Below are 72089 nucleotides of genomic sequence, written 5' to 3'. Positions count from 1 at the left end.
TGGACAATAGTAATACCAACATCAGGCTGCTTTTTATTGACTCCAGCTCAGTGTTTAACACCAATCATATTCTCCGTTCTAATCAAAAAGCTCCAAAACCTGAGCCTCTGTACCTTCCTGTGCAATTGGATCCTTGTCTTCCTCACCAGGAGACCACTGTCTGTGCGGAACAGAAATAACATCTCCCCCTCACTGACAATCAACACTGGTACACCTTAAAGATGCTTGCTTAGCCCTCTGCTCTACTCTCTTTATCCCCACGATTGTATAGAGACACAGCAGAAACAGAATCTATAAATTGGCCAATGACACCACTATTGTTGGAAGAATTTCAGATGGTGTTGAAGAGGCACACAGGAGTGAGACAGATCAGCTGGTTGAGTGGTGTCACAGCAACAATCTTGCATTCAACATCAGTAAGAATAAAGAATTGATTGTGGAAATTAGGAAGTGTAAATTGAGGGAACACACACCAGTGCTCAACAAGGAATCAGGAGTGGAAAGGGTGAGCAGTTTCAAATTCCAAGGTATCAACATCTCTGAGGATCTATCCTGGGCCCAATATGTTGATGCAATTAGATAGAAGGCACGGTAGTGGCTTTATTTCATTAGGAATTTGAGGGGAATTGGTATGTCACCAGGACACTCACAAATTCCTACAGATGTACTGTGGAGAGACTTGTTGGATCTCCATCTGGTATAGAGGGGTCACTGCACAGGATTGGAAAATGCTGCAATACGTTGTAAACTCAGCCAGTTCCATCATGGGCATTAGCCTCCCCAACATCCATGACATCTTCAAAAGGTGATGCCTCAAAAAGGCTGTATCCATTATTAAGAACCCCCATCACCCAGGACATGCTCTCTTCTCATTGCCACCATCAAGGTGGAGATACACGAGCCTGAAGACACACACTCAACATTTCAAGAACAAAACATTTCAAGAAATTTCAAAAAATTTCATGACATACTCGTATGCTAGTGATATTAAACCTGATTCTGATTGATCGATTCAACTTACTCTGCAACAAAACAATTGCAGAATGAACCTCCTCAGAAATAAATGTCTCTAGTCTTTGCAAGAGGGGTCCTACATGCCTTCTCAGATATTATCTCCTCTGACAAGATGTACTTTTCAATCTCTAACACATTGTTCCAATCCCATAACCATTTTTGTTCTATTATAATTAATAGACCAGAAACAGGAGAGTTAAAGTGTACGTGATCTTCTCTGATTCAGATGACGGTGAAACGGTATAGTTCCAGAAAGTGGCAAAATTCTTTCAGATTCTTGAAGGATTAAATCAAGTCTACAGAATTGCTATTTTATCCATTGCACAGAATCCACTAGAATTCTTCACCATGAACTTCGTCTCCATGCCTAAGAAAGAAGAGTCGTCCAAGGAGTAAATTGGTTTATTATTGCCACATGTACTGACGTACAATGAAAAACTCATCTTGCATACTGTTCATGCAGATCAATTCATTACATCAGTGCTTTAAGTAGTACAAGGTAAAACAATAACCAAGTACAGAAGAAGTGTAGTACAGGTCACCCCAAGGTTAATCGTAAGGTTAAGACTCCATCTTATCGTACGAGGAAAAAAATTCAACAGCAGGATAGAAGCTGTCCTTGAGGGTAGTGATAAGTGCTTTCAGTCTTTCATAACTTCTGCCTGATGAGAAGGGGAGGGAGAATGTCTGGAGTGGATGGGGTCTTTGATTATATCGGCTGCTTTACCGAGGCAGCAAGAAGTGCAGACAGGGTCCTTGGAGGAGAGACTGGTTCACCTGATTGACTCCTAGGATGTGGGGATTATTGCATGAATAGAGACTGAATATGATTGGTCCTTACTTAGTAGAGTTTACAAGAGTTGACACATACAAGACCTCAGAAAGGATGGACAAGATAGATACCTAGTGGTTATTCCTTAGGGTGGACTGTTCAGAACTGGGGGAAAAGGACAAGATCTTTGGATAATGGAGTCACCATTTAGGAACTAACTGAAGATAAATTTCTTCACTCAGAGGACTGAGATTGATTAATATTTGGGCGGCTTGGAAATCAAGTGACATTGATATTGGAAAGTAAGGAGCACTTAAGTGGGCCTGAAGAACCATATACCTTATTTTTTGTGTTCTTGTGTGTTTTATTTGTCAGATGGGACATAATATTTTAATAAACATTTATTTTAGCAGAAATTTTGATAATTTTGTTCCAAATTTTTGAGTGTTGGGTACAGGAAGGATGACTTTTAATGGATCAAATGTGTTTTATATGGAATGATTATTTATTTGTCTAATACAATAAATAGAATAGGATGTTCAAAGTTCAAAGTACATTTTTTATGAAAGGATGTATTCAGTGTACAACCCTGAGATTCATCTTCCCAATAGACAGCTACACACAAAAAAAGAAACACCATGGAACCCAGTCAAAGAATACATCAATCACCCAAAGTGCAAAAATATAGAACAAATCATGCAAATAGCAAAAAACAAGAGAATAGCTCACAGAATATTAAACATCAAACTGTAGAGTCCTTAAAGCAATCTGGGAATGTTCAAACAACACTCACAAAATGCTGGTGGAACACAGCAGGCCAGGCAGCATCTACAGGAAGAAGCACTGTCGACGTTTCCGGCCGAGACCCTTCGTCAGGACTAACTGAAAGAAGAGATAGTAAGAGATTTGAAAGTAGGAGGGGGAAGGGGAAATGCGAGATGATAGGAGAAGACAGGAGGGGGTGGGATGAAGCTAAGAGCTGGAAAGGTGAGTGGCAAGGGGGAACTGTTCAGTTTAGTTTAATTTAGCACTCTGCTATTCATTGACTGCAGGCCACAGAGCCAGTCGACCCTGATCAAAATGCTGCAAAATAGAAATTAAAAAAAGAGTAACCAGAAACAAGAATCACTTATAACATGAACTGCAGAGTCCTCTAAAAATGAGTCCAATCCACACAACACGGTGATCAAACTTTGCTCAAGACTCAAGACTCCTACACCCTCCTCTGGTAGCAGCGAGCGAGATGGAGAGGGAGAATAGTCAAACATAGGCAGGCAGCATTGAACACCTGCTAGCCTTCCGCTCTTGTTCTCATTGATTTCAACCTTGCTCAACGACTTAATCAGCTAGTTGGTCGAGAATTGGAGCATTAGGCCACACCCTCCATTCTTATCTATGTCGAATTCCCACGGAGGCAGCAAAAAGCACCATATCATTCAGTCAGCCCAAAAACACATGATCAAAATGTAAAATTACAGGGTTCAATCATGCACAGATTAGTGATAGAAGTATCTTTAAAAGACGAAACAGAAGGAGTAGAAGTAGTTTTATGAACAGTCTGCAGGACATTGCCATTAGTCGCATTGGTCACTGGCACCAACTTGTCAGGATGTGCTTGTATATAAAAATAATTCTCGGGATTTGTAATTTATATACTTTTATTTTGTTTTGCAATACAGCATTTCAGAGCATTTGACAACATTGTCACATACAGACTGCAAATAAATGAAAAGGACTTAACACACAAAGTCTACTCTACATGATCACCACATGTAGACTTCATAACGTTTTACTGGCAGCATCTGTCTGATGAGAAAGGGTTGCAGTTAATTCCCAGCCAAAATCACTAACAGATGTGGTAAAAGTATTGTATGGCTCATTAAATGGAACTCCCACAACTCATCATGGCTAGAGGTGCCTACACGAAGCAGTATTTTGTCTTTGTGCCAAACACTTCTGACTCAGCCACAAAGGCTTGACACCTCCCCATCTACCCATCTTGGCCTGGAGTCCTGCAGTCAGGGTTCCTCTCCCTTCCCTCTCACATTCCAGGACAGGATGCTAGATAAAGATAGTGATGTATCCTCTTTCCCTTGCTTTTTTTTTAAAAAAAGGCAATAGTCTCATTTCTCCTTGGCTTTAAATATACCCTGTCAGGTGGATGTCAAAGATCCAATAATATAGTAACACTAAAGGAAAGCAGAGAAATATTTTGCCATGCCAGGTGATATTAATCAGCCAGTACTGTGAAATACAGATTTTCAGATCATTTATCTCATTGTTGGTTATGGGTCTTTGCTGTGAACAAGCTGATTGGTGCAATGCTTCATTACAGAAATACGGACATTTAAAAATGAGTATGAAGATAAAAAGTGTTTATGTTGTGAAATTTGTAACCTTAGAACATCATAAAGAACACTGAAACTATAGAAGATTTGTAGAATGTTAGGAAATATTTAATGTAAACACAGATGGCTTCCTTCTTCCAACTTCTTTACATAAATTACAGAAAATTAACAATTTTTCTCCCTAAAAGATTTTTAAAATTTATTTTACAAGACATGCAGCTGGTGAGAGCATAATGTATTGGCTATTGCTAATTCCCTTGAGGAACTGGAGGTGAACCACATCAGTCTGTTTGGTTGAAGTACCACATGTTCTAATTATTGGGGTGAAGAGTTCTAGGACTTGGATCCAGAAATATGAAGTGATGACACCTTACAATTCTGGCTTAATAGCAATGTAAGTGGATTTCATCTGGCCTTGCTACATGAGAATGTCTTCAATAACTGCAAAGTGATCTGCTTACAGAGAGATTAATAAAACATTTCCAGTAATTTAGACCAATTCTCTAGCAAAAGACAGACTACCGCTACAGTTATATCCGGATTCTGAAAGGACCCTGTAGAATTTCAAGCAGGAAATTCTCACATCTGTCATAGTAATCTAATTCAGAAATCATTTGGTGGAATCTATTTCTAAAGACCATGCCCTGTTGAACTTGTTTTATGATTTACAGATAAGTTTAAACTGAGGAAAGTTAAGCCAAATTAAAAAAAAAAGCATTGTATATTATTATTGTTGCTACCTTGGCCTTACAGATCTCTGTGAGTCTGCTGGCGAAGCAGGGGTCCAGTATCTGCAAATCGATGGGCCTGTTGAGTATGTGCGTGGATTGGTAGGCGGGAGGGAGACAGGACGGGGGCTTGATTTGATATTGCTGCTTTGTTGCTTGGCATGTTCTGTTTTATTGTGTTCTGTGTTGTTCTGCCAAGCATTATCGGCGTACAATATTGCTGCCAAAATTATTTATATATTAATTTATTGAGGTGCAACATGAAATAGGGCCTTCAAACTGCGTTACCCAGCAATCCGCTGATTTGATCCTAGCCTAATTTATAATGACCTATTAATCTAAAAACTGGCATGCCTTTAGACTGTGGGAGTGACCATGCGGTCACTGGGAGAATGTACAAACTCCTTACAGGCCTCGGCAGGAAATGGACATGGGTCGTCAGTACTGTAAAGCATTGTGCTAACCACTGCGCTACCATGCTGCCCCACTTGCAGAATGTGTGGCAGCACACTTGCACACTGCCACCAGAAAACACTTGTGCATGTTTAGAAACATAGGAACATAGAAAATAGGTGCAGGAGTAGGCCATTTGGCCCTTCAAGCCTGCACCGCCAATCAGTATGATCATGGCTGATCATCCAACTCAGAACCCTGTACCTGCTTTCTCTCCATACCCCCCCCCCCCCGATCCCTTTAGCCACAAGGGCCATATCTAACTCCCTCTTAAATATAGCCAATGAACCGGCCTCAACTGTTTCCTGTGGCAGAGAATTCCACAGATTCACCACTCTCTGTGTGAAGAAGTTTTTCTTCATCTCCGTCCTAAAAGGCTTCCCCTTTATCCTTAAACTGTGACCCCTCGTTCTGGACTTCCCCAACATCAGAAACATTCTTCCTGCATCTAGCCTGTCCAATCCCTTTAGAATTTTATACATTTCAATAAGATCCCCCCTCAATCTTCTAAATTCCAGTGAGTATAAGCCTAGTCGATCCAGTCTTTCTTCATATGAAAGTCCTGCCATCCCAGGAATCAATCTGGTGAACCGTCTTTGTACTCCCTCTATGGCAAGAATGTCTTTCCTCAGATTAGGGGACCAAAACTGCACACAATACTCTAGGTGCGGTCTCATCAAGGCCTTGTACAACTGCAGAAGAACCTCCCTGCTCCTGTACTCAAATCATTTTGCTATGAATGCCAACATACCATTTGCCTTTTTCACCGCCTGCTGTACCTGCATGCCCACCTTCAATGACTGGTGTACAATGACACCCAGGTCTCGTTGCACCTCCCCTTTTCCTAATCGGCCACCATCCAGATAATAATCTGTTTTCCTGTTCTTGCAACCAAAGTGGATAACCTCACGTTTATCCACATTAAATTGCATCTGCCATGAATTTGCTCACTCACCTAACCGATCCATGTCACCCTGCATCCTCTTAGCATCCTCCTGACAGCTAACACCGCTGCCCAGCTTCGGTCATCTGCAAACTTGGAGATGCTGCATTTAATTCCCTCATCTAAATCATTAATATATATTGTAAACATCTGGGGTCCCAGCACTGAGCCTGGCGGTACCCCACTAGTCACTGCCTGCTATTCTGAAAAGGTCCCGTTTACTCCCACTCTTTGCTTCCTGTCTGCCAACCAATTCTCTGTCCACATCAATACCATACCCCCAATACCATGTGCTTTAAGTTTGCACACTAATCTCCTGTGTGGGACCTTGTCAAAAGCCTTTTGAAAATCTGAATATACCACATCCACTGGCTCTCCCCTATCCACTCTACTAGTTACATCTTCAAAAAATTCTATAAGATTCATCAGACATGATTTTCCTTTCACAAATCCATGCTGACTTTGTCTGATGATTTCACCTCTTTCCAAATGTGCTGTTATCACATCTTTGATAACCGACTCTAGCATTTTCCCCACCACCGATGTCAGACTAACCGGTCTATAATTTCTGCTTGACACAAAAAATAAAAGATTTTGCTGTATGTTTTGAGGTACATGTGTTACATAAATTTGAAAGTGAATCCAAATCAGATTGTTTGCCCATTTGAATCTGCATTGTTTCCTGTATTTTTGTTTCATTAAACTGCAGTGTTCATCCCAATGTTCTTGTCTGTTCTTCAAAGTTCGAAATCCTGTCTCTGAAATGTCTTTGATGTCTCTCCATCTTCATTTTTGCACTCACTCTACTCATTGTTTCTCTAGCTTTCAAATTTTGAAAGGTTTTACCTTTCCTGGACACACTTTTACATTCCACCGGCTTTAGAAGCCCAAGATTGAGGTGTTAATGATAACTTGATGATACTCATCTTTCAGTCAAATCTTGGAGACTGGAATGCCGTCCAAAGATCGGAGCACTTTGGCCAGGATGACACTTCAATGCAGCATTAAGGGACGGTTATACAGTAACGTGGATGAAGTTAAATAATCTTGTCTATTACTCAATGTCAGCAAGATTATTTTTTACTCAGTTACATCTTACTCATGAACCAGGGAGCTGATTATTGACTTCAACAGGAGGAAACCAAAGGTCCATGAGCCAGTCCTCATTGGGGGAATCAGAGGTGGAGAGGTCAGCAACTTTAAATTCCCGAGTGTTATCATTTCAAAGGACCAGTCCTGGGTCCAGCATGTAAGTGCAATCATGAAGAAAGCATGGCAGTTGATGCACCATCAATAACTCACTCTGAGACTTAAAGGTGAGATATTGGCTTTTATTGACTGGAAGAAGGAACAAGCAGTGGTTGACCACCATACTACATCCTGGAGACTGAGAGTCGGGCTCAGGCCTTGATCATCTTTATACAGGGGTCTGTGGGAGGAGCCACAGGAGCAGTCAGCAGGGGGCGTGTCCAGACAGGTATATGTAGTTCACCACAGCAGTGTTTCTACATCCTTAGGAATGTGTGAAGAATCAGCATGACACCTAAAACTTCAACAGACTTCTATAGATGTGTATTGGAGAATATACTGACTGGCTGCATTGCAGCTGAGTACAGAAACACAAATGCTTTTGAATGGAAAATCCCAGCAAAAGTAGTGGATATGGCCCAGTTCATCATGTGTAAATCCCTCTACACCATTGAGTGCATCTGCACAAAATATTGTCACAGGAAAGCAGCATCCATCTTTAAGGACACCACCACCAACCCCCCCCCCCCCCCCCCAACCATCCTGGTCATGTTCCCTTCTTGCTGCTGCCATCAGGAATAAGGTACAGGAGCCTCAGGACTCACACCACCAGGTTCAGGAACAGTTATTACCCCTCAAACCTCAGGCTCTTGAACCAAAGGGGATAACCTCACTCAACCCATCGCTGAACTGCTCCCACAACCAATGAACTCACTTTCAAGGGCTTTTCATCTCATGCTCTCGGTATTTATTCTTTCTTTCTTTATTATATTTGTATTTGCAAGGTCTGTTGTCTTTCGCACACTATTTGTCCCTGTTGGGTGTGGTCTTTGATTGATTCTGTTATGGTTATTGTATTTATTAAGTATATCAGCAAGAAAACGAAACTCAAGGTTGAATGTGGCGACATATATTTACTTTGATAATAATTTTATGTTGAACTGTTAACTATTACATGGATGCAAAAGATACCATGACACTATTTCAAAGGGAAGCAAGGGAGGTTTCCCCACCTATATGGCAGCCATTTATACTTCAGTCAAAATCAGTTAAACAGATTATCTGGTCGTGATAGTGATGCTTATGTGAACTTGTCATACACAGAATGCCTGCCATGTTTCAATGGAGGCCACACTTTAAAAGGAGTATATTATCATCTGCAAAATGCTTAATGACGGTCAGACATTGCGAAGGAAATGTAAATTTTTCTTTCTATAAAACCTGACTGCTTGATTTATCTCATCTTCTCCAAAAATGCTGCACCTTGGTTTTTCTCCACAGTAATCACCTTAGCTGCTGAAGCAACAAACAACATGCAGAGGGCTGAGCAGTGGAGGGGAAAAAAAACTGTCAACATTTTGGATCGAAACCCTGCATCAGGGCTGAGTTCCTCCGGCAGGATGTTTGCTGCACCTTACTCTAGCATCTGCAGTCTCTTGTGTCTCCATCTTAATCTTCTAATGAAGAAGACTGCTGGGCAGAAACTGTCAGATACAGTCAGTATGATCTTACAATATCGTGCAAATAATTAAAGAAGTTTATGTAGAAACTATGAACAGGAAGGAAAACTCCTAAATGGCACTTGCAGGAAGTAATTACTGCCATGTGACGGCAGGATATTACTTTTATTATATACTCTTGCTGAATTCCAAAGATAAGAAAGTGGTCATATAAACCACCAACCCAAGTTAACTCGAGACAGTTTGACTTGAGCCAGATACAGAAATAAATGAATTTCTTCAATTCTTTAGTCTCTCCATTCTTTCTACCAAATATAATTTAGAATAAAATTGGTTTCTATTGTTATCAAAATCATTAACATTTTTTGCAATGTCAGTTTTAACATCAAAGGTGGATTAAAAAAAAATGAAGATAAAAAATCCTAGCAGCATAAAATTTTAGGATCTTTGGCCTGCAGTGACAGCTTTGATGCCATGCCCAGCTGCCAATGATCAGGGCAAGTACAAGCACCTAGGGACTCAATGACTGCCCTGAGGATTGAGCATTTGGAGGTGAGTCCAGAGCCTGTATCCAATGCAGGTGGGAAATGAAATTTTTGGTTGCTTTGTTGTGACTGTGATAGAAGTCACCAGAGAGGTACTAAGGCTGGAGATATAGAAGTCTTTGCTTATCTCAACAAGCAGGATTTCTTTAAGAGGCACTCTTGGTAGAGTGTCACAAACCCAAAGGTATATCACATTTTTACACCCTTAAGATCAATAGGTGATTGAATAGGTGATTGAATAGTTTCAAAAGGCACAATACTTCGGGTTAACAGTGCTTTCCTTGAATTATATGTCTACAGTAGGAAACACCTCTGAATGTTTAAATAGCTTTGCTCTGCCAAACTAATTGCAAACTTCCCTGAACTTACTCACATTTACAATAATGCAACATCTTTAAACCCATAGTTAAACATTTAATTAACAATTAACCCATAGTTAAACATTTAATTATCAATTAACACAGCCTCAATGTCTTAATGACTGCTAATGCATATGCAATGTCTTGGTCTGCAGGGCAGCTGGTGCTTTCACAGGCAGTGCAAAGGTGTGCTTTTAACTTCAATTTACAATCTACATTAAGAAATGAAGAGTGGTTCTTGTAGGAATTGATTCAAAGATTCAAAGTATATTTATTATGTATGCAGTATACAACCCTGAGATTTGTCTTCCTGCAGGCAGCCACAGAACAAGAAACACCATGGAGCCCATTCAAAGAAAACTTAAGAAAAGAACAAATTTTGCAAATGGGAAAAAAAATGAGTGAATAGCACACATATCTGCTATATTCTCATAACTCCAGAACACTTCCTAACAACTTCCCCCAATAAGGAAACAAGAGCTTATTTTCCAGTGCTGAACAATCCTCAAATTTCCGCCAAGACAGCCAGATGTAATCTTGGATGGTGAATGTTGGAAATGTTGGGGTGCATGCTCCTATTAATATCAATAATGCTGAAGCTGAGAGGATTGAGAACTTCACATTCCTAGGGGTAAACATTACCCCTGGCCTCTCCTAATCCAACCATGTAGATACCAAGGCCAAGAAAACACACCTGCACCTTTACTTCCTCGGGAGACTGAAGTACAAAGACACTCACCAATTTTAAAAGGTACATCATAGAAAGCATAATGGCTTAGTGCGGCAATGTTTCTGATCGAGACTGTACTAAACTACAGAAAGTTGTGGACACAACTCAGCTCATCATAGAAACCACCCAATATAATCAAAGGGACCAATCATCTTCTCCTATTGGAGAGAAGATACAAAAGCTTAAGAGCACATACAACCAGGTTTAAGTACAGACTCTAGCCTGATGTTATAAGACTACTGAATGAACCTTCTTCCTCACAATCTACCCCTTCATGGCTTTGCCATGCACTGCCTGCACTGCACATTCTCTGCAATTGTAACACTTCGTTCTGCATTCTGTGACTTGTTTGCTTTGTGCTATCTAATTCACTCATGCGATAAAATGATCTGTATGGGTGGCATGCAATGCAACAATTTTTACGATCCCTTAGTACCTGTGATAATAATATACAGTACCAATGTACATGAATCGAAGGAAGCTCTTGTAAGGACTAGTGGTGTGTGTAGGACCTGTGGAATTCTCTGCATGTTCCAGAACCCAACCTCGCCTTCTGACAAACTAAAGCTAAAAGAGACTTGAGGGGTAGAGTTGGGTAGTAGTCGTAAACAGAGGCCTCACCTTTCCCCCATCCTACCCCACCCAAAAGGAATTCCGAACGAAATTCTTATGTTCCTGAAATTTGGTGGAGCTCCATTCCACTGCGGTTGTTTTTGTACTCTAGATGAGAACTGTTATTATTTGAAACTCTAAAACACAAAACTAATTGAAAGGAAAAAGACGAGAGCCCAGGAAAATGGCTTGGTTTGTTATTAATTTAATCGAGGCTCACATGTATCACGTGGTGGCTTGCTGACGTACGCCATTTAAGTACTTTTACAGATAACCTGCATTGAATGATTTAAATAACAAAGAATGCTTAAACAAACAATATATTTACAATATTACTCAAATAGTACTAAAATATTAGATAACAAACAATATATTTACAATATTACTCAAATAGTACTAAAATATTAGATACACAACACTCCTTCCTGCCTAGCTATAAACTCCAACTCAATACAGAGTTTATCTCAACTTTTATCCACAGGATACTATGTTATACAACATCTATAAAGAGTAAATTGCCCCATTCAGGATTTAATTGCTATGCAGGATTTCTTACTCTAGAGGGATAATGTCTTTCCTGACAAGGGGGATCACTCTGCTTGGCAGGTGAGACTTGTGGCTGTGAAACAATCTCTCCACGATGGTTGTAGGAGTTGACTTTGACACTGCGGGAAGAGGTTCTGACAACTCTGTACATCTTTCTTCTCCTTCCTTTTTCTTCTTCTAATTTGTGCACCTTGATCTTGGGAAGGTGCATTCAGTTCACTGGAGTATTCTCTTACAAATCCTTCTATTGCTTCCTTTATGATCTGATCTCTCCGCTTGGTTTCCTCATCCACATCGTCTGACGAATTCTCTGTTTTTTTAATATATCCATTGACTCCTTTCCTTTTGGCCTTCCATTCATCCAGCTGGACTTTGGTCACTGCATATACTTTTACAAGCAGCTTTTGTCTCCCACTTGAAGTTTGTGCAATAACTTTAATGCATGCAGGATGGATTCAGGTTTTTTATAGTCACAAAATTTGAATGCTTGCAACTTCCCTTAAGCTCCTTAAACTTTCTTCCAGCTAAAAACCAAGCCACATTTCACAAATAACTGCCTGATTAATATATCAGAAGCTTTCTCAGATATATTACCTACAAAAACTTGGACCACGACTTTCGTCACCTTCACAATTTCTCTGAGCAACGACAATTCATGACGTATAGCATGGAGAGAGTTGGGCATCATCCAGTATCTTTCTTAATTCACTTCCAGTTGAATCTCTTACGGGGCATGTTGCATGCAAATGGTGGATGGATCTTCAATCAAGTTATAGTTGTCTCAGCCACTCATGTTCCCAAAATGCTGGCCCTCCTGTTTGTTTTTTTTTAAACCAGACACAAGCTCAATGGGGCTTGCTCATTGTTGTATTTCTGTACAAAGGTCAGTCCCGCAGGAGTTATCTTTTCTTCAGTATAAGTGCTTAATTGGATATCTACAGGCTTCACTTTTTATGACACATGCCGGTGATACTAAACCTGATTCTGATTCTTTGAAATGCCATTCAAATTGATTTTGTGGAATGACTGAAACAAGCAATCCACTGTCCAATTCTATTTTAATTAATTTTCTGTTCACTTCTGATAAAAGCAACATTGCTTGCCTATTGCTGGTTTTCACATTGTAAATCTCAACACTACCTAGTCCTGTGTCACTCTCATCATGATGCACCATCAATAACTCTCGGAGACGTGAGGCGAGATATAGGCTTTTATTGGCTGGAAGAAAGAACAAGCAGCAAGTGACCACCACACTGCATCCTGGAGACTGAGGCCGGGGCAGAGTCCCCAATTGCTTTTATACTGGGGTCCGTGGGAGGAGCCACAGGAGCAGTCAGCGGGGGGGGGGGGGGCCTGTCCAGACAGGTATATGTAGTTCACCACACATCATTATCAGACTTTTCATCAACGGCCTGCACATTGGTGCTCTTCCTGAAACTGCAACTTGCCTTTTTAAGTTTTTCTCTTCCCTGAGCAGTCCATTTATTTTTATCTGCCCTGTTCCTGTTCTGTGTTTTGGAGGCAAAATGATCTTTCTATAGTGGCCCAGAAAGAGGAGCCATTAGATTTGACTGGAGCAGATCAAAGATATTATTACTGTCAGTGCCCAGGGACTTGTCATATAATAAGAAATTTTGCAAATAAAAGGCCACTATTTGGTAATTGACCTATCCTGGGATGAATGACAAGGATTGAGGCCTGAGGGGCAAAATAGAAGTATGGAAGTTGAATTCCCTTTGGCTGGAGCCATGTCTACAAATCTCTGCATGCTAGGAAGGTCAAAGCCCAGTGTCTGCAGGGCTGATTGCATGTTCGCTGGAGACTGGAGACTTGTCCCGGGGTTAAAGGACCACGTTTAGGTAAGTCCTTGGGTGGGTGGGAGGAATGGGGCTTGGTTATCATGTTGTTCTTTGTTGCTTCTTGTGTTCTGTGTTGTTCCGATGAGCACTGATGCCCTCCTATGATGGCACCGGTATGTATGACAACACTTGAGGGTTGCCCATAGCACATCCTCAGGTGTTTTGCTTATTAACGCTAACAATGCATTTCACTGTTTGTTTCAATGTACCTGTGACAAATAATCTTCAATCTTGCGCTTGGTTCATCTTTTCCAAATGAAGACTACTGTCATCTAAACAACGCCACCAGAGAGACAATGAAGCTAACGGATACAGAAGTGTTTTATTCAATAAAAGGAGACAATGAAAGAGGCCTTTTCAACCCAATATTACATGCCACTTCTTTGCTAAAAAAAAAATCAAAGGACAATTCTATAGTTACAATGTGCCTACAGTGCTTCCTTTGAAGTACATATAACTTTCACACATCCTTCTTTGCACCCACACTCCAGGCACCCAATATGAATTGTCTGGTTTTCAATTAACTGGTGTCCACAGCTCCAGGAAACTATTGTCCAGAACTGCATTTTAAATTTAACGTGCAATCCATGTTCAGGTCTAAAGATTGGTTGCTGAGTTAATATTTTGTGATATAACCTAACTCCAGGTTATTATTATTATATTATAAGGCATAATAATTATAAGGCTATATTATATTATAAGGCTATTTTATTATAAGGCATAATAATTCATGTATCAACTGAGTTAACTCCTGTGTGAGTTAAGGTTAAAGTTAAGGTTTAAGATACAAACTCATTATTTATTTGATTGAGAAATGTACATTCAGGTCTGGGAGCCAACGTACAGAGTGAAAACCAAATATCACCACCTACCAGCTTGTAGTTTTGAAGGAGGAGAACTTGAGTTCATGTTTTGAGGTCACAATTGCGAAGTGGTGCAAAGGCATTATATTCAGATTTCCTTATGATGTGTAGGGAGGCCATTTGTCCCATCAAATCCATGCTGGCTCCAAGAGCAATCGTATCAATCCCATTCCTCCACTTACTTCTTCTAACCTATTCTCTGGTATTTGCTCACAAACACCCCTGGTTTGCCCACCATACACCTACATTTAGAATATTTTACTTACAGTATCTAATTAACCTACCAACCAGTGTGTCTTTTGGGATGTGGAAACAAACCAGACCCCAGGGGCAAATCATGGAGTCACAGGGAGAACATGCAAACTCCACACAGACAGCAGCAGAGGCAGAATTGAATCCGGTTCACTGGAGCTGTGAGACAACAGTATGAACTACATCATGTGCTAATTCTTGTCCGTGAAGAGAAGGCAGTGAAGCAAGCATACTCAACATAGAACATAGAATAGTACAGCACAGTGTTGCGCCGATCCTGCCTCCCATATATCCCCCCCACCTTAAATTCCTCCATATACCTGTCTAGTAGTCTCTTAAATTTCACTAGTATATCTGCCTCCACCGCTGACTCCAGCAGTGCATTCCACACACCAACCGCTCTCTGAGTGAAAAATCTTCCTCTAACATCCCCCTTGAATTTCCCTCCCCTTACCTTAAAGCCATGTCCTCTTGTATTGAGCAGTGGTGCCCTGGGGAAGAGGTGCCGGCTGTCCACTCTATATATTCCTCTTAATATCTTGTACACCTCTATCATGTCTCCTCTCATCCTTCTTCTCTCCAAAGAGTAAAGCCGTAGCTCCCTTAATCTCTGATCATAATGCATACTCTCTAAACCAGGCAGCATCCTGGTAACTCTCCTCTGTACCCTTTCCAATGCTTCCACATCCTTCCTATAGAGAGGTGACCAGAACTGGACACAGTACTCCAAGTGTGGCCGAACTAGAGTTTTATAGAGCTACATCATTACCCCGCGACTCTTAAACTCTATCCCTCGACTTATGAAAGCTAAGCTTTCTTAACTACCCTATCTACCTGTGAGGCAACTTTCAAGGATCTGTAGACACATACCCCCAGATCCCTCTGCTCCTCCACACTACCAAGTACCCTGCCATTTACTTTGTACCCTGCCTTGGAGTTTGTCCTTCCAAAGTGTACCACCTCACACTTCTCTGGGTGTGTTACATTATAAAGAGTTACATCGAACAGTACTGTTCAGCCCTTCTAGTCATGATATTGTGCCCACCTTTAAACTACTCTAAGATCAATTTAACCCTTCCTTCCTACATAACCCTCTATTTTTCTCTTATCCATGTGCCTATCTTAAGAGTCCCTAATGTATCTGCCTTCGCCACCACCTCTGGCAACACATCCAATGTATTAACCACTCTGTGTTTAAAAAAAAATCTACCTCTGACACCCCCCCACCCCCACCGCCCCATACGTCTCTTCAATCACCGTAAAATCATGCCCCTTTGTATAAGCCATTTCCACTCCGGGCAAAAAGTCTCTGGCTGTCTGTCCACTCTATCTATGCCTCTTACCATCTTATCAAATCACTTCTCATCCTCTTTTGCTCCTGAAAGAAAAAAAAGCCTTAGCTTGTTCAACCTCTCCTTGTGCTCTCTAATCCTGATAGCATGCTGGTGAATCTCCTCTGCACCTGCTTTAAAGCTTCCCCATCTTTCCTATAATGAGCTGAAATTGGGACTGGAATTTGTTTATTATTGTGACATATACTGAGACAGAGTGAAAAGCCTTTGTTTGTAAGCTATCTGGATGATTCATGGCATTTGTAAGTTTATAGAGGTAGCACAAAAGGGAAAAATGGAGAATATAGTGTAACAGTTACTGTATGTAAGAAGAGCAGTGCAAGTAGACAAAGTACTGTATAAGGGCATAGGCAAGGGTGGTTGGGAACATAAAGAGTTCTCTTAGTTCAGGGGCAGATAGAAGACAGCCTTGAAACTTGAAGCACGAAGCTCTCATTGTTTTCCCTATCTGTGGGCATTGCAGACTGGAGCTGCTCCAAAAATCAGACAGAGCAAATGAGAAGACAAGGCCATTGAGTCAGGCATGGCAACCGAGAGAGGCAAGAAGGTTTGGTCTCAGTTTCACAGTGCAATGAGGTGTCAGCGGGCAGTTTCACTGTCATTCCAAATGCAGAACCCAAACCGATACAGTTCAAGTAATGCTCTTGTGATGAGGGTAACTAACTCAGCATAACTTCAGTTATTTGGTACTTTTTGCCAAGATGGTGTAAGTAGTGGGGACTGCATTACCCCCACCACTGTTTTTCACTTTGTCCTCAATCTTGTTAAGACAGGATTGATCAAATAATAATAAAATAAGCCATCTACATGCTGATTTCAAAATCTTTATGATTCTGATTTGATCAGGTAGAGAAAGCTGAACATATAGTTAGTAACTCAAGTAAGCGGAGAGAGCTGATTAACATAACTGAGTCTTTTACAACTGTCAATTGGCTTTTTATATTGTAATTTTATTTCATATTATCTTTTCTTATATTGCAGCCTAGCTCCTGACCTCCACCCATCTTATTTGCATGAAATATAATTTTGTAAGCCTGAATGCCTCCAGAACCAAATCAAAACCCCAAATGAGACTCGAGGCAGAAACTAGATAATCTCAAGTATTATGCTAACATAAAGCGAGAGTGCTTTAGATTTGGTTTTTATACACTGTTAATTTTAGGGAACTTTCCTGTTCGACACAAGAAAACTGAATAAATAATATCCACAGATAAAAAACAGGGAGAAAGAAAATTTAGGGTGTATTTTAACTCGCCCATTAATTTGAATATATCTGTGCTATGAAGAAGAGTGTGAGAAATAGAAACTGTAAGTCATGCAGACCCTTATTGCTGCTTTGCCATTCATTGAGTTCATGGTGGATCATATCCATTGTCCACAATCCCCGCCGTCCCCATGTACCTCGATTTCCTATACTTTCAATCATCTCATAATCTCAGCCTTAACTGGAACATAAAGCTCCTCTGTATTAGAGAATTCCAAAGATTTGCAATCCACAGTCCACAAAGAAATATACCCTCCTCATCCAGGTTTCATTGGTTGACCCTTATCCTGAAATGCAGCCCCTAGGACAGCCAAACTAGAAAAAAAATCTTCTCTGCACCTGCCCTGTCAATCCCTTTCAATCTCTTCTAAATTCTACTACGTATGGGCCAGTTTTACATTATCTTCATTGAACAACAGGAATCAATCAAACGGATCTAAGCCACATTGACTTTGAGCCATTTTTAGACACCTTTTTGTCAGTATAGACATTGCTTACAACTTTCAAACAATGTTGTTTCAACACAGCTATATACAGTATAATCTCAGCAAAATTTCTCCTACTTCTGTATCCAACACTCTTGGATTAAAGCCTAATGCACTATTTATCTTATCAATTGCTTGCTGCACCTCTGTGTTTATTTTCAGCATTTATGAATTATAGTTTTTTTTTCTGGTCATGTATTTGTGTTGGTGATGTTAAATGTTAAATCATTCTTGCTCGCTTTATTCTTCGGCTAGACTATTCCAATCATCGGCAGTCCTCAAAGTTCAAAGATCAAATTAAATTCAAAATACCCACATCTCCATATACAATCCTGAGATTCATTTTCTTTTGGGCATACTCAATAAACCCATAGAATAATAATATCCATAACAGAATCAGTGAATGACCACACCAACTTGGGTTAAATAACCAGTGTGCAAAAGACAACAAATTCTACAAATAAAATAAGAAAGAAATAATAATAATAAATAAATAAGCAGTAAATTTCAAGACCATGGGATGAAGAGTCCTTGAACGTGAAAGTCAAATGATTCAGAGCATAAATCTGTCCTTAAGAACATAGTACATAGGAGCATAATTGGGTTATATACCCATCTGTCTGTTCCACCATGCAATCATGGCTAACTTATTATCTCTCTCATTCTCTCTTTCTCCTAATTTCCTCCCTGTAACTTTTGATATCTTTATTAAGCAAGAACCTATCAACCTCCACCTTAAATAGACCCAATGACTCAGCCTCCACAGCATCTGTGGCAATGAATTCCACAGATTCACACCATTCCCTGTGGCTAAAGAAATTGCTCAGCCCTGTTCGAAAGGCATGTCCATGTATTCTTCCACTATTCGAAACATCCTCTCCATATCCACTCTACCCAAGCCTTTCCATGTTCAATTGGTTTCAATGAAATCCCTCTCATTCTTCTTAATCCCAAGGAATACTGGCCCAGAGATATTCAACGCTCCTCAGATGTTAACCTTTCATTCACTGGATCATTCTCACGAACATCCATTGGACTCTCTCCAATGCTTAAAAATATTTAACTCCCAATAGCAATCAGTTGAGATCAATCATTTGCCATATCTAAATAATCCCCACCATCCAAGTCTTTGATCTGGACCCATGTTTGTTGGAACAAATGCCAATAATATTCTCAGGACTTGTGGTGGCATAGTTGCATAGTTAGTAGAGATGCTGTCTCATAGCTCCTGTAATGCGGGTTCAGTCCTGATACCTGGCTCAATGTGGAGTTTGCATGTTCTCCTGGTGACGACGTGGGTATCCTCAAGGAGCCCCAGTTTTCTCCTACACCCCACTAAAGTTTGGTAGGTTAATTGCCTGCTGAAAGGTTGAATCTGGTGGGTAGTTGATAGGACTGGGGGAGAATAAATGGGTTAGGGTTCACTTAGTTCAAAAATAGGCACTCAAAGGCAACATAGACTAAGTAGGCTGAAGAGACCTGTTCCTGTTTTGTATGGCTCTATGATTTTATTTTACCTAATTAACTGTACATCCTCAGTAGCAGATTAGAGGAAGTCATGAATGAATGGAAAAAGACAATATTTTAAAGCTGAACTAATATGGGCGACAAACATCACTGATTTCACCTGTGACAGATTTAGGTTACAAGCAAGAAAAAAATCTGCAGATGCTGGAAATCAAAGTAATTCACTCAAAATACTGGAGGAACTCAGCAGGCCAGGCAGCATCAATGGGAAAGACTAAACAGTCGACATTTTTGGTGGACTCCCTTCATCAGGACCGGAAAAAAGAGATGGTGGTGGGGGGATGGGAGGAAAGAATACAAATGGGAGAGGTGGAGGAGCTGTGAAGCTGATTGGTGAAAGAGATAACGGGCTTAGGAAGGGGAAATCTGATAGAGGACAGAATGGGGAATGGTGAGCGGCAAGTTGCTTCCTGTAATTGTCCCCCCCCAGTCCCATTTCCCTCTTTCACTTTGCCTCATCTGCTCATCACCTTCCTCTGGTGCTCCTCCCCCTTCCTTTTCTTCCATGGTCTCCTACCCGATTCATCCTTCTCCAGCCCTTCATCTCTTTCACCAATCAACTTCCCAGCTCTTTATTCATCCCTCCACCCCTACCGCTTTCAGCTATCACCTACTATCTTGTACTTCTTCCTCCTTCTTACACTAACTTATTTCTTTTTTTTAACCAGTCCTGATGAAGGGTCTCAACCCGAAACGTTGATTCCAGCATTTTGCGTGTATTACGTAGCTTTAAGTTAGATTGAGTTGGAGCACAAGGTAACTTTGGATTCTGTTGATCGCATATGAAACACAAATAGATTGGAAGGCATTGCAGATACAAAGATATACAAAATAAATCAACGAAAACTGCAGAAAAGCTACGAGAGCCGGAAGCACATAATGGCCCATTATACAAACAACAGATGCAGAATAGTGACGAAGATAGCTGTTTACAATTGTCTGAGATATACCCTATTTGGTATTTTATTGGAATGAATACAAATAGGGAAATTGTGCATACTTCTGTATGTGTAATCCTTGTGCAGAACTAATTGTATCATAATGCTATAGTTTAGTTGAGAAAACAGATTATTGAAACAGCATAATAGAAATGGATATTAACTGAAAATCAGGCGCTCCAAATTCAACGACCAACGTTCTTGAGCACACTTCAGGCAACTTCTTTCATATATGTATATTCTTAAAGGGGCTTCAGTGGGATATTGTCACAGCAAGCATTTCTTGAGCTCCATACTGTACTACAACTGAGTTGCTGGTAATTTGAGAGAACATTTGGGAGTTAGTTCACTGGTCTCGATCTGGAGTTACACAGAGGCTAGACCAGGAGGTTTTAATCCCAAAAGAGCAAGAATAAACTAGATTTTTTAATGTCAATTCACTATCATTTTCTTGATTTCATATTTTTATTTAATTAATTGAATCTAAATTCTTTTGTTGCAATGGTGCAACTTGGGCGTGTGCACTTTCCTTCAAAATATTTGTTTCTCTCTTCATACGATTCCTTTGTTCAATGCTTACATTGGTGACTGCACAAATAGTATTTTTATAGAGAGAACATGTAGTAAGGAGAGTCACTTGGATGGTTTCTTTATTAGTGTGAGGGTTCCCTCTTTGGTGGCTAACATCTTGTTTCAATGTTGGTTGTTTTTTCCTCAATATACATAAATGCACGAACTTCAATTTAAAAACTCCTACATCAGAAGCTCGTTTTGGGATTATTGACTCTGTTGAAGTATGTTGTGAAGGTTCAGTGTGTACTAAGCCAAATATATTCAATTCAAATTCGCCATAGACCATAGTTTTCTTTTTAATTTCCCCAATTGAATAATCTGGGAATTTGGCAGTCTGCAATGTTATTTCTAAATGCATTCAATAAAATGTTTTAAGCAATAAATCACCCAGAGTGATTCTGGTTCAAGAGTGGGGCACATACCTAACCTTTTTGACATTCATACTAATAATTTATTATGTTTTGTCAATGATCAGTCAGTCTGACTGTCTGTCTGTCTGTTCTTTTATCTATCTAACTGTCTATCTATCTATCATGTATCAATATAGAAGAGACCATCAGTCAGACATCTGGAGGGGAACGCTCAGCAACTTGGTTTCAATCCAAAGAGTCCAGAGAGTTTAAGCATGGGTCTTAGTATGAGAGCCACTATTTAGAAACAGATATCAGGAAAATCTGGTTTGGAATAATCAAAGATGGCACTGGAATTCAAACCAATGGATAATTTAAAGCATAATTGGATGCCATATCAAGCGTGAACCAGATACTGAAGGTCGTTGCTTGGCTCCATTGAGTGCACTAAGTCCATCAACAGTGGCTGATCTGATTGTAACTTTAATAATGCATCCCTGTGACCTTTTTCTCCATCGCTTATCAAGAACCCACCAACTTTAAGAAAATTAAAAGGCAATATTTCTACTGCGTTGTGAGGAAAAGAGTTCCACAGATTCATAAATACAAGAGATATCCAGAGCAACACACACAAAACACTGGAGGAACTCAGCAGGTCAGGCAGCATCAATAATGAGGAATAAAGAGCTGAGTTTTCAGACCAAGAAACTTCATTGGGCATGACAAAATGCTGGTAGTTGTACTTGCCTAATATCCTGCAAATCATGGACTGAGACATTGCAAATCCTTCTGCATCTCAGAGCTTTGTAACTGCCAACCATTTACGTATATAATATGCAATCTCTAACCATTTATATAATCTGCTTTATTTTTGCCACCATTTCCAATTTCACATCTGCCGACATTATACTCCATTTGTCAAATGTCTGCTTGCTCACTTAACCTATCTATATGTCCCATAGCAGCCTTCCTACCTCCTCCTCACAACTTATTCCACCTGCTATCTTTGTGCCATCAACAAATTCAACAGCCATACCTTCATCAAAGACATTTATACCAATTAAATAATGCTAAAGCTCCAGTACTGATTCCTCTGCCACACAATTTGCAACATCTTGCCAACAGTAAAACAGAACTGCCATCCGTTTCCTGTTAGCTGGCCAATCTTCTACTCACGGCAATCAGCTACTTCTTACACCACGTGGTTTGGGGTTTCTGCAATGACCTTTGATGTGACACTTTATCAAATACTGTACCTTATGAAAATCTTAACGCATCCAACAGTTCCTCTTTATCCACAGCGCTGGAAGAAGTGTTAGGATAGTTAACTGCACCAGACTAGACGGATGGGCTGAATAGTCCTTATTTTAGCAACATTATCATAGCTACAAAGGACTGATGATAGCATCACCGTACTCATAAACTGAGTACTGTTTCAATAGTCAGAAAACAAAAGTTCCCATTGTGAATGTGAAAACTCTCCGTGTATTCAACGAAAATTACAGTAAGGGAACATCGTGGTTAAGTCATTCAGTGACGCTAATGATCAAAGAGATTAAGTTTTCCGCCGGCATTTGTGCAAATACAGTTCAGTTAATGTTTTCAGAATAAAGAAAACTGCTCCCACGAAATAACGGGATTGTTGTAAGGAGTGATGCCTCAAAAAGGAAGCATCCATCAGCAAAGACCCCCACCTCCCGGGTCATGCTACCATTAGGAGGAACAGAAGCCTGAAGGCACACACTCAATGATTCAGGAACAGCTTCTTCCCCTCTGCCATCCGATTACCGAATAGACAGTGAACCCATAACCATTACGTTTTAATTTCTATTTTGTGCACTACTTATTTAACAATTCAACATATAAATATTTATTACAGTTTTTTTCTGTTATTATGCATTGCATCACTGCCGGAAAGTTAACAAATTTCACGGCGTATGCTGGTGATTCTGAGGATACTCTATAGCAGTCCACCAATACATATCGGGGAGTCTATATTTGCAAAATTAGTCTTATATAATACTTCTTTAAAATTGTTGAATTTGCTTTTGTTGCATATTTCAACAACACACTACAACAAATTCTTGATACATGTAAATGTACATGCCGAATAAGGTTGAAATGTGTTGTTTTCTGAGGTAGGGTGTACGGATCACTATAAATAGCACTGAAGGTGGACGAAGACTTTTTTTTAAAGGTCAGAGTTAATGGCAACCCGTTCAGAAGAGGGGTAGGAGCTTGTCACCAGCATATTGAAAGGTGGGCAAATTTAACGGATTAGAGAGTCTACTCTTGCCCTTCTTGCATGGCGCCAAATCAATGTGGCTGAAGTTCAACTGATTCCTAAAAAAAATTATTCCTGGAATAAGCCAAGGGAAGCAAAGGGAATTAAGAACAAGCAATACAAGCTAAGCTTGTCTATGATACCTGCAACATACATCTGGGAAAAGAGAGAGAAAAAGCTATATTGTTTTAAACTTTTCACAGTTCTTTTAAAACGGTCCGGGGCCCAAAGCATGGCCTGTTTCTTCTCCACAGCTGCTACTTGACCTGTTGAATCTTTCTAGCACTTTCTGTTTTTATTTAAGATTTCTAGCACTTCTAGTCTTAAGAATTTCATTCATTGGGGAAAGATTTTAATGGAGGGCTAATGAAATGGTCAGATTGAAAAGAAAAACCTTTTTCTTCGGACTATTACCACAGCGGGCCAGAAGGCGGCGTACAGATCCCGGGAAATTCCCCCCGACTCGCCTCGAAGTAAATCCCCCTCTGCACTCAGCCTCTGTTCTTAAATTGACAGCAAGCCAAAAAGATGTGGCATAAAGTGCCATCGAAGTTTTAATGCCACCAAATCTGACACCCTATACACAAAACCGCCGAAACACAAGAAGCTGGAGGTCGCCACGGGGGGGATACTCTGCCCATCTGATTTCTTGTAAAAGGAGGTGCTTGGAGGAAATACCACCCTCCCCCCTCGACTCATTGGTCCTGCTGTGTGAAACTTTGGGAGGCGTTTGGTGAGTTTCAGTGTCAGTCACTATCAGGCAGGGAGTGTTGCCACTCCTTCCACAGAGTAAATAAACTTACGAAGACCGCCTTTGAGTCCGAATAAAACGGTATTGTTTGAAAGCAATTATCATTTACTATACACACGAAGGCGGAAGAGAAAGAATATAACGCGGCTAGGTGACTGATTTCTGGCACAGAGCTACGGGGTCACGATGCAAGGGTGAGCAAAGAGTTTAATGCCACTTTGAGACAAGTTTACAAACTTTGTATAAATATGCTAAATTATATTTTCTATCCTTTGATGCATGGATCCATAGTTTAAATAGTTTTTTTGTCAGTTTACTGTCACTAATGTATTTCACTATCCTGGATGTGAATTATAATGTTGCAAATACAGGATCGGGATGGTCGATAAAAACAGCAGTGGGATGCGCCGACTCAAGCAGTGGCTAATCGATCAGATCGACAGCGATCAATACCCGGGCTTGGTGTGGGATGATGATCAGCGAGTCACCTTTCGGATTCCCTGGAAACACGCTGGAAAACAGGACTACAACCAGGAGGTGGACGCCTCCATATTTAAAGTACGAGGATTTTGGAACTGTTTGTGATGTTGTTAAAGAAATAGCGTGCTTAAAAATGTGTTTATCCTTACAAAAGTTAGTGTTGGGGAAGGCTGATTTGCAGTGGTAAACGTTAAAGGTTATTACGCTGCGGGTAGTTACGACTGGTCCCAAGATATTGCTGTAAAATTTGTACCTTTCAAAGTCGAGCTTGAAGCTCAGTCAGTCTCATTCTGTGAGCTTCCTCCAGGATGGGATTAAGTTGCAGAAGTTTCTTTGATTGCTTCATTAATTGAGTTCCCGAGTTCACTTGTGTCAGATGTTTTTCTTTGAATGCAGGCTGAGCTAAAAAAGTACAGTTCTGCGGGAAGATAATTTGCATAATCTTTCAAAATGTAAACTTTTACAGAAATGGATCTCTCTCTGTCTCGCTATCTCTCTGTCCCTCTCTCTGTCACCTGTGAAATAAGTAAAATTTGTCCCCAGTATCACTTTTATAAACGGATGACCTTGTGTTTCTATTTATAAAAATTAACTTCTGAATGCAGGTAACAGACTTTTTACTTGTTGGTCAGATAAGCACTTTCCAATGCGAGCTACCATCATGAGGTGATTAAGATGGTGACATTGTGAATATGTGGTAGATACATCAGGTGGAATAAGCTTGAAGAACACTTCATGGAAGAGCTTTTAAAAATAAGTAACTGTAAATAATATAAAATTAAGTTTATATAATAGTCTCCAAAAATATATCATTGATTGGAAGTATGAAAAATGTTGCATGTTTCTAACTCCACCATCAGGTCAGAGAATCTGATCAGAGTTGTGTATTCATTGCTTATACTGTAGGGTTGTTTGGAGGGTTTCTGCCAGTGTTGGGCTGAAAAACCTGCGTACTGCAGTTGGGCAGAAGTACAAGCTACTGTACAAAGTCCTGGGGCTAAAGTTTGAAGTCTTGGTGTGTGCAGGCAGCGTGGAAAGATCCAGGGCAAGATAACTTTAACTTTGTTTTGCTCTCCTTAATAAAATCTGCCTAGTGAAATTTATAGTTAGGAATAAAAAAATTTAAAGAATTTCGTACATTGAAACACTCAAAGCAGACACCTCACTGCAAAATTTTTGCACTGCTGGCCTGTCCACTTCTATGCTGCCACTTATTAAAAAAAAATTAGATCTAATGATCTCAACAGCAACGTTGATAGAAACATCATCTTGCGTCTTTCTAGCAATATGTCTTCCAAGTGCAGGTGTGAGTGAGGAGGAGTTTTATCATTTTGCCACAAGTGTACAGTGCACCAGACCAAAGCAGTGTAATGCAATCTTACATCCTCATCTGTGTGCTGAAAAGAATGTCATGCTTGCTTGCGTGCAAAGTTCAAAGTAAATTTATTATCAAAGTTCACGTACACCACCATATTGCAGCCCTGAGATTCATTTTCTTGTGGGCATACTCAATAAGACCAATAACCATAATAGAATCAATGACATACTGCACCAACAGCGTGGACAACCTGTGTGCAAACGACAACGAGCTGCACCAGTACAGCAAGAAAAAAGAAAAAAAAATAAACAAGTAAAAAATATTGAGAACATGAGATACAGAGTCTCTGAAAGTAGGTCCATAGTTCAGTGATGGGGCAAGTGGAGTTATCTCCACTGGTTCAAGAGCCTGATGATTGAGGGATAATAACTGTTTCTGAATCTGGTGGTGTGAGTTCTGTTGCTCCTGTACCTTCTTCCTGATGGAAGTAGTGGGAAGAGAGCATAGCCTTCTACTATTACCTTTAAGTTCAAGTTCGAGGTTATTGTCATTTAACTGTACACATGTATACAACTAAATGAAACAACGTTCCTCTTGGGCTAAGGTGTAAAACGCAGTGCATATATCACATACAACACATACTAAAATACTAACAGATAAAAATAATTGTAGACGTACAAGTTGACATAAAGTGCTTCTGGCATTATCATAAATAATGTGTATTGGTTGATTGCAAGTCTCACAGTCTGGAGGAAGAACCTGTTTCCCAGCTTAACAGTCTTAGTTCAGCAAAGACATGAAGCGCCGATGAGATATGAGATGATCATCAGGTTTTACATTTGCATTGTACTTGTAGGCATGGGCCATCTTCAAAGGAAAGTATAAAGAAGGTGAGAAAGCAGAGCCTGCCACATGGAAGACGAGGCTTCGCTGTGCACTCAACAAAAGCCCAGACTTTGAAGAGGTGACAGATCGTTCGCAACTTGATATTTCAGAACCTTATAAGGTCTATCGTATTGTTCCTGAAGGCCAGCAGAAATGTAAGTTTACATAATGCAGTGAGTTTGATATGTGTTATGAGATGCACTTGGGCAGAAATACAAAACCTGAGTTAAGTCTTGAAGACTTTAGATTAAATGTAAATTATGCATTTTGCCAACCTGAATTGAATTGACTTGATTTCTTACATCCTTCACACACATGGGAGTAAAAATCTTTACATTACGTCTCTGTCTAAATGTGCAATGGGCAATCATAGTAATTTGTAATAATTTATAATAAATAGAACAGTCAATGTAACACAGAAACACACTCAAATCAGCGTGAGTTCATCAATCTGATGGCCTGGTGGAAGAATCTGTCCTTTTTTATTCCATGGACCCGCACTATTAAGCAAGGGGTCTGTTGGCAACCCCGATGTAGAGTAAAGTAATATAGCTACAGAAATAGATCAGTCAAGTGGCATGCTTATCCAAAATAATATGATCTTTGCCTGAATGATATAATGAATTTCATTATGTGAAATTTATTTTGATTACTGAATAGAAGATCTTTGGTGAAAATAATTCACTGTTTACTTCTTATAAGGAAGACAAAGCTTTTCACTGAATTTTAATGTTTGCAAAATTTGTCTTTTGGAGACATGACAGCAGAAAGAATTTGAATGAGAGGGAATAATGCAGTGTTTCAACAATATTTTAGTACAAGCTTGAAGCATTTAGGAAATCAAAATAACCTGGGTCCAGGTAGGAAGGGAGACTATGCCATTACAAGCTGGTTGAATTGAAGGAATTAGATTTGTTCATGGAATTCTGTTTTTATTGTGATAAGGAAACTCTATTGTTTGATTCACTACTTTTGAACGTTTTACAACGTTTTTGGTAAGTGGAAAAATGTATAAGAAGTGACAATTATTAAACCATACATGGCGTTCCCCTGATATCATGTTTTGTTTTTGTTAAGAGATTAGGAATTCATTTATTTATTGAGATACAGCATGGAACAGGCCCTTCTGGCCCTTCGAGCTGCACTAGCCTAATCACGGGACAGCTTACAATGACCAATTAACCTACCAACTGGCATGTCTGTGGACTGTCAGGAGAAACTGGAGCATCTGATGGAAACCCATGGGGAAAATGTACAAATCCCTTATGGGCAGTGGTGGGAATTAAACTGAGGTCGCCTCTAAAATGTTGTGCTACCATGCCATTTCTAACGGGGTATATATTCTGATAATTACTGGCAGCTGGGTGTTAGATCTGTATTATCCACGGCAGCTGTCTTCAAGAACCTACAGTAATCCAGAGCATTTGTGATCCTCATGAAGGGTCTCGGCACCGAAACATTGACTCTTTATTCTTTCCCTTATTCTTTCCTATTCATGTTCCTCCAGTGTTTTCTGTGTGTTACTCTGGATTTCCAGCATCTACAGCGTCCCTTGTGTTTCTCATTTATTTTGCTATCTCCTCAAATTATGACAGAGGTTAGCTTGCTCACCAAGTCTGTGTTGGCTCTCCGAGCAGTCTCATCAATCTCATACCCCCACTTAACTCTCTTTCACGTGCAGTTCAGTTCCATTCTGACTCTTCCACATTAGAGGTAATTTAGAGTAACATATTAACCTATCAAACCACATGCATTCAGGACTTGGGAGAGAGTCTAACCTCCAGGTGAAATCTGTGCGGTCGAAGGGATATTATACATGGGTCATCATTGAATCTGGGCTGTTGGAACGGTGAGGCAGCAGCACGACCTGCTGTGCCATTGTGCCGTACTGGTGACGTGCCCATTACTGATGGATGTGGAGCCGAGGATCTTTCCAACATGTATGTTTTACAAGAGGATTCCGATGCAGTTGCAAAGATATGAACATGTATGTGGAGGGAGATAGTGCTTCCCCATTTCGGAAACTCCTCTCTTTTCTTAAGTAGGTCCTTTATGGCAGGTGCATTATTGTCATTTTCAGTTGAAAATTTTCATTTTCAGTTCCACTAACGCATTCTTACCACAGTAGCTGAATCCTGTGCCCTATTCTATTTAAAACAGGCAAATTCGGCAGTCTGTCCAATGAACAAGGTGATATCACCGATATGGATTGTAGTCCACCTGGCTCAGATGAAATCATGAAGGATGTACGTATCTCTATGTTTTTCACCTTCTTGTACTAATGGGATTGAATGGCACTGCATAATTTGACTTGGTGCATTGGCAAGTACCTTTTGAATATATATATATATACAGTAATGCAAAAGATCAGTAGTTCCATTCATGATTTTATCTTGTGCATTGTTAAGAAAGCACTTAGGAATGTTTTGGCAAGAGGTTATGGAATGCTTCAAGTCATTTTATCTTCCCAAATTTAAAATTTATTTGGTTCCAATTGACAAATTTTCATGCCAATCTGGTTGTCAATTTTTATATTGTGTTTTCTCATGTCAGTATATTGGATTAATTATTGGTTCGTCCATCTTTGCTAATGTTGGCTGAGGGACTAATGTGTGCCAACATACCAGCCATTTTTATAGTTCTTTTGACTGGTTCTTTTCTCACCGGAACCATGAGAGCAGGTAATTGATTTAATATTGGGCTGAGACTTGTCTTGATACATCCTGTGTGTTATAGCACACATAATTTATTTCTTAACAATAAACAGATAATCTAATAAAAAGAAAAATTGACTTTTTGTATTACAACCTGAATCTTACTTGGCTTGAAATTTGACATGGAGTTGGTTGCACTGAGCTGAAGGTTCAATATTTTGGATGAAAGTCTATGCACCCATTTTGCTTGAAGTAATCAAGTCTCCATGGTGGGTGAGAACAAGCTCCAATCCTGTACATGATTGACACTCAGCAAGTCACACACCCAAATTTGCTAACTGACGGTGCTGTCCCTTTTGCAATCTTACAAACGACATGCTAAACCTATTTAAAAATCAAGAATACTTAAATGATTCACCATGCAAATAACACAATAGGGTGCCACAGTAGCATAGTGCTTAGTGTGATGTGACACTATTACAGCTTGGGGCATCAGAGATCAGGGTTCGATTCTGACATTCTCTTTAAGGAGTCTCCATGTCCTCCGGGTGGAATGCGCGGGTTTTCTCCGGGTGTTCCAGTTTCCTCCTCGGGTCCAAAAACTGGTTAGTAGGTTAATTGGTCATTGCAAATTGTCCCATGATTAGTCCAGGGTTAAAATGGGGGTTGCTGGGCAGTAGGGCTGGAAGGGCTTATTCCCCATTGTATCTCAATGAAGAAACAAACTATAAAGCACTTCTAAAAAATGAAGTACAAGGTAGGTTTCATTTTTAAATTAGTAAATTAATCTCCTTGCCGCTGTTATATTTCCACTGTCAGCTGCTTTTTTCCTGAGCCAGACACTGTGGACATTTATGGGTGAAGATGTTACAAGTAAAGATCAGCTTTTCCATTTGCCTTGAATTTCTGGTGGATAATTATGAGCAGTTTATCAGTGGACTTTGGCAGACGTTTGCATAAATGAGCCAATTGATAATGAATGATGTGGCTGTTCCTGGCGTTCTGAACTAGGCAGCTGAAGAGATTGTGGAGGCATTAATGATGATCCTTCAAGGTTCACTAAATTCTGGAATGGCTCCAGAGGACTTAGAAATCGTAAAAAAACTCTTTAAGAAAGCAGGGCGGTAGAAGAAAGGAAGTCATAGACCAGTTAGCCTGACTTCAGTGGTTGGAAGGATGTTGGAACCATTATTAAGGATGAAGCTTTGGAGTACTTGGAGGCACAAGATAAAAATGCCATGTCAGCATGGTTCTGTAAAGGGGAAATTTTGCCTGAAAAATGTGTTGGAATTCTTTTAAGAAATAACTGGCAGGATAGACAAATGTTGTTTATTTGGATTTTCAGAAGGTCTTTGACAATGTGCTGAACATCAGAATGCTTAATAAAATAAGACCCCATGGAATTATGGGAAAGGTACTGGAATGGACAGAAGATTGGCTGGCTGATAGGAGACAAAGAGTAGGAACAAAAGGGGACTTGTTTTGGTTGGCAGCTGGACTAGTAGTGTGCCACAGGATTTGTAGATGGGACTGCTTCTTTTCATGTTGCATGTGAATGATTTGTGTGAAGGAATTGATGGCTTTGTGGCCAAATTTGTGGATGATACAAAATTAGTGAAAGAAAGCATGGTGTCTGCAGAGGGACGTAGATAAATTGGGGGAATGGGCAAAAAAATGGCAGATGGAATATAATGTAGGGAGTGCTTGGTCATGCTTTTTAGTAGAAGTAAAGGCATGGACTTTTTGAAATGGGGATTAAATTAAAAAAATTGAGGTGCAAAGGGATTTGGGAATTGTTATGCAGGATTTCCTAAAAGTTGATATGCAGGTTGAGTCAGTGGTAAAGAAGGCAAATGCAATGTTAGCATTCATTTCGAGAGAACTAGAATACAAAAGCAAGGATGTATTGCTGAGGCTTTATAAAACAATGGTCAGATCGCATTTGGAGTATTGTGAGCAGTTTTGGTCTCCATATTTAAAAAAAGTTGTGCTGGCATTGGAGTAGGTCCAGAAAAGGTTCATGAGAATGATCCCAGGAATGAAAGGGTTAACTTATGAAGTACGTTTGATGGCTCTGGACTTGTACCCGCTGGAGTTTAGATGAATGACAGTTCAATAATGAACTGTCAAATATTGAAAGGCCTAAATAGAGTGGATGTGGAGAGGATGTTTCTTATGGTAGGTAAGTTTAGGATCAGACGGCACAGCCTCAGAATAGAAGAACATCCATTTAGAACAGAGATGAAGAGGAATTTCATTAGCCAGAGTGTAGTGAATCTATGGAATTCATTGCCATGGCATTCACAGATGGCTGTGGAGTCCATCATTGGGTACATTTAAAGGAGAGGTTGATAGATTCTTGATTAAAAATATTATGGGGAGAAGGCAGGAGAATGTGATTGTGAAATGATGAAATGGCAGAGAAAACTTGATGGGCCAAATGGCCTATTTCTGCTTCAATGTCTTCTGGTATTATTATTATTATTATTATTATTATGTATTTGCACATTTTGTCTTATTTTGCACATTGGTTGCTTGTCAGATTTTGATTGAACAACCTCACATGGTGACACAGAATCATTACTTACAGACGATGAACCAAACTCCACTTATTTAATTCCTGGGTACATTCTGTTCCACTACCAGACTTGACCCACCGAAGTTGGGGACACGTTAGTATATTGCTGGGAGAAACTATTCCTGGGAATCTTTGACATTGTAGCTAGATGCTTTGAAGGCTCATGGGACTAAATCCAAAAAAGCAGAAGGAAACCCTATGCTGATTACCGCTTGTCCATCTGCACCAATTATTTCCATTCTCAGTGCAACTCCAAGAGATACAAAGCCTATTCTCTTCCTATGCCCCAGAGACTCTCACCAGGCAGGTGAAGCTCTGATGTGTTGACTCTTCTTCCAATGACAGAAGCTGAATGGCCTGATCCTGCTCATAGATCTTAAGGAAGTTAAGTGCCTTGTGCTTGAACATCCTTGGCATTGAGGATGTGGCCTTCAAGTAAAGGTTGGGCGATCCAGCATTTAAGAATAAATATCTTTAACAAAAGTTGGGTGAATCTGTTCTGCAAGCAGCTTTTATTTCTACACTTGATTTGTAATATCAATAAGTGAAGGATCGGATATTACTTTGTCGGCTTCCTTGGTTTATGTGGTCACCATATACAACCCTTTCTTTAGGGCATTCACAGTAAATCCACAGTGGAATAATGACCATAATAGAAACAGAAGAACATAAACTGTGCAAATACAAAAATAAAGAAATAATAATAATAAATGAGCAATAAATTTGAGAACTTGAGATGAAGAGTCCTTGAAAGTGAGTTCATTGGTTGTGGGAAAATATGAATGATGGTGCAAGTGAAGTTGAGTGACATTATCCCCTTGGTTAAAGAGCCTGATGGTTGAGGGGCAGTAACTATTCCTATACCTGGTGGTGTGAGTCCTGAGGCTCCTGTACCTTCTTGCTGATGGCAGCAGCGAGAAGAGGGCATGTCCTGTTTGGTTACGTGGAACATGTTGTTTGTAAAAACTGATTAACTAAGTTCTTGATGAGCAACAGCTTGGTTATATGCTTTTAATTAAATATTTGCAGGTTATTGTAGATTATAATGGTATAATAAAAAGGAGTCATTCCCCTCCAGAAGAGGATTGTACAAGCCAACCACAGATAGACTGGTGGGGTCGACACACAATTGAAGGTAAAGTAAAGTATTCCTTTTTTAACAATTGGCTGGCACATTTTACTTTGCGTTTTAAAGGGAATATTGTGGCTTATGACCTACCACTGGGATTCTGAGAGGTTGCCATGTTGCCCATATTCTCAATTTTTATTTTGTGGTGTAAAATGTCAACAATCCTGATGAAGGGTCTCAGCCTGAAACGACGACTGTTCATTCCTTTTTGTAGATGCTGCCTGGCCTGAGTCTCTCCAGCAGTTTGTATGTGTTGAAGTAAGGGGAGTTGGTGCACCACTACATATTCTTTTAGGTTGTTCTGAGCAAATCAGCTAATTTATTTAGCAAGAGGAGTAAAATCTATTGGCATGAGACCCAGCCATTTGTTAAAGCTCTCTAGGCCTTCAGCTTTGCCAAGCAGAATTTAGCCTATTTTAAGTTATAACGATCATCAGGTCTTAGATTATCTGAGGAAGTTAGCCTTTGGGTGCAGATGAATCTTCCATATGAAAGAGCAGCTTTCTAACTTTCCTTTTTTAATTTTCCATTAAATTTAATGAAAATAATAATGAGTAACCTGATTGATCATTTAATATTTAATAATAATAATAATACTTAGCCTAAATGAAACTGATCGAATGCTCCAAATGTCTATACAAGTTTTTATTAATGGAATTTTAAATGCATTGGGATGGCCCAAAATTGCAAGGAGTTCTATAAGTATATCTTTCTATGTTCCTTCAACCGGTGGAAAATTTAAGAGCATCTATAACTTTCTTGGTTACAGACTCTTCCATGTTATATTACACAAATAACTTTGGACCCATGCAAGCTAATTCAGGTACCAAAATACACTTGCTATTCTAATTTCAATCATTTGTGCTTCTGTTATTGACTTGGATTATTATTATTATCAATATTAGTGAGCAAAGATTTATCACGTTAAACGTAATTCAGATAATAGGTGTCAATGTCAGGGCCAGAATTTACCAGCTAGTCTTCTGGGCAGTTCAGAGGGCAGCTCAGAGTTGTCCACATTACTGTGGTCTCATTATTGGGTAGGTTGGGTAAAGCATGGCTTCCTTTCCTTAAGGAACTGCTAGAGTTTTTTGAATAACTGCTGGTTTCATATTCCTACCACTTTAATTTCATATTCAATCAGTTATCTGAATTTATCAGAATCAGGTTTATTTTCACTGACAGTGTATGTCGCGAAATGTTGTTTTGTGCCAGCAATACAACACAATACATAAAATTTACTAAAATTACAAAAGAAATAAAAAATATAAGTGAGGTATTGGGTTCAATAAACTAAATGTATAATCAAAGTATGTGCTATATATGTCATCATATAGAACCTTGAGATTCATTTTCCTGAATTCATAGTGGAAGAAAGCAATTCAATGGAGTTAGTGAAAAACTTCAAAGACTGCTAAACAACCAATGTACAAAAGAAGACAAACTGCAAATGCCAAAAGAAAGTAAACAAATAATACTGAGAACGTGGGTTAAAGAGTCCTTGAAAGCGAGTCCATAGGTTGTGGGATCCAGAGTTGTTAAGAAATTTGAATTTTGGTATCCAGTTACATAGTATAGACCTCTTGGATAGTCGTCCAACTATTTTTGGAATATCTGCTTTGTTTTCCTAAAGACACCGATCAGCATCTGTAATTCATATATTTAAATATTACCTTTAGGATTTTGCCAAATGATAGTCACATTTTACTATGGAGGAATTCCGATGTCCCGGGTTCCGATTCGCCGGTCCGATGGCTGTAGAATAACCGTAAATCACGCTTCCATCACCAGTGACGGGCCGGAAAGCATGGAGCAGGTTCTGTTCCCACCTACAAACAAGATCACGAATCCTCGGCAACAGCAGGTTACCAACAAACTCTTGACTCACCTAGAGCGTGGGGTGCTGCTACTGAGCAACAATGAGGGGATCTACATCAAAAGGCTCTGCCAAGGCAGGGTTTTCTGGAACGGCCCCTGTGCGCCATATGTCGACAGGCCGAACAAGTTGGAGAGAGATGCGATAGTAAAGCTTTTTGACACAAAGCAGTTTCTGCAAGGTTTGTGTTACAAAAATAACGTGGTGTTTAATTTGCATCTTTACATTATAAAATATCCAAAGAAGTTTCACAGGAACAATAAACACAAGGTTTTCTAGATGCTGGAAATCCACTGCGACACACACAAAATACTGGAGGAACTCTGCAGCTCAAGAATAAATGTCAACTGTTTATTCATTTTCATAGATGCTGCCAGATCTGCTGAGTTTCTCCATCATTTTGGACAGGAAAAATACTGAGCCACTCAGGGAGAGATTGGGGAAGGTTTGTGAAACAATGGTCAATCAGGTAGAGTTTAGTGAGCATCTAAAATGAGGAGCGGGGTGGGCAGTGAGCTATAGATTGGATTCCAGAGCTTAGGGCTTTGAGATCTGAAGACTCATTCATCAACAGTTCAGCAGTGAAGATCAGAAATACAGAAGGAAGGATTGGAGGAGGTGGTGGTCTCAAAAAATGGTAGGGCTAGAGAAGGTTAGGACCCAGGAGGGGGCAATGTTGGAATTCAGGATGTGAATGTTAAATGGAGGTGTTCCTTAATCAAAAAGCATGTAGGTTATGGATATAGGATGCAGAAGGACATGTTTGTTGAGAAGAAGCTATCAGGGAGTCAGGGGTTGGATGTAAAGTTAACCACTTTAATTGCCACAAATTTATCCATCATTGTAACTAGATTGTCTTCAGATATTACATAAAAAGATGTTTACGTAGATGAACGGTTGCTCTTCTTTATGGACACTAATTTGTGCTAGGCCAAGCCACGTTATCGAATCCTTCTGCAGATACAAGTACTGGAAGGCATGAATATCTCCAGAGTAGGGCTTAGGGCTAACCATGACCTTGGCCACACCTTATCCTGTACAATGTGAGGAAGTTATCTGCATTTAAAGGGGGTTAAGATCACCACCTAAAAATATTGCACAGTATTGCCAAATGAGTTGCCACAATAATTATCATTAAGTACCTGCATGTGAATTTTGCTCATTAGAATTTGTTGCCATAGAGTTGAAGCAAGATGTGTTATGGTCCAGTTACATTGGGATGCAACAGTTTGGAGTAAACATATTAATATCTTTGTTAAGAAGATAGGAGAATAGGAGAAGGGCATTTGCTTCTTGCATTGCAGTATTTTAAACTTCATCTGCAATGTATTTTGTTCACACAGTTGGCTTGTCTGTGACATCCCTTTGTATTGCCTACTCTATACTTGTATTCTTACTTGTTTCATGTCATCAACAAATGAGTCTGCCACCTTGAAGGATCTATTTATTCCTATTAGTAGTTGTCTATTGGTTTCTTAAGGTTGTTATAGCTGGGGTTATTATAGCTCCCACTACCTATTAAATACTCCCAATGGCATGCCCTCTAACAGCCAAGTCCAGCCCTTGACTTTCATGTGAAGCTTAGGTACTATGCCCGGTGGAAATGGTTCTACTGACAGGGGAAGGGGCAGATGGGGCCCATCACTCATGAGAAAGGCTTTGGGAGTAAAACCCGAGGGAAAATCTAGATTTGGAGTCCCTAAGGCAAACCTTTATTGAGTGTAATGCTGACTGGCAACTCCTGCGATACCGCTGATGCCAAACTGTATTGGTCTCTGCCGTTCCTTCGGATTAATCAGCTGTGCGGAAAGGGAGATCCTCCTAAATGGACAACAGCTTGATCTCCATAGCATACTGCTCCGTGGCTTGTATATCACGGAGACAGTTGGGGCACAATATCTATAGTTGACCTCGAACAACTGAGGGCTTCAGTTCTCTATTAACCAACGCTGAATTCACTCAAAAGCATAAGAGATTCTGCAGATAATCATAAATACAAGAAACTCTGCAGATATTGGAAATCCAGAGGAAGACACAAAATGCTGGTGGGGGCCAGCAGGTCAGATTCCATGTTTCAGGCTGAGACCCTTCATCAGGACTGGAAAGGGAGGGGGACAAAGCCAGAATAAGTAGGTAGGGGGAGAGGAAGGAGTGCAGGTGAAAGGGGAAGCCAGCTGATGGGGAAGAGAGGGGTGTGGGGGAGAGGGGATGAAATGCGAAGCTGGTGGGGAGGGGGTGATAGGTGGAAACGGTAAAGTGCTGAAGAAGAAGGAATCTTATAGGGGAGGAGGGTGAACACATGATTGAAGAGTTGGGGAGGAGCGGAGACCATAGAAGGGGAGCAGTGAGAGAGGGTCTTACTGAGCTCCCATTTCAGAGAAGATTTAAACTTCTTCAGGGTAGCCATACCTCAAAGAGACTTCTGAAGATGCTGGACATCTTGAGCAACACAGTCTTGATGAAACATAGGCAAAATGCTGGACGACCTAATCAAGTCAGGCAGCATTTTTTTTGGAGATGAATAAACAGTCGATGTTTCAGGCCGAGGCATTCTTCAGGACTGGAAAGGAAGGGGGAGGTACCAGAATAAAATGTGGGGAGGGGGAACAGAAAGAAGGATGGCTAGAAGGTGATAAGTGAAGGTGGGAAAGATAAAGGGCTGGAGAGGTAGGAATCTGATAGGAAAGGTGAAAAGACCATAGAGAAAGGAGGAGGATGGGGGATTCAGAGGGAGGTGATAGGTCTTATGAGGGGTTTCGGCCTGAAACATCGACTGTTTATTCCTGTCCACAGATGCTGCCTGACCTGCTGAGTTCCTCCAGCATTTTGGTGTGTTGCTCTGAATCGATTCAAGTATATTACTCCCAATTCCATGCCCTTGTTCTACAGCCTCCTCTAAGAACATTCTCAAAGAAGTTCAATAGATCAGTCAAGTGTGAGTTCCCTTTAATAACACATGTTGACTCTGCAGAATTATGTTATTATTTTTAAAATAGCAGAAGGAGTTAAAAATAGTTTTGTTATTGTTCCACAGTGCGGTCATTTAAGAATACTTCTATTAAGCTTCCTAATTAGAGAGAGAACTGTAATTCACATTAGACCTTGTTAAATGGATAAATTTGAAATATAATAAATATATTACCTTGTTAGAGGATGGTAACCATTTAGTTCCTGTCACCTCTAAAGGAATTGCCTTACTAAAACTTTCAGGAATAGGTGAATCTTTGCCTGATCAGAGCTGTAGTAGAATAACATAATTCCTGATGGATAGGGATTTGGGAATATCATGAGGAATGTGCTGGAACTTGGTTCATAAGCCATGTTAAGTGGGTATTTAGGAAGCTTATAATACTTTAAAGGACAGGTTTAGGATTGGTGGCCTAGTTATTATCACGGGATGGGAGTTTGGTGTCATTAATCTTGTTGAATTTCCAGGCTTGGGCTAATCATAGGAATATTTCCACGGAGCAAACACGAGGAAATCTGCAGATGTTGGAAATTCAAACACCACACACTAATTGCTGGTGGAATACAGCAGGCCAGGCCAGATGCTGCCTGGCCTGCTGTGTTCCACCAGCATTTTGTGTGGCTTGTTTTAATATTTCCATGGAAGCACATTAGTCAATGAGGGCCCTAGGGACTGCGTGCCCATGTGTGGGAACAGAAGTGAAGAGTACAGCGAAAATTTACAAGGATGGTGTCAGGTCTGGAGGACCAGAGGTCTAAGGAAAGGTTGAATTGGTTAGGACTTTATTCATTGGAACATAGAAGACTGAGAGATTTGATAGAGGTATACAAAATTAGGAGGGGTATAGATGGAGTAAATGCAACCAGGCTTTTTCCGCTGATGTTGGGTGGGACCACACAAAAGTCATGGGTTGAGGATGAGAGGTGAAAAGTTCAAGGGGAACATGAGGGGAAACTTGTTCATGCAGAGGGTTGTGAGAGTGTGGAACGAGCTGCCAGCGCAAATGGTGAAGTGGTGCATGCAAGCTCGATTTCAACGTTTAAGAGAAGTTTGGATAGGTACATGGATGGTTGGGGTATGGAGGGTCCTATTTCTGTGCTGTACTTTTCTGTGACACTTTGAGAGGTTGAGGCAGAATGTGTGCAACTGTCACCTTCAACAGCATCTACAGGCCAAATTTTACTTCAGTTCAGTTTAGCCCAGAAATTGGATCCATTGGCACGTTTCCACACACAATTTGCACATGGAAGTAATTCCACCTGGATTGGGTTATGCTACTGGCCATTTCCAGGTAAAATTCTGTACATTGGGAATGTCTGCACCATTCACCTGAATGCTTTCTGTTATCTGTCTGCAATGGTCGTGCAGCAGCATATTTCCTCCATTGCTAAGATAGATGTAGCTTTTGTGTGCAATGCATGTCCACCAAATAGATGTAAATCTAGTCAAACCATATTGCATTGAGTTAGCCAATGTTGTAATAATTAATTGGACTTCAGTATGACATCTGGTAGTATCCTTTATGCCTTATCTGCTGGTCTATGTTTCAGTTCCCTGGATATTTCTGGTTACATTGCACATCAGGGTTGCCTGCTGTGAACGAGAATCAGGCTTATTACCACTGATGTGTGTCATGAAATTTGTTGTTTTGTGGCAGCAGTATAATGCAATACATACAAATTACTAAGTTACAATAAGAGATGTATAAAAAATAAATAGTGCAAAAAGTGAGCAAAATTGTGCGAGAGTGATCACTTGCCATTCAGAAATCTGGTGGTGGAAGAGACGAAGTTGTTTCTAAAACATTGAGTGTGCAGCTTCAGGCTCCCGTACCTCCACCCCAATGGCGGTAAGGAGGAGAGGGCACGACGTGGGCTGTCGGGGTCCTTAATTAGGCAGCACCTTTTGCAGATGTCCTCGACGGTGGTGAGGCTGGTGCCCGTGATGGAGCTGGCTGAGTTTATGACCCTCTGCCGCCTTTTCTGATCCGGCGCATTGGATCTTTACCCCATCGAGCACCTGAAGGCACAGAAACCAATCAGATGGGCAACCATGTGCTCATGCGTAGAATCAATGCGTCAGTTCCCTCCCCTGAGTTTTCCCACACCTGCATGGCCGCCTTTTGATTCAGTTTTCTTTTGTGGATTCAGTCAAGAAAGTTCTTTAAGTCCTGATGTCCTTCCCAGTGGTCAGGGCCCCTGTTGGAAGCTCTTGTTGCAACATCCCATCAGGAAGAGAACGGGTATTGTGCCAGTGGTATGCTGGATGTAATCCACTCAAATGCTGTTACTCAAGTATTTTTAGGCCAATTTTGCTGTGGATGGTCCTATTGGGCATGCAAATTATAAACCATAAGCATGCAAAAATTATTAACAGTATCAATAAAAATTGCAGCAGTTTCTTGGAAAAACTTTTGGCTAACTAAAATTTGACGTTAGTCATACTGCCTCCATGCCCAACCCTCTACAGCACATCTGGGAGCCAGAACTCTTTGCATTGTGCATTGCTATGACACGACATATTTCCTGTAACGTACTCCTACTCCCATGTTGTTAGTGTGATTACAATATGCAAATTGCCCTTGGTGAAGAATACCATCTGCAAACACAGTTCATTGGATATTTTACAAAATAGTACATTTGTAAGGTTCAGCAATTCTCGTACTGTCCTGGTAATTTGTTATCTACGTGTAAAAGATTTAAAATACATTTTTATTTAGCCCACTGTGTCAAAAGTAAAGTGGCTAACCTGTTGTGGGCTGCTCAGTGGACCTTGTATCCTTGACTCAATCTGCTATGTCACACAGTATTTAACAGGGGCAAGTAGGAAGCCACTCTCAGTATAATGTACTAATTTAGAGCAGGGGTGGTATTTAAAGGTACTCTCTTTTTTTAAGTTTATATGGGTGTGAACAACACTAATTTTAAATCCTCAGTGGGCCTATTTCTGTAAAGTCTATCAAACCATAGAACTATTACAGCCATGGAGGAAGGTTTTTTATCAAATGTCTGCTAGGAACTCAGAACAATTTTATCAGTCATAGTTCTCTTGTCCTTAAAACCTACATGTTATTTATTTTTACCATATGCCTATTCATTTCCTTTTGAATATTCATTACTTTTCCATCCACTTTTATAGGCAATATGTCTTCTTTCAAAAGCACTCTTCTTGTGATAAAGATTTTCCTTTTATCCCTCCTTCTAACATTTGCCCAATATTTTAAATCTTTATCACCCATCTTTGATTAATCTTCTGCTGGAAGTAGCCTCATCTATGGATCTTGTACAACCCTGTTAAATCTCTCCTCACCCATTTTGCTGTAAGGAGGACTCCAGTTTTTCCAGTCTTACTGCCAAAATCCCTCATTCCTGGAATGAATGCAGGCAAAATGTGATGGGTGGCAGTTGTGATTACACACGGCGAGGCAGGTTTTTGCAGTTTTCTACTTTAGAGCAGAGATAATGGGGAAGTGGCTTGATTGAAATGTTGAAATTCTTGAAAGATGATGGTGATCAGAGGGCATCTCTTCTTTGAAAGATTTGAGAACTAAAAGACACAGATTTTAGATAAAAGATTGAGAGGCAAAGCATTTTAACAGCAAGTAGGTGTACACAGGAATTATCTGACTAGCACAAGCAGATTCAATAATGGCTTACAAAAACAAATTAAAAACACACTAATAAACAGCTGCATGAATTATTGGGAAAAGGCCTTGAACTAGTTGTTTAATGCTAACAAAAAACCAACATAGGCTCAGTGGGCTGGATGGCCTGTAGTGCTGTGTGATTTTATGACATATTATTACTAAAAATACATTGTTTAAAAAACATAGAAGAGGTTAAATGATGTCCTCACTTGGGGTTGATCCTCAGGGAGAATTGGATTAGTGGACTAGCAAAATACAGGAGCAACAGTTGTTGGAAACACGCAACAGTACAGGTGGCGTCTGCAGAGAGAGAAACAGAGTCAATGTTTTGGATTGATGACCTGCAATCAGAGCTTTTCATTTGATGAAATACCATCCACCTCAAACATCATTAGACTCTGGATTTACAGTTGCTGGGTTGCATGACACAACGTTCTCAGCTTCAGTTCCCAAATATATTTCCTCATCCATCATTTAATTATCTGTTCATCAGCTCTGAGGCACAGAATAGCCTGTGATGTGACATTGCATGGCTTGGAAAGTATTTTGTTACTGCGCCAGTTGCCTTGATTCAGATAGGCTGTCTCTCTTGCAAAATAAATTGCTACCTAGTTAAGACTATTGATTCTGTAGGAGCATATACTTGGGCTCAGGGCTTGTATCGTTGACCTACTCACTGGACTTTGTCAATCTTGCCCTTGAAGATGCTTTAAGGATTGCTGGCAGTAACACATTCTGTTGATTATTCTCTAGAGCAGGGATTCCCGGCCTGGGGTCCAAGGACCCCTCGGTTAATGGTAAGGGTCCATAGCATTAAAAAAGTTGAGAACCCCTGCTTTAGACATCCCTGACAGAGAATGATATTAACCTTGATACATATTCATCTATTCCTATCCAAGTACTCCCAACCACAGTATGTTGAGATATCTTAGTCTTACCTGAATGAATCAGTCAAACAGGATGGAAATTTGTGTGAGGTCCAACATGGAAGTACTGTATTCTCAAGAATTATGTTAATTCCAACTAGGGTTTAATTCACTCCAAATTTGCTGTCAGTTTCAGAAGCTAAGTTCAGTCTTTCAAGCAAACAAACTGATAAATGTTTTTTTATTAATAGATATTTATTGAGATCCAATCAATCAAAGCCATTATTGGGATTAATCAACACTGCAAATAACTAATTTGCAATTCTTAAAGTACATCGAAACCTATGATGACCACTTTAGTGGCTACTCAAGGTCCAGACAGTGGGCAGTTTAGGGTTCTGCCCCTCTCTCTTCTGGGCTATGACTGTGCTTGTGGTCCCTGAAGAAGAACATTATGTTCATGGGTACAATGAGGGAATCATTGGGACTGGTTGGCACCTCAAGGGCTTGAGTGTGTCTTGGCAGTGATAACCTTACTTTAATTTCAAATTGTAAATCATGCATTTTCTGAAGTTCTGTAATATTGTGTAAATGCTTCTGGCTCCGATATGCACTATTGCCTTTAAAATTAGCCACTTCTGTTTGAGGGCAAGGTTTGAGGAAAGTTAACATTGGCCTCAGTGGGAAAAATTCTTTGTTTATCTTGGGTATATAATGGAATAGTGTATGCTTGGGAGGCAAATGAATTGGAAACTGACAGACTGTATAAAATGTGGCAGTGACGGTGGTGCATTGTATTAAAATGTGTTACTTCTCTTGCAGCCTTGCGTCTTTACACAGAGAACCCACAGTGCATACCACCCCCAAATAACAAAGTGACTATATGCTTTGGAGAGGAGTTTCCTGACATGAAGCCCTTGAGCAAAAAATTAATCATAGTGGAGGTGAGAAAATTACTAGAGAGTGCATGGAGGGATAAGATTACTGTACTATATGATTTCTTTATGTGCATCTTAGAGCAATATTTTTTTCTGTAATGAAGTAACAACACGTTTTCCTTTTGCAATTCACAGATAGAGCAGGTGAAAAGCAAACAGATTCTCCAAGCAGTGCTTCAGGAAAGGAATTATCAAAACATTAACTTTCAGATATCCAATGAAACAGCGGAAGACAAACTGATTCTTCATGAACTTTGCATGAATAGTTATGGCTACCAAAGACCTGTCTTCAGTGAAAACCAGCAGATAAGCTAAAAAACTCTCTGCTTCAGCCAGCTAAAGACTTTGTAAGTTGGTAGCATTAAAGGGAAAAAGTTCCTCATTGCTGGTTGCCAATAGAATTGCCAAGGTACTTAAAATATCTTTTCATTTTTTGTTGTTAATTTTTTTTGTAACAATACTGATTGTTGTAAAATATATTTTATACAATTTTATTTTTTACTGTGAAAAGCTATTCAAAGGAGTTTATATTAAAAATAGGCTTTGAACAGACTTGTTCCTGGTATACTGTTCATTGCTGTTGGGACACAAGCAGTGAAAGAAATATTTATTATATATTGAGGACAATGGATTTCTAAGAGGAAGAAACATTATTTTCAATGGATTAAAATGAATCTAGTTTGATAATTGCACCTTTTTATAATTGCTGTATAATGTTATTGAGTTTGATTTAAAAAAAAATCCTTAGCTGTACTCTTAAACTTAGAAGCAGACAACGTTCGCACTTCAGGTTGTGCAGTAGCTTAGAATTGTTAAATGGGAAAGTAGAAATGCAGCTATGATTGAAGACCCAGCGACATAAATCTAACAAAGAATGTGATCAAGTCAGAAAGCGTTCATGTTTCCTGATCTCCAGACATCCCAAACTAATCTTGCAGCTAATGTAGTACTTTTTTATTTTTAAGTGGTTATTGTTGTAATGGGGTTCTATGTTGGCCATTTTGTGTTCAATCTTGCACAAGCACCAATGGAATAATGACCAGATATTTGTTTCAATAATGTTCAGTGCAGGATAAATATTAGTCAGGGTCCAGGTGACAACTTTCCTCTTCAAAATAGCAATGTCAAACATTTGACAAGAAAATCCGGAAATGCAAGCAACAGCACACTCTCCTATATGCTGGTAAGACCAGATATAGACTAGGAGGCCACCTTGCCGAGCACCTGCGATCTCCCTGTGGCCACCCATTTCAGTTCTACTTCCATTGTTATTCCCATGTCAGAACATGGCCTCCTGTGATGGGAAGAACACCTTATATTCTGTCTGGGTAGCCTCCAAAACTGATGGCTTGAACATCGATTTCTTGAACTTGTGGTAATTGAACCTCATTTTCACCATTCTCGTCCCCGTTGCCCTCTCTTACATTAACTCCTTACCTGCCCATCGCCTTCCTCTGGTGCTCCTCCCCCTTACTTTTCTACCATGGTCTTCTACCTTCTCCTATCAGATTTCACCTCCCCCCCCCGCCCCAGCCCTTAGCCCTTTATCTCTTTCACCAATCAATTTCCCAGCTCCCCTCTCCTGGTTTCACCTACCACCTTGAACTTCTTCCTCCCCTCCCCCTACCATCTTACTCTGACTTCTCATTTTTCCCCCAGTCCCGATGAAGGATCTTGGCCCAAAACGTCAACTGCCTACTCTTGTCCATAGATGCAACCTGGCCTGCTGAGTTCCTCCAGCATTTTATGTGTGTTACTGTGAGACACTTGCCCACTTGAGAGTGGTGACTAGATCTCATACTAATGTCTCATCCAAAAAGTAGCATGTTCACCTGTGTAGCACTTGCCCTCTCCAGCTGTGAACTGTATTGGTATGTCAGTCTATATTTTTGTTCTTGGTCTCTGAGGTAAGGTTTGACCAAAAAAACCTTCTTGCTCAGCCGCTGATTTGCTACCAATAAGACGGCTGAGGTACAAGGGCAGCGAGCAGAGCAGTTAATTGAAATTAGTGGCATCCATCAAGTGAGACTGGAATAGTCACAATATAACCTTGCTCTAATGAAACAGTACAAGCACATTGGTTTTACTCCGAATGTAATGTACTTTGCTGGTGAGGCACGAAAATGCCAGCTGCTATGATCAAGGAAAACAGAGTCCTTGGAAGATTATATTGATGGCAGTTCCACCAGAGGCTATTGGGAACTCCTCCTTATTCTGCTATGGAATTTTATTTCCACACCCAGCAAAGTCATCTGCTCTTTAATCAACTCCATTATATATATGAGCCCACAACAAACATGCCATTTAAATCCTCTCTCGATTCCCAATTTAGCTATGGTTAAAACAAATCTGATTATTGAAATAGCTTTGTCTACGATGGTTATTTTTGATGGACTGTATCCAAGTCCACTCCAGTTAATTTCTTTAAAGATGTTGTCAGAGTAACCATTGACTTTTGACTAGTGCAGTTTCTGTGTGTACAGTGAAATTCCTCAGATAGCACGCCTGTCTTCCTGTTGTTAATCTGCTATGAATGTTTTTGCTAAATAAATGCAGTTTGGACATACAATATGCTATTTAACTTAGCACATCAGTGCCAGTGTTTATGACCCACATTTGACACATTTCATCCCCCTTTGACACCTGCTTTATTCTTTTCTCCCTTATGTTTCTCTTGAAGGCATTGGTGTTCTTAATCTCAATAGCACCATGTGGTACAGATTTGTGTTTTCTCTCACCTTCCTCATTAAGGAAGTTTCTCCTGAATTATTTATATAATTATTGAGGACTATCTTACACTTGTGGTTGTCTAAGCAGTTCAGAAATGCTGTCAGTCGGAAAGTCTTGCTCAACCATTAAAGCAACAGATAAATGGACCAAATAAATTGAGTTACGACTTAAGCAAAGTTAACAACCTGTGAAATGAAATATAAAAAAATTAACTTTTGATATGTAAAATGAAGGAAATAGTCATAAATATGCAAACAATTAAACTTGGTGCCCCTAAACCTATCACTACTAGCACAAATACACCTCACAAACAAGAGGATTTGCAGATGCTGGAAATCCAGAGTAACACACACATACGGGCAACTCAGCAGGTCAGCTTCTGTGGAAAGGAATAAACCTTCGGGGATGAGACACTTCATTAGGATTCACTCCCCATCACTTCACTCCCAGACTACCCACATTGGATTATTCAAATAGCTGAACACTCCAGTTTTGTTCCTTTGTTTATTCAGTACCATATTTTAAGGGTACATACACTGACCTGTGCTTTTGCAGTTGACCATGATAAATTTTGCTTCATTTTGTCTTGATTCCCAATCGGACCCCCCCCCCCCCCCCCCTGGTAAGGGTAGGAGTGCATGGCATAAAAAAACACTGGGAACTCTGGTCTAGACAAAAATCCAATTTCATATCTCTGCAACTGATGGTTAGGAAATGTTGAGTAAATTGAAAACAGAATGGAGCGGCACAGGAATAGTGTTTGTCAGCCTATGATGTTCTGTCAACCTAACTAAACTAATCTCTTCTGACTATTGAATGTTGATATCTACCATTCTCTGCACATTCATGTGTCTAGCTATGAGCCCTTTAAATTCCTCTGTTGTATTCGCCTCCACTACCACCTGTTGCAGTGTGTTGCAGGCCACCACCACTCCGTGTGTGTAAAAAAAAAAGAAGAAAAAATGCAGTTTGTGAATTGCACACAAAATGGTGGAGGAACTCAGCAGGTCAGGCAGCATCTAGGATCCAATTACTGTTCTAAATAGTGATTTGTGAATTATTGTTTAAAAAGTTGAGAAGATGTGGAGCATTGGCTTTCCATTGCAATTCCAGAGGTCAAAGTACCTCTGGAAGCAAGCAGGAGTTCCGGATAGCTTGCACACGATTGGTCACTGTGTATAACAGAGAGGTAGTTTCCTAGAAACATCCATTCCAATTAGTAGTGCTGAATGTGCTCTCTAGTAGTGGTTGAGCCTTCTGCTTCTGAAAAGTGGTTTTATTTTAGATCTGAATTTTGAGAGAGAAGTAGAACAGCTTCTATTATGCAACTTGTATTGCGCTACCAGCCACAGGTGGCTTTCTAGGTAGAGCTATTTCTATATTGTTGTTCTGCTTCTCAGTGCAGGTTCTTGCAACTCATCCCATCATCAATTCCTAGCCCCGCACTTGGCACATTCAGGTAGCTGGAGTATCTCAAACTTCGGGCATAGAAAACTACAGCATATTACGGCCATTTGGCCCACAATGTGGTGCTGACCATGTAACCTACTCTAGAAATGGCCCAGAATTTCCCTACCGCATAGCCCTCTATTTTTCTATGCTCCATGTACCTATCTAAGAGTCTCTTAAGAGACCCTATTGTAGCTAGAGTATGACTGAACGATCCCTATGTTTATTCATTAAAAAAGTTTTAAAGCCATCAGTTGACTGTGATGAAATCTTACTTTAGCACTGGTAATATCATTAAAAAGAATTGGATAGGTATATGGACAGGAAAGGAATGGAGGTTTATGGGCCGAGTGCAGGTAGGTGGGACTAGGTGAGAGTAAGCGTTCGGCACGGACTAGAAGGGCCGAGATGGCCTGTTTCTGTGCTGTAATTGTTATCTGGTTAAATGGTTATAAAACCAATTGAGGTCTGTAATGGCCTCTTAAATAAATGCCAGTGATATCTTCACCAAAAACTACCTAGACTTCAGCAGTATTTACTCAATAATCAATTTACAACAAAGATACCCTTTGTCAGTTAATTGCTGCCAAAAAGTACCGAGATTTCATCACTCGTAATTATTAGTGATGTATTTAAATGATTCATGTTATTGCACTTCTTTTCCTTTCCAATGACATCTGCCTAAATTTTCTGAGATTGTAATACACATTGATTTTGTACTGTATATCCCTTCCTATAAATTCCTTTTTCACAGTCTCCAATGATTTTAACCTCAAATCAATGTAGTTTTTGAATTTCAATTGTAAACACAAGTAGCAACATGAGGCTCCTTCACTTCCAACAATTAGTGGGAGATGAATAACAGGCCAAATTGAGTTCAATTGAACTGATTAAAGTTTATATCATTATCATCATTGAACCTAAACACAAAATATTCTGTAGGTGCTGGAAATCTTGAGCAGCACACAGATGGTGCTGGAGGAACTTAGCAAGGCAGGCAGCGTTATTGGGAGGAGAATAAATAGCCAACATTTCGTGCTAGACTCTTCATCAGAACTGGGAAGGAAGGGGAGGAAGTCACAATAAGAAGGAGGGAGTGAATATTATTATAACACAAAGAGGGAGTACTAGCTGGCTGGATGTTGGTAAGGGGAGGGTTGGCATTTGGGTGGGTAAGGTAAAAAGCTGAGAGGAGGTGGGTGGAAGATATAAATGGCTGAAGAAGAAGGAATCTGATAGGTGAGGGCAGTGGACCTCGGTAGAAAGGGAAATGGGAATGGAGGGAGATGATGGACAGTTGAGGATGTGGTTTCTGTTAATTATCTAATTAACCCTTGATGGAATTCCAAATGATGCATTTAGTTTGCAGCGATGCTTTTCGTAGCCATAACTGACTTCTCCATCAAAGTTCAAACAGGGCTATGACGGCCTGTGAATAGAAGACGATACCAGTGGAACCATGTCTTTTCTTCACCAAGAAAAGCAAGGGAAAAACAAGAAAAATTGTAGAATTATTTTTAAAAAATGATGGATCTTCTTTTTCCTCTCTTGCATGCTTGTACTAAGCAAGCAGCATATATTTTTACAGTCAGTATTTATAGAACACATACAAAATGCTGGAGGAACTCAGCTAGTCAGGCAGCTTCTGTGAAGGGGAATTTATTTGTCAAAATGATATAGTAGTTTGTGAAGTGCAGATTTTATGTTGGATTTATGATCCATTTGCACTTGGTTTATGGTTTCAGAGTGAGCATGTATAAAATATTATTTAGGTGAATGGAAGACAGGCATACAAAATTGCTGACATTTCTTAGTTGGAGAGGGAGGGCACATTGTAATTTGTTGGTCATTAATTATGTAGTTTGCATTCCATGACCTAGGAATCCTAATCCTGCTGAGACAGAGAGTGACATCAGACAATTTTTGACCATTATTTGGTGTTTAGTTGACATCTTTGCTCATACACTGTTGTTTACATTTGGAAGAATTCAGCCCAGTTGCATTTCTACCAGAATTGGCACCAACTTTAAGTTTACCCTTTAGTATGTTACTGTATGTAATACAAATTGTCAGTGGGTTGAGGTGATTTCAAATTGGAGGTTGCAGGTCTCTTTCTTCTGTTGACTGTTGAGTGTTTGCTGGAGACTGCTTTAGACCAGGGGTTCCCAATTTTTTTTGTGCCATGGTCCATTAGCATTAAGCAAGGTCAAGGAGCCCTGCTTTAAACAGACACAGATTAACTTGGGATTGGTATGGGGGAGGTGGATGATGGCCTGGAGTGTTTATAGTTTGTTGTTTATAGTTTGTTGGGAGAAAAGTAAATGGTCTATGGATCTGGAATTAGACCCTGAAATATGATGGAGCAATTGTTAATTTGAAATTTGAGACTGATTTTATTTTTGATAATAAAATTTAATAATGGAAATCTAGAAAAAACAGGTATCTGGTTAGGTCACTGATAGTTATGATCTCATTACATGATGAAACGGGTTTACAAGACGCATTTGTGGTCTGATTTTCCATCTTGTGACTCATAACTCATCACTTGGTTGAAGCTAGTATATTATAATATTTTTTTTCCTAATTCTGGCCGTAAAATACAGTATGTAATTTTTTATATCTGTGTATTCAAATGAGAGGAACATAATATTTTGTTTGTAAATAAAATACTGTAAATAAAAGTTGTCATGTTTAAACTATGTGTGCCTTGGGTTTACTAGCTTGCAAATGAGCCGAAAAAGTCAAAATAGGAGCAGGGTAAGCCATTAGCTCCTTCTGAACCTGCCTTAGCATTCCATATAATCTTGGCTGATCTGTGCTGGCCTTGAGTTCCCTTCTATGCCATTTCTTCATTACTCTGCATTCCTCAATTTTCCAAGTGTTTGTACATCTCCATTTTAAATACTTCTAATGACCAGGCTTCCACTGCCCATCAAAGCAGAGAATTCCAGAGTTCCACCAATTTTCCTATCATTGGGAAAAGCTTACATATTGTTCCCTCCTCCATGTCATTAAATGTGAACAACTGTGAGCCAAAAACTGATCCCGTCTCAGACAAACTCCTCCCAGTCTGAGAAGGACCTACTTATTCCATCTCCATGGTTTCTAAGAGATGGCCATTTATCAATCCATCCTTCCTCCAATTCCACGGGGTTTTAATTATCCACCGGCTTCCTAGCCAGCATCTCGTCAGATGCATTTTGGAAAGCTAGATACACTATGTAAACTAATTTCCCTCTATCAACTCTCCCTGTTATATACTCAAGTAAATTTGAGCACTTGGCTTTCATACGAGGGGTGATTGATGCCCAAGGTAGATCGAGTCACTTTTAGAAAACCTGGCACATTTGTTTTTCAACATTGTCCCCTCCTACATTTACACACTTAGTCCTGAGGTCGTGGAGCATACAGATCTTGGACCTCCAGAAAGTGTCCAAGCAAGGGTGATTGATAAGTTTGTGGCCTAAGGTAGAAGGAGATGAGTTAAACAGCTCTTGTTACATGCACGTGCTGGTCAACTGTGAAGTTAATAACTCATCTCCTTCTACCTTAGGCCATGAATTTATCAATCACCCAGATGAGTTATTATCTGATGAGTTATTAACTTCAAACTTTCTGCGTAATCACTCAAGAAGTTGACCTGTATGTGCATGTAACGAGAGCTGTTTAATTCATTTCCTTCTAACTTACGCCACAAACTTATCAATCACTCCGGCTGTGGACACTTTCTGGAGGTCCAAGATCCGTATGCACCATGACCACTGGACTAAGTGTGTAAATGTAGGAGGGGACTATGTTGAAAAATAAATGTGCTAGGTTTTCTAAAATTGACTCCTCCTACCATGGGCCACAAACTTATCAATCACCCCTCGTAAAAACAGGTTGACTAGCTTTCATCATATTCTGCTTTTCTAAAATATCCAGTTTTTCCACCTTGATTATTGACAAGCATCTTGTCAAGAATAGCTGTCAAAATAACTACCCTGCATTAACCTTTTTTCTCTGACCCCCCTCTCTGTACCCTCCCTCTCTCTCCCTCCTCCTCCTTCCCCCCTCCCCTTCTCTCTCCCCTCTCTCTCGCCCCACCTCTCCCTCACCCTGTCTCTGTCTCCATCTCTCTTGAACAGGAAAGCCATATTGGTTGTTGTCTAGTTTTCTGGCAGCCTTCTGGTGTAAAAAGTATTAAGAAAATTTTCAATGAGTCCACTTTCTGTACAGCCACTTCCCTTGGGACGCCAGTGTGCAGTCCATGGGGTTCTGGTTACCTAGACCATAAAACCTTAAGACAGAGGAGTAGAATTAGGCCATTCATTCCATTGAGCCTGCTCTGCCATTCCATCATGGCTGATTTATTATCCTTCACAACCCCATTCTCCTGTGCTTTTCTTTAACCTTTCATACATTACTAATCAAGAACCTACTGATCACTGCTTTAAGTATGCCTAATATAAGTAAAAGAGACACCCTTATTTCAGAGTTTCTTCAATACTTTGTCCCTATTAGATATTAGTTCTGGACCTGTGATGCTCATCCTCAATCTGCATCTGGAATTCTATTGTATCATATTTTAGTCACTAACCCCTGGAGGATTTTCTTTTAACCACAATTTTCATTATATAAAGTAGCTAATTCCTGGTAGTTCTCTATCCAGTGACCAAGTAAAGAAGCAGGAGAAGATAATGTCATGAATGGTATTTGGTGGTTGGCCATTTCCTCAGATGTTACATTCTTCATATGTGTGGATAGGAAAAGAAATATGAGAATATCCTTTTACCTTTTCTGACAAACTAGGTATTCAAATGGAACCTCAGACTGTAGTTATTTTAATCTTTTTGAGTTTCAGTGTAGGTTGGAATGGGCTTGGTGCAAATGCTGAAGTCTTTAGGTGTGTTTCTGGACTATGAAATGGTCAGCCGTACTAGTATGGATCACAATCCGAAGAGCCCAGTCCAAATTCAGAATTGGTGTAACTTTACCCAGAATTAACCTCTGACTTAATTCACATTCATATTCAGATTTATTTATCATAGAGTCATTGGTCCATTGAGCAGTGGTACAGGCCCTTTGGCCCAACTGGTTCATGCTGGCAATTTCCTGCCTTAGATAATCCCATTTGCTTGCTTTTGGCCCTTATTCCTCTAAACCTTTCCTTTTCAAGCAACTATGCAAGTGCATGTGGTTAATACACCGACATCAACCACTTCCTATGGGAGTTCATTCCATAAAAGGACCACCTTCTGGGTGATAATGTTGCCCCTCAGGTTTCTATTAAATCTCTTCCTTCTTTCCATAAACCAATGTCTTCGAATTCTTCATTCTGCAATCCTGGGTCTACAACCTCTCAGTGAATATTTTAAAATGTCTTATGCCTTTTTGAATGCTCTTCATTATCGCATGAATGGGGGTGATTGGTAAGTTCATGGCCTAAGGTAGGAGGAGACAATTTTAGAAAACCTAGCACATTTATTTTTCAACATAGTCCCCTCCTACATTTACACACTTAGTCCAGCGGTCGTGGAGCATACGGATCTTGGACCTCCAGAAAGTGTCCACAGATGGATAATTGATAAGTTTGTGGCCAAAGGTGGAAGGAGATGAGTTATACAGCTCTCGTTACGTGCACATACAGGTCAACTCTTTGAGTGATTATGCAGAAAGTTTGAAGTTAATAACTCAACCGAGGTGATTGATAAGTTTGTGGCCTAAGATAGAAGGAGATGTTATTAACTTCAAACTTTCTGCATAATCACTCAGAGTTGACCTGCACGTACATGTAACGAGTGCTGTATAACTCATCTCCTTCTACCTTAGGCCATGAACTTATCAATCACCCTTGTTGAGAACACTTTCTGGAGGTCCAAGATCCGTATGCTCCATGACCCGGTCTGAGTGTGTAAATGTAGGAGGGGACTATGTTGAAAAATAAATGTGCTAGACTTTCTAAAACTGACTCCTTTTACTTTAAGCCATGAACTTATCAATCACCCTTTGTATGTAGAAACATATAGTGAGATATGTTTAGCAATATGTCAAGCTGTGGATGCGCTGGAGACAGACTGCGAGAGTTGCCATGCTTTCTGATGCCAAAATAGCATGCCCAGAATGTCCTGTAATTCTGCAAGACAACACAACAAACAAGAACAATGACAGCAACAAAACAAACGAAGAACATACCAAGTCCCTTTCCTCCCTGCTACCTACTCAAACAGGACAGGTTGCCTCCAGAGTCCCTGGCTCTGGACTCCTGAGACTAGCAGACAGAGGATCTCTTCCTGTGTCTGCTTGCTCTCCTGTCACCGTGTTTCTGTGATCCATTCCTGTTCTGCTTCACTTTTGGTAAATTTAACATTAGATTGTACTGAGCTGATATACTGGTTGGTAGGTTAATTGGTCATTGTAAATTGGAGGATTGTTGGGCAGCACGGCTGGAAGGACCTAATCCACACTGTAACTCAATAAACTATAAATTAACTATAATATTCCACTCCAGCTATTGTGCCTTCTGCACTGTACTGTATATGACCCCATACCGTGAGATCTGTTTTCTTGTGGGTTTCTCAGTAAGTACCAAGAAATCCAATCGTATCAATGAAATTCTGTGCACAAATGAAGAACTAAAAGCCAATGTACAAAAGACAACAAATTGAGTAATTGAAAATTAAAAATAAATGAAAAAACAGTAACACTAAATAAAGAAGTAATAAATGTTGAGAATCTGCTTTTGGGAGCTATCGAAAAATGCGACTCATGCAAGCAGCTCAGATGGATAGCATAAAATATTCCTGTTTCAGCCTGCTGCAGCTGCAAACCACAAGGGCATTGAGGGTCTGTACTGTTGGCAATGACATTTTAATACAACAAAAAAAATGTATTGAACAGATTAATCTGGCCGCCAGTGCTGGCACCCTTCCCCTTTTAAGCTGCGGAAGATCTGGGCTAAAAGGGCATGTAAGAAAATGAAGTTTTTGACTCCTAATACAGACCATCTTGCTGGCAAAATTACAGCCTCTGGTACATAAGACTGAAGATCTCAGAGCTAGGGTGCTGCATCCGAGAGACATTAGGACCATTTGTGTCTTTTGTTTCACGGAATCACCTTCTATTCCAGGTGTAGCAATTCAGATTGACGGGTTCACAATACGCCATCAAGATAGGACTGCTGAGTCTTTCAAGGCCAAGGGTAGTGGAGTATGCTTCATGAACATTACCTCCAGGTGTGCAAATGTGGCAGTGTCCACCTGGTCCTGTTCACAAGACTTGCAACATCTCGTGATAAAGCGCCATTTATTTTATCCGCCGTGGGAGATTTCAGCGATCATTTCAGTGGTGGTGTACATCCCACCACAGGCCAATATCGAGCAGCACATGCCTTCCCCAACACTTTGGGGATTTTTAACCAGGCCAGCTTGAAAAAGTCTCCAACTAATTATTACCAGAAAATCACTTGTAATACCAAAGGAAGCAACACACCAGACCACTATTATACCACCATCAAGAATGCTTACTCTGCTGTCCACGCCCACACTTTGGCAAGTCTGATCACCTGGCTGTACTTCTTCTCCGTGAGTGTAGGCAGAGAATGAAGACTGCAGCACCAGCAGTGAGGACCAAGAAGGTATGGACAAGGGAGTTGCTGGTGTGCTTAGAGGACCATTTTGAATTGCTGAACTAGACTGTATTCAGGGATTCATCTTCGAATCTGAATGAATATGCCACAGCAGTCGCTGACTTCATGAAAACCTGTGTGGATGAGTGTGTGCCTACGAGAACTTACTGTGCATACCTAAATCAAAAGCCATGGATGAACCAGGAGGTTCATACTCTGCTGAGAGCTAGATCTGTGGCATTCAGGTTTGGCGGCCCAGGACTGTACAAGGACACCAAGAATGACTTGCGGAGGGCTATTGCACGAGCTAAGGAACAATCCCGGGCGAGATTGGAGGTGACATCAGATGCATGTCAGCTCTGGCAGGGTTTGCAGGCTATTACTTCCTACAAAGCGAAACCCAGCATCATGAATGGCGGTGATGCTTCACTCCCAGACAAGCTCAACACCTGTTACGCTTGCTTTGAAAGGGAGAATAAAACTACAGCAATGAAGATCCCTGCGGCACCTGGTGACTCTGTTATGTCTGTCTTGGAGGCTAACATCAAGCTGCCTTTCAGGACGGTGAACCCTTGCAAGGCGGCAGGCCCTGATGAAATGCTTGGTAAGGCTCTGAAAATTTGTGACTGCCTGCTGGCTGGGATGTTCAAAAGCATTTTCAATCCCTTATTACTACAATCCAAAGTTCCCACCTGCTTCAAAAGGTCAAAAATTATATCAGTGTCCAAGAAGAGAAGAGAGAGCTGCCTTAATGACCACTGTGATGAAATACTTTGAGAAGTTGCTCATGGCTAGATTCAATTCCTGCCTCAGCAAGGACCTGGACCCACTGCTATTTGCCTATTGCCACAATAGGTCTATGGTGGATGAAATCTCATGTGCTCTCCACATGGAAAATACAAGTACTGAAGAGATATCCAAAGCACAGTAAATGTTAAATTGCCCCGTTTAGGCCCAGAGATTCAATTGCTGTAGACGATTTCAAACTCTTGTGGGGATAACGTCTTTCCTGATGGGGGCATGGGGTGGGGTTGTGGTGTTGTCACCCTGCTGGGCAGGAGAGACTTGTGGCTGTGAAACAATCTCAGGTCCTGGGGCCACCTCCATAGTGGTTCGAGGACTGCAGCAAGAAGTTTCAACAGCTCTAGAGAACTGTCTCTGCTCTCCTCAACTGATCGATGTGTCATCTCCAGATGATATCAGATGCAATCACTATTGTGTAGGAGAATGGTCCAGTTCTGTCCTTAATCTTTTCAAGTACCCACTTCTGATCACCTCTGTAGTCCCCTGTCAGAACTGTTTGTCCGGGGGTGAAACATCAGACCTCCTTGTTTGATGGGCTCTCGTTTTGTCTCAGCTGTTGGTCCTACAGACTCATTCTGAAATTTGGTTTGAGCAGATCCAAGCTTAAGTACCAGGGCCGAGCCAGGAACAGCATAACTGGTGAGTTGTTAGTTGAGGAGTGTGCTGCATTGTGAATGCAAAAAAGGAAATTAATGATCTTCTGATTTCGTGTTCTGCTGACATTGCTCACAGTCCATTTTTAAACTCTGGACAAACCTTTCCACCAAGCCATTTGTAGCTGGGTGGTACAGTGCAGATGTAATATGTAATATTCCCTTCATTTTCACAAATAACTGTTCCAAGATGAACTGTGATCCGTTGTCACTGACTAAGTGTTCAGGAACACCAGTCCTTGAGAAGAGGCTTCTCAGCACATCACCAGTGTGTGAGTCTGTTGTGGAGACTGCTGGGAACATTTCTGGCCACTTTGTAGCTGCATCCACTGCTACTGAAAAACTTGTGTCTACGAATAGTCTGGCAAAATCCACATGAATCTTCTGCCAGGGCAATGCAGGGATGGAGAGGTGTTAATCTGGTTCCACTTTGTTCATTTCTTGTTAATTTGACTGTATGTGTATGTTTTTGCACTGTGGCCCTAGAAAAATGCTGTCTCTTTCGGCTGTACACATGAATGGTTGAATGGCATTTAAACTTGATTTGATTTGATTTAAGGGAACATGAGAGGAAACTTCTTCACTCAGAGATCATGAGAATGTGGAACGTGCTGCCAGTGCAAGTGGTGCGTGCAAGCTTGACCTCAACATTTAAGAGAAGTTTGGATAGGCACATGGATGGTAGGGGTATGGAGTAATATGGTCCTGGTGCAGGTTAATAGGAGTAGGCTGTTTCAATAGTTCAGCACAGACTAGGTGGGCCGAAGGGTGGATTTCTGTGCTGTACTTCTCTTTGACTCAGTGATTCCATTTCCATGACTAGTGGTCCTCTTGAACTGGATCTTGTAATTGTGTACTCCAAGAAACAGAGCCCATCTCTGCGTTTGTGCTGGTGCTATCAATGGAACAGCATTCTGTGGATTGAAAATGGACACTAGTAGTTGGTTGTCAGTAATGAGGGTGAAATCTCTCCCATACAAGTACTGGTTGAAATGTTTTACTCCCTCAACCAGACTCAAGGCTTCTTGGTCAATCTGTGCAAATTTTTTCTATGGAGTGGTAAGGGAAAATGAAGCAAAGGCTATAAGGCATTGACTTGCATCACTCATAACATGTGAGATGACTGCTCCTATGCATTATGTGAGAAATCACAGGCCAGTTTCACTGGACAATGTGGATCATGATGGGTGAGTACAGTGCCTGACGACACTATTTCATTTGCCTTTTAGAAAGCCACTTCACACTGCTTTTGTCCATTGCCATTTCTTCACCATCTGTAGTGATGAGTTCAAGGTGTGAGCACAGTAGCCAGGTTCTGCAGGAGGCTGTTAAAAGTATTTGACAACTCAATAGATCAATTTAAAATCAGAGAATGTATGCAATATACAACCGGAAATTCTTGTTCGTTGCAGACATCCATGAAAACAAAGTGCACCAAAGAATGAGTGAGTAAAAGCATCAGAACCCCAAAGCCCCTTACTCATTCCCTCCCATCCATAAGCAGCAGCAAAGAAATGATCCCCCCTTCCCCACCTACTTCAACAAGAAAAAGTTTCAGTACCCTCCACCCATCAAGCAGGCAATAAAGAAGTCCTCAAGAAAGAGCATAATTTGCAGAACAACAAAAACTCACCCAGCAAATTCACCCAGCAATTTGGCATACCTCAATTTCTCTCTCTCCCTAATAAAGAGACAGAGAGATGCCACCCTTTCACAGCGAGAGGAGAGACCAACAAAGACAAACAACTTGCTGATTTATGGTGTTAAAGTCTGCCATGTCACTTTTTTTTGAGTTCTCCGACTTTTCAGTTGGCAACAAACTCTCCCGCACCAACGAGAGAAGGAGGGATTGTGTGCAATTTACCAAGTACAGAGCCTCCGACAGCTGGTCCACTGTTCACGATATTCTGCTTTCTCCTGTGACACTTCAGTCACCGGCACTGGCATAGAATCGGCTCATCCCCAGGGCCGCCAAGCCTTGGAACCTCAAAGGTGCGCTTGTCTTCTAGGCCATATCTTTGGGATATGGAAAAGAGTTCTTGGGATATCTTAAAGAGAACTGCAATGGTGACACATTCTTAGGCCTTGGGAAATCCACCACTGCTTGACTTTTCTCAGCACATTTGTGTAATAATCATGTGTCAATGGTGTGACCCAAGTAAGTGATGTTCCTTCTCAACCTTACCAGTAACAATGATGTCATCCAGGTAACACTGAATACCTGGGCAGCCTTGCAGCACCTGGTCCATAGCTTTCTGCCAGAGTGCAGGTGCAGATGCTATTCCAAAGATAAGCTTATTATAACGATATCACCCATTGTGAGTGTTTATGCTGAGAAACACTTTGTACTCTTCTTCCATCTCCGTTTGTAGGTAGGCCGGAGCTAAGTCCACTTTGCTGGAGTGTTTTCCTCCAGAAATGTTTGCAAAGATGTCCTCTATCCTGGGCAGAGTAATTGACCTAGTTTCAGGACAGGATTGAAGGTGACCTTAAAATCACCACAGATCCTCAGAACCCACCATATTTGGCTGCTGGAACTCAAGGGCTCCATTCAACATTGAAAATAATTCTTTCAGCATCCATATGATCAAGCTCATTGACTACTTTATCACAAATGGAATAAGGAATTGGATGGGCTTTGTAAAACCTGAGTGTGGCATTTTCATTTAACACTATTATACCCCTGATATGTTTGAGTTTTACAAAGCCATCCATGAGCACTGTTGTGGCATCATTCAGTACCTTTCTTAATTCACTTTCAGTTGACTCTTTTTTCAGGGAATGCAGCATGCAAATTGTGGATGGATCTCCCTTAAAATTGCAGTTTTCTCAGCCACCTGTGACCCCACACAATGCTGGCCCTCCTACTTATACCACATGCAAGTCCAATGTGGCTTGTTGGTTGTTGTATTTCATGGTTATGAATTTAATTCTCACTGGAGTTATATTTTCTCCAGTATAAGTTCTTAATTGGCTATCTGCAGGCTTCAGTTCAATATCTTTGAAATTCCATTCAATCTCATTTTGTTGAATTCCTAAAATATCTGAGCCAGTGTCCAATTCCACTTTAATTAATTTGCTGTTTACTTCTGGTGTGAGACATATTGCTTGTCTCCTGTTAAGTTTTCACATTGTAAATCTCAAGGCCACTCAATTCTGTATCACTTACCATTTTGAGAATTTTCATAAACAGCATACAGATTTGTGCTCTTTTTTGAACTGCAACTTGACTTTTTATCTTTTTCTCTTTCCTATGGAGTCAATTTATTTTCATCTGTCCGGCATGTTCTTGGTAGGTGACTTACCTTGTTGCATTTTTTGCAAGTTTCACCTTTAAATCTGCATTGGTCTCATGTAGTGAGCCATGACTGTACCACAATTTATTTGGCCAGGAAGGTTTCTGTTTAAATGTTGCAATTTTGTTCACGCTAACTTTCATTCCTGACTGACTGTAACTCAATTGTGTCTCTGGATGCTGTTTCCATTGATACAGCAATTTGAACTGCTCTTTTAAATGTAAGTTATCCTTCAGTTAGCAGCCTTTTTTAAAATATTTCCTTGTAAGATTCCACAAACGAAACAATCTCTCAGTGCACTAATAAGCCCATCACTGAACTGGCAGTGCTCAGCCCATCTCTTCAATTCAAGCACATAAGCTGAAATAGCCTCACCTTCCTTATGATCCTGCTTATGAAATCTAAAATGTTCTGCAATCAACAATGGTTTTGGTTCTAAATGTTCCTGCATTACTTTCACATTATCAGCCAAGCTAACTTCAGCTGGTTTGGTTGGAGCAGTCAAACTTCTAAACAAACTGTATGCCCTTCCATCTATAGCACTCAGTAATACTGACACTTGATTTTCATTGGCTATTTAATTTGCTTCAAAATGCTGCTCAATTTATTCAGTATAGATCATTCAGTTATCTGTTATGCAATCAAACGCATCTATCTTTCAAATGTAGCCAGTCACTTATGAATTCATTTATTTATTATTATTATCACCTGGTACTCCCTGTTTTGGGATGGAGATACATCTCGACAAAAGGAAGTATAAGGCAGCAGGTCACTCCTGGGCAAGGTATAACACCTGGTCATGTGAAGCCATAGGAGCAGGTGGTGTATGGTCATTTGAGCAGTTAGTACACATCACAATTCCAAGTTATGCAACCACTGATGCCAGGCAGCCAATCTCTGAAGAGCACTGATAATGGCTGAGGTCTACCATCTTGTAAAGACACTGCCCAGAAGAAAGCAATGGCAAACCACTTCTGTAGAAAATTTTGCCAAGAACAATCATGGTCATGAGACCATGATGGCCTATGTCATATGGCACAGCACGTAATAATACTCACTGTTTATAAACCCATGAATTTCATCCATTTTCTGCCTTATTTTTACTTGAGTCTCTCTCTCCCTCTCTCTCTCTCTCTCTCTCTCTCTCTCTCTCTGTCTCCCTTCAGAAGAAAATTATGTGCTGCAGAAACTAATCAAAAGAAAAAAAATTGTGGATGCCATCAGATGTGTGTCTACTTCATTTTACTTTAGTGACGCATGCACATTTGACATGGTGGCATAATGATGTATACCATTCACATACCTTTACATATAACCCATAATGATTTAGGTAAGCAAAGAAAGAATGCTTCATCAAACAACATATTTACAATATTTCTCAAGTATTACTAAAATATTAAATACACTACAGCTGTTTACATAGATTTTCAGAAGGCCTTTGCTATCATGATGCACATGAGGCTGCTTAACAAGATAAGAGTTCATGGTATTACAGGAAAGATACTAGCATGGATAGAAGATTGGCAGACTGGCAGGAAGCAATGAGTGAGAATAAAGGGGGCTATTCCTCATTGGCTGCTGATGGCTAGTGGCTTTCAGCAGGGGTTAGTTACGATTTGGATGATGGAATTGAGGTCTTTGTGGCCAGATTTGCAGATGATACAAAGATAGGTGGAGAGGCAGGTTCAGTTGAGGAAGCAGAGTGTTTGCAGAAGGACTTAGACAGATTGGGAGAATAAGCAAAGAAGTGGCAGATGGAATACAGTGCAGAGAAACATACGGTTATGCATTTTTGTAGAAGGAGGAAAGGCATAGATTGTTTTGTAATTGGGGAGAAAATTCAAAACTCAGATTTGGGAGTCCTCGTGCAGGATTTTCTAAAGGTTAACTTGCAGGTTGAGTCAGTGGTAAGGAAGGCAAACACAATGTTAACATCATTTCAAGTGCTCTAGAATAAGAATGCAAGCATATACAGTAAATCTGAGGCTTTATAATGCTTTGGTCAGACTGAAGAGTTGTGCATGCAGTTTTCAAGTTCAAGTTTATTATCATTCAACCATACACATGTATACCACCAAATGAGACGATGTTCCTCTGGAACACAGAGGTACACAGTGGTGCAACACAGAAGGTGTGCAACTCACAAGGTGTATAACTCACACACATCACATATAAGGTTATATTACCACAAATAAAATAACAAATAATAGGGTGCAAGCTAAAAAGTAAACAGTTTAAAAGCTACTGGTGTTTCATACACAATGAGACCTGCGTGGTGGTAGGAAGTTCAGTAAGAAGCTGTTTTCCATCCTAACAGTTCTTGTCCTGATGCTATGGAACCTCCTGCCAGATGGCAGGGGTCAAAGAGGTTGTTGAACGCATGGGAGGATCACTGATAATGCTAAGGGCTCTGTGTATGCAGCGCTCCTGATAAATATCTCTAATGGGTGGCACGGAGACCCTGAACATCCACTCAGCAGTCCTTGCAACCCTGTGTTGCACCCCTTATGTAAGAAAAGATGTGCTGACATTGGAGAGGGTCCAGAGCAGGTTCACAAGAATGATTCCAGGAATGGAAGCGTTAATGTATGAGGAGTGTCTGAAAGCCCTGAGCCTGTACTCGCTGGAGTTTAGAAGAATGAGAGGGGATTTCATCACAAACTATTGAATATTGAAAGGCCTAGATAGAGTGGATGTGGAGAGGATGTGGGATGACTGTTATTGAGTATATTTAAAGCAGAGGTTGTTAGGTTCTCAGTTAGTCAGGGCATTAAAGGTTATGGGGAGAAAGCAAGAGAATGGGGTTGAGAGGGATGATAAATCAGCCATGAAGGAATGGAGGAGCAGACTCAATGGGCCGAATGGCCTAATTCTGCTCCTATGTCTTATGGTCTTATATTAAAATTCATATTTCTTTTGAAAACAGACTGGGAATTAAAATACATGTACTTGTTGAAATACAGTGGTTGTGTATTAATATGTGAAAATACATTAATCAAATATTTAGCATTAAGTTTTTATTTGGCCTTAAATTCAGTGGATAGGATTGATGTAAGAGCTGGCATAGACTCAATAAGACCAATGGGCCACTTTCTCTGTTGCAAGTGAGGATGAATGCATTCCCACAAAAAGCAGGAGATGATGCTTCAAGTAAAAATTTTATTCTTTCAGACCCCAAAGGTATAGTAGGATTTTTAAATTTCTTTTGAAATTAGAAGTGAGTTTTCAGAAAATCAAAGAGCAGTGGTGGGAAAGTTGATTGCATAGAGTTCTCACTGACCTTTTGCCAAAAGTGAATTCTGCAAGATTGCAGTGAACAGGCAGGGGAGTACAACTAACTGGGCACAGCTTTCAAAGTGCTAGCAGAGACACAAAGTTCTGAAATGGCATTTTAAATGTACAAAAGAAAATAGAGAGATCCTCCCAGATACTGGGAGTATTGTAAGCAATTTCAGGCCCATTGTCTGTCTGAGAAACAATCTGCTGGCATTGGAGACGGTCCAGGGGAGTTCACGAGAATAACCCAGGGAATTAAATGGTTAATATATGAAGAGCTTGATGGCTCTAGGCCTGTACTTGGTTGAGCTTAGAAGAATGAGGGAGGATCTCATTTAAAATCAATCTCAGGGTTGTATATGGTGACATATATGTACTTTGATAATAAATTTACTTTGAACTTTGAAACCTATTGAATATTGAAAGACCCAGATAGAGTGGAGATGGAGAGGATGTTCCTTGTAATGGGGAAGTCTAGAACTAGAGGGCACAGCCTCATAATAAAAGGATATCCATTTAGAACATTGATGAGGAGGAATTTCTCTAGTCAGATGGTGGTGAATCTATAGAATTCATTGCCACAGATAGCTGTTGAAGCCAAGTTATTAGTTATGGTTACTCTGAGGTTGATAGATTTTTGATTACTAAGGGCATCAAAGACTATGGAGAGAATGCAAAAGAATCTGGATAAGACAGTTAATAAAGCATCTATGTTGGAATGGTGGAATGGAGACAATGGATTAAATTGACTAATTCTGCTCCTATCTTATAGTTCTACACTCCCACCAATTTTACTGCTTCAGATTTGTGTTATGGTCTGAAGTCACCAAAATAAAGATGGCTTTAGAGAAGATTAGGCTGAAATTGAGGAACCCTTACATTACAAGATGGCTGTCATTGAATAACAGAGGAGCAAACTTTGGAGTAAAGTAAGATTGACTATTAATTGAATCAGGCCTTCAACAGTTTGCTTAGAAATCAGAATAGGTGCCAAAGTTCTACAAAACAAAATTATGGACCTGAAGCATAATTTGTATGTGAAATCTTAATGTTGTAACCTTAATTTTGGAATTACAGCAACTAATTAGCAACGGATAAAGTTGCACACAGTCAAGTTATAATGACCAGACAGGTAATTTACTGAACAAAACGTTAACAGGATTAGGCTTTTTCCATTCCCCATTCTGGCACCTATTTCACTCCTTTCTCTTCTCTCCTCTGCTCCTCTGACCATGATCTCCCTCTGGTTCCCCTTCTCCTTCCCTTTCTTCTATTGCCCACTGTCCTCCCCTATGAGATTTCTTCTTCTTTGGCCCGTTCCCTCATCCATCTATTCTGTCCCAGTTTCTCATCTCTTCCCCACTCCCCACCTGCCCACCTTCCGTTATGACTGGTTTCAAAAATCACCTGCCAACTTGTACTCCTTCCCCTCCCCCTACCTTCTTATTCTGGCTTCTACCCCTCCCCCTTTCAGTCCTGATGAAGGGTCTTGGCCCGAAATATTGACTCTTTCTTCTTCTCCATAAATGCTGCCTGACCTGCGGGTTTTTTTGTTTGTTGTGCTGTAGGATTAGGCTGGCCCCTAAACCCATCTCTGCTATTCAAGAGGTGTTCAATATCATTGAGGATAAATATTGATAGTTCCTTGAAATACAAGCAATGGGATTGTTGAGTGAGGGGTGTTGCCTCAGACCAACAAGACACATCTAACAGTGCAGGACACCCTTAGGATTGCAGTAAGAATTATCCAACATTTTTGTGTTGATGTCATGGGGTGGGATTGAACTCACAACTTTTTGACTTCCAAGGGATTTTGCAGGCATCCTTGACCAAGTGGTTTCCAATGACGTATAAAGATGAGCTGGGTCATGAACACCAGCTTGCTTTGCACTGTGTTCAAAAGGGGGAGGGGGTCTGTCCTTCCCACGGGCATAATCCTAAAATGTCAATTTTTTATCTTGCCTAGTTCTGAAGATTAAGGACTAGCTTTATAAGTCATACGTACAATAAAACATCAAAACATAGTGAAATGCGTCATTTGCGTCAACGGTCAATGCAGTCTGAGGACGTGCTGTGGGAAGCCTGCAAGAGCTGTCATGCTTCTGGCACCAGCAGTGCATGGTCACAATGCATACATCGTTTGGAATGTGGGGGGGAGACTGGAGCACGTGGTCACAGGGAGAACGTACAAACTCCTTATAGACAGCCGCAAGATTTGAACCCTTATCGTTGGTGTGCATCAGACTAACTGCTATGCTACTGTGCCACCCTTTTGATGAAAGAGCACTGGCCTGTAATGTTAGCACTGATTTTCTCTCTGTAAATGCTGCCAGAACTGAGGACTTATTTCATTATCTACTATCTCCTCCTGGAAAAGTGTTGCCTGCCTTGGTTTTAGCAGACTTCAGGATAGACAAAAAAAAAAAATGCAGATGCTGAAAATCTGAAATAAAAGCATAAATTGCTAGGGAAACTTGGTAAGTCAGGGGAGACGGAAAAAAAAATAAGAGTTAATAATTCAGATCGATGAACTCCCAACAGAACTGGGGAAGTTAGAAGTCAAACAATTAAATGTTTTGGAAGAAGTGGGAGAGAAAGAATGGAGAATGCCTGTGAAATTAAGAATAGGAAGAGATCATTAGTGCTAGCTGAAAAGGGTGGTAGAAAGCAGAAGGTATGTCTAAAGAAGGTGCAGATGCAGGTTGAGTGAACTGCAATAATTTTTCTGTTGGGGTACTGATTTTAAACAGGACTGATAAGTAATGCAAATTTCAAAGTAAATTTATTGTCAGAGTGCATACTGTATATGTCACCATGTACCACTCTGAGATTCATTTTCTTGCAGGCATACTCAATAATTTCGTTCAGTCATGGGATATACAGCCAATTAATCCATTTCTGAGACAAATGAGCAAATCTGCAGATGCTGGAAATCCAAGCAACAGCAACAAAAAGCTGCAAGACCTCAGCAGGCCAGGCAGCATTGATGGAAGAAGAGTAAACAGTCGAAGTTTCGGGCCAAGACCCTTCATCAGGACTGAAGAATAAAGACATGATGTCAGGGTGAAAAGGTGGGGAGAGGGGAGGAAGAAATGCCAGGTAGTAGGTGATAGGTGAAATCGGGAGAGTGGGAGGAGTGAAGTAAAGAGCTGGGAAGTTGATTGGTGAAAGAGATACAGGGCTGGAGAAGGAGAATCTGATAGGAGAGGACAGAAGGCCATGGGAGAAAGGGAAGGGGGATGATCACCAGAGGAAGGTGATGGGCAGGTCAGGAGATAAGGTGAGAGAGGGGAATGGGAATGGTGAAGGGGTGGACATTACTGGAAGTTCGAAAAATCAATGTTCATGCCAGCAGTTTGGAGGCTACCCAGACAGAATATAAGGTGTTGCTCCTCCAACCTGAGTGTGGCCTCATCATGGCAGTAGAGGAGGCCATGGACTGACATGTCAGAATAGGAATGGGAAATAGAATTAAAATGGGTGGCCACACGGAGATCCCACTTTTTCTGGTGAACAGAGCGGTGGTGCCCGGTGTAGTGTCTCCCAATCTATGTTGGATCTCACCAATATACAGGAAGCCACACCAGGAGCATTGGATATAGTAGATGCTCCCCATATACCTACAGGTGAAGAGTCACCTCACCTGTTTAGGGCCCTGAATGATAGAAAGGGAGGAAGTGTAGGGGCAGTTGTAGCACTTGTTTCACTTGCAAGGGGAAGTGCCAGGAGGGAGATAAGTGGGGAGAGATGAATTGACAAGGGAGTTGCATAGGAAGCAATCCCTGCGGAAGGTGAAAAGTGGGAGGGGCGGAGGGAAAGGTGAGAAGTCAGTTAAGAAAATGCTGAAGTGTCAATAACAAATGCTCTAAAAAACTTTATCTTTTCAGGAGGTAGGTTGATCTGATAGTCTGGACTGGATTAATTGGATGGATCTAGCAAAGAGCCACCACAGACCCACTGAGGTGATGGCCACTTGTGTTCATGCTGTGCTTCTAGCCCAGTTTACCATTGGATGTCATGCTGTGTGGACTCTACTATGCCATTAATAAAACTCTGTCCTTGTCTAGAGCACGCCACAAAAATAAGAAAATGCTGGAAATCTAGAGTAAAAGGAGAAAATGCTGGTTCCACTCAGCAGGTTAGGTGGCATCAGTAGAAAGAGACAAGGAATCACACACACAATATGCTGAGGAACTCAGCTTGTCAGGCAACATCTACAGAAGGGAATGAACAGTTGACTTTTCAAGCCGAGATCTTTGCCCCTTTTTAGGACGTGATTACTAATAGTCAATCTTTTGATCTTGTGGACCATTTGGAAAAGATGACAATAAACTAATCTAGAAAGATACAACGTCCCATTGTCTCTTCTTGTTTAAGTCAGATGCATCTTTACAAGATAGATGTAGAACTTATATCTATTTGTATCAGGCTGGATTCTGTCCATATGCAAGTGTAGCAAAATGTCAAATTAGTTTAAAGCACTGTGAAGCAGTGAAGTCAAGTATGAGGAAATCAAGGTTAGTTATATTATTGCTTTGTACCCTAGCACCAAACTGTACGTTCAAGCTCAGAGAAAGGAGACATTGCATGAATCAAGTTATTTTGTTGAAGGAACAGACCCTGAGTTTGATCTCATGCTCACAATGGTTTGTGTCAAGACAACTTATTTGTGTTGGTGCTTCCTGGCTTAGATGATGCAGTAAACTCTTCAACGTTCATACAGGTGTTCAGTTCATTAACTAGTTGAAGGATATGAAGGCTTCGGAGAGGGTGCAGAAATGGTTTATTGGCATGCTGGCAGGATTAGAGGATTCATGCTCTGAAACGGGGTGGACGGACTTAGTTTGCTTTCTCTGGAATGGCAGAGGTTGAGGGAAAAGCTGGTTATAAGATTATGGGATGTACATACAGTGTATTTCACTCCGGCTCAAACTGTCTCTTCTCATCTTATTGTCAACAGTTTTGGGCCCCATATCTCAGAAAGAAGTGTTGTCATTGGAAAAAGTTCAGAAGAGGTTCATGAGGATGAAGGGGTTATGAGGAGCATTTGGGCCTGGACTCTCTGGAATTTCGAAGAATGAAGGAGGAACATTCTTACTGAATGTTGGAAGAACTAGATAGGGTAGATGTGGAGAGAATGCTTCCTATGGTGGGGGGTATCCAGAGCCAGAGGGAAACAGCCTCCAAATTAAGGAGTGACCTTTTAGAACCGAGGTTAGGAGGAATTTTTCTCACCAGAGAGGAGTGAATTTGTGGAAGACTCTGCCACAGACTGCGGCGGAGCCCAAGTCCGTGGGTATATTTAAAGCAGAAGTTGGTACTTTCCTGATTGGTCAGGGTATCAAAGGAAATGGCAAGAAGGCAGCTGTATGGGGTTGTGTGGGATCTGGGATCAGCCATGATGAAATAGTGAAACAGAATCAGTGGGCTGAATGGCCTGATTCTGCTCCTGCGTCTTAGGGTTTTATGGCCTAAATTTAAGACGAAAAGGGAAAATTCAAAGGAGATATGTGGGCATTTTTTTTTAATAGAAAGCTGCAGGTACCTGGAATACATTGCCAGGGGTGGTGCTGGAGACTAATCAAATAGATGCATTTAAGAGGCTTTTAGATAGACATATAATTAAGCAGAGAATGGAGAGATATGGACACTAAGCAGGGAGAAAGGGAAAAAGGAGAAAGGAGAAAGTTAGTTACCGAGGTTTTCTGCATTTTGGATATGGATTTGAACTATGGACTATGAATTTTTTTTAGTCTTATAGTTTTCTATATTCTGTGTGTTTCTTTTGCCTGAACTTTCTTATTTTGCGTGGGGAGGGGGATTTGGGATTCGATGTTCCTGTTTTGATGTTGTTTGTGTTTTTTTGTGCGGAGGAGGGGAGGTTTGGGGGTTGATGATCCTGTTACCATTTTTTTCCTTGGGTTTGTGGCTTTTTTTCTAATATTTGCATATCTGTGTGCCTGTGATGTTACTGCGACACTGTCATTTCCTTTGGGATCAATGAAGTATCTATCTACATATCTGGAGAAGGAGAATTTCAGTGTTGTATACTTCGATAATAAATGAAACTTTGAATCCTTTGAGTCCTTCGTTTAGTTACTAGTTAAATTGCATTGTGCACCGAATGGTCTGTTCAATTGCTGTTCTATGTTAACTCTCCAGCACCATTATTCTCTTTCTTCTAGAAATGAGTAGATTCAAAACTTGGTCGTGTGGTCAAAAAGTCATTTTTAAGCCTTTACTTTTGTGAGAATGACCCCAGTTTCTCGGCTTATCCTCCTGACCCAAAGTCACTCTTTTCTTCCTTGATTTAACAATCCTAATCTAGCTCTTCTCTTGACACAGTACCTGTACGAGTATGCCTAGTACTGGAGGCAGTATTCTAATTTATCACAATGGAACACCCAAACCAGTAGAAAAAAGAAAAACAAATATAATACCAGCCATCTGGAAGACACAGACTTTAAAAACTATTCATTGATGTAAGGAGACAAATTATAAAACACTTAAAGAGAAAAGGTTTAAGTTTTTGGAGTTCAAAAATGGATAGGATATAAAGTATATAAATTTTTAGTTTGGAGTGTTAAAAATTTGCAGTCTTGCCGAGGTAACAAAAAGCGAATATGATTCAAGAGTTCCACGGTTTTGGCATTCTGGGAAAATATTATATGATGAGTCTTGAATTTCAACATAGAGGAAGGAAGAATATCTCATAAGCTATCATATTTAAAGCTTAAGAGGAACAAGAAATTTAAGTTCACGGAAGGTGAGGGAATGAACAAGAATCATTTATTAAATACAGACTTCATGATACTGTGCATCAATCTGTCTAACATCATGCACTAGTTGGATGTTAAGGGACTGGACTCCATTTTCTGATCTAGGACATGGTAGAGTTGATATCTGCCAGTTGCAAAGTGACATCCATGCAGATGATGGCACACTGAATGGTGGGAAAGTTTGCAAATCTGGCAGGGATGTTGCTCTCTCCATCTATTGCCAGTGCTCTGTAAATAGGGATTTCCGATGACAGTGGATGACAATTGAATGGATATTACAAGTACCTCCAGGTCCTGCCTAAAATTACCATTGTGTCCTTGACTATTACTGGCAGTGCAGTCTTTGTCCTACTCTGATGTTTCAGTTTTAGTTTGTGCAGGTGTCAGATTTCAGTGTAGTCAACCTTACTGAACTGCAGGGATTTCCTACGGTATAGAGTCATAGCATATTACAGCACAAAAACAAGTTCTTCCACCCAACTTGTCTGTGCTGATGGAGATGCCTATCAAAGGTAGTCACGTTTGCCTGCATGTGGCCCATGTCCCTCCCCTTCCTATTCACGTACCTGTCCAAACATTGCAGTTGCACTACCTCCACCAGTTCCCTAGGCAGCTCACTCCAGATATCCATCACCCTCTGTTGGAAAAGCATAGCTCTTAGATTCCATTTTAAATTTCCCTTAAACCAATATATTTTAGCTTTAGGAGAGGGAGGAGGCTTCAATGTTTCTAACATTCATTTATTGTATTTCTTGTTTTGTGGGACGTCTGTGAAGAGTATGAATTTCAGATTGTATTACTGTTTATGTTCTTTGATATTAAATAAATCTTTGTACCTTACTGGGGAGAAAGGTCTGTGATTATCTATCCTATCTATGTCAAACCTCAGCCTTGTTTGCTCCAGGGAAAACAGTATCGGCCTATCCAGTCTCTCCTAATAACTTGCTCCCCCTGCCCCCCCCACCCCCCAACAGTCCTGGCAGCAGTATGGTAAATATTTTCTGCTCCCTCTCAAGTTTAGTCATATCCTCCCAAGTAATAGGGTGGCAATCGGAATGACACACGATACACCATGTGTGGTCTAACTAACAATTGTACAATCGATCATTAAGATTGAGGTCAAGAAATGAATGGATATGACCTCTTGGTAGAGTCCTACCAACCTCAGTTCATCACCTCCTCCTCCCTTGTCAATAGAATGTATATAGAACACACTTTTTTTTGGTTTTGTTATCAGCAGAGTAAGATAATTTCATGATAGCTGGAGGATTACATAAAGTAACAAATTAGCACTACAATTGTGCAAATTTACTTGACAAATTACAGTTTAGCTAATATTTCATCTGCCCCTCCTTGGATTGTAATGCAAGTTTTTATTATTCACTTCTAACTGTCAGTTTGCCTGGGTTAAGTTCCATCTGCTCTTAGTTATAGATTCCTCAGCTGGTGTGCAGGAATCTGCCAAACCTCATCTCTTGGAGCCCTTCCAACTATTGCCACATAAACAGAAGGCTGCTTGCCGCAATAACAGCTGTGATTTTTTCTTCAAGTTTCTCATGTGGGGATGAAAATTGGAAATTCAAACCGGCAGACTTGTGAGTGAGCATTAAAAAGAGGGAAAAACTACATTTAAAAGAAGCAAAAATTGATAAATTTGATAAGTGAGGAAACAGAAGTAAATATCCTTTCTTCAATTTTTAGTTATTTGCTCTTCACATTTTCTTAAGTTAATGGGGTGATAATACTTCGCTAGCTGAACATATTGTTCATGTGGATAAACCTAAGAAATATGAAATTTAATTGGATAGTATCCCAGAACAGTAGCGAGTTTTGCTTTGTGGGACCAAGTCACCCCAGGTTTGTGCTATTTACTCATTTCAATGATTTGGGTGTTTAGGCAGC

The 72089-nt window shown here is 40.4% G+C and overlaps 1 protein-coding gene across 1 annotated transcript; it reads left to right on the top strand.

Annotated features, from left to right (window-relative positions):
- The first annotated feature begins 24237 nt into the window (after window positions 1–24237).
- Window positions 24238–45142, top strand: irf8 (interferon regulatory factor 8). The gene is made up of 9 exons (XM_059993199.1): window positions 24238–24450; window positions 24628–24814; window positions 26911–27094; window positions 29100–29185; window positions 33201–33306; window positions 34070–34123; window positions 34980–35357; window positions 43479–43600; window positions 43730–45142. Exons 1-9 carry the CDS (start codon window positions 24443–24445, stop codon window positions 43907–43909), a joined length of 1305 nt encoding a protein of 434 aa, XP_059849182.1. The 5' UTR covers window positions 24238–24442; the 3' UTR covers window positions 43910–45142.
- Window positions 45143–72089: the final 26947 nt, after the last annotated feature.

Source organism: Hypanus sabinus, chromosome 17 (assembly GCF_030144855.1).
Source record: "Hypanus sabinus isolate sHypSab1 chromosome 17, sHypSab1.hap1, whole genome shotgun sequence".
Lineage (NCBI taxonomy): Eukaryota > Metazoa > Chordata > Chondrichthyes > Myliobatiformes > Dasyatidae > Hypanus > Hypanus sabinus.
This window is presented reverse-complemented; position numbering and strand designations above follow the sequence as displayed.

Excerpts from the sequence above, each read along its gene's own strand:
- irf8 (XM_059993199.1), top strand. Across the intron at positions 24,815-26,910 it reads TGGACGCCTCCATATTTAAA|GCATGGGCCATCTTCAAAGG; the intron begins GTACGAGGATTT and ends TTGTACTTGTAG. Across the intron at positions 27,095-29,099 it reads TCCTGAAGGCCAGCAGAAAT|GCAAATTCGGCAGTCTGTCC; the intron begins GTAAGTTTACAT and ends TATTTAAAACAG.